At 51.9% G+C, this 68,725-nt stretch overlaps 3 protein-coding genes across 4 annotated transcripts; 2 read left to right on the plus strand and 1 right to left on the minus strand.

Moving 5' to 3' along the window:
* Positions 1–1,331: 1,331 nt before the first annotated feature.
* Scnn1a (sodium channel epithelial 1 subunit alpha) lies at positions 1,332–24,180 on the plus strand. 2 transcript variants are annotated; one of them, XM_051173260.1, is made up of 13 exons: positions 1,332–1,822; positions 2,002–2,423; positions 10,217–10,490; positions 11,329–11,519; positions 16,691–16,794; positions 17,149–17,312; positions 17,747–17,845; positions 18,044–18,161; positions 21,947–22,025; positions 22,134–22,191; positions 22,374–22,429; positions 22,547–22,622; positions 22,870–24,179. In XM_051173260.1, the coding sequence occupies exons 2-13, from the start codon at positions 2,008–2,010 to the stop codon at positions 23,254–23,256; spliced, it is 2,022 nt and encodes a 673-aa protein (XP_051029217.1). In that variant the 5' UTR covers positions 1,332–1,822; positions 2,002–2,007; the 3' UTR covers positions 23,257–24,179. The 2 variants fall into 2 exon arrangements, with proteins under 2 accessions (XP_051029217.1, XP_051029216.1); XM_051173259.1 differs by having other exon boundaries at positions 1,332–2,423; positions 22,870–24,180.
* A 4,477-nt stretch (positions 24,181–28,657) lies between these two features.
* On the plus strand, positions 28,658–42,455 carry Tnfrsf1a (TNF receptor superfamily member 1A). Its single transcript, XM_051173263.1, has 10 exons — positions 28,658–29,002; positions 36,307–36,460; positions 36,621–36,749; positions 37,012–37,161; positions 37,402–37,480; positions 40,534–40,607; positions 40,729–40,842; positions 41,108–41,136; positions 41,301–41,619; positions 41,731–42,455. Exons 1-10 carry the CDS (start codon positions 28,964–28,966, stop codon positions 42,039–42,041), a joined length of 1,398 nt encoding a protein of 465 aa, XP_051029220.1. The 5' UTR covers positions 28,658–28,963; the 3' UTR covers positions 42,042–42,455.
* Positions 42,456–42,583: 128 nt separating this feature from the next.
* Plekhg6 (pleckstrin homology and RhoGEF domain containing G6) lies at positions 42,584–56,746 on the minus strand. Its single transcript, XM_051173264.1, has 14 exons — positions 56,654–56,746; positions 55,309–55,473; positions 55,000–55,095; positions 54,721–54,771; positions 54,261–54,410; positions 52,872–52,982; positions 52,563–52,712; positions 52,222–52,359; positions 51,783–51,902; positions 50,389–50,521; positions 50,187–50,302; positions 44,566–44,711; positions 43,099–43,770; positions 42,584–42,985 (listed from the first exon to the last, which is right to left on the minus strand). The coding sequence occupies exons 1-14, from the start codon at positions 56,729–56,731 to the stop codon at positions 42,976–42,978; spliced, it is 2,136 nt and encodes a 711-aa protein (XP_051029221.1). The 5' UTR covers positions 56,732–56,746; the 3' UTR covers positions 42,584–42,975.
* Between the last annotated feature and the right edge of the window lie 11,979 nt (positions 56,747–68,725).

Raw genomic sequence — 68,725 nt, forward strand, 5'->3', positions numbered from 1 at the left:
CTGCCTCCAGAATCCTTATCTCACCCTATTCCAACTACTTGTTATGCAGACCAAATTCTTCCCATGAGCCTCTCTGGGTACTCAGGTTTGTGTCTAGAGGTCTGGGGCACAGGGAGCACTTACATATGTTGCTGCTGGAGAGAGGGTATGCGGTAGGACCATGCGCCAGTGAGCACTGTGGCTGCCCTCCATAGGGCTCAAGTGTAGATAACACCAGCACGCTGTAAGGCTGTAAGGCCCTGGGCTGTGTGATTGACTCCCTCCCGTGGCTCCTCACACCTCCTTTTTGGGTCTGAGCTTCTTAGGCTTCCAACCCTGCGTGGCTCACTACTGGATGCTTGCGCCTCTCTTCCCTTGCTGGGCTAGGTTGAGAGGGTGATTTTTGGAGGCCAACACATCCCTGATGAGGTAGCCTCTCCCTTCTAGGACAGTGAGCCCACCCTCCTTGCCCCAGAGACCAACACGGACACAGCTCAGCTCTTGTTCTCACCCAGTGTCTGCCACCCTGTCTTTCCCACAGAGCTCTGCCTGGCCCCCACACCCACATCACCCTTGGTGCCCACATTCCTGCAACCGTGTGACCACAACAGGGGCATTACACATTCCTGGCCTAGCAGCCAATGGTGTCAAAAAGAACAGAATGTCCTAGGACCTGGCCCAGCCTCCCCCACCCTTCGCCTGGGCCCCTCCCAGGCCCTGGACAGGGCCAGGTAGGTGGGGTGAAGAGTTCAGGGGAAGAGGATGGGGAAGAAGAGGGTGGGGCCAGTTTTAGGGTGACCCCTTCTCTTTTTCTCCAGGATCCTGGCTGTGAGGCTGACCTGGGATGATCTTGTGGGGCCCCGATCAGAAGAGACCCTAGTTTTTGCAAGTCCACTTAAGTTTCTTTCCCCTGGCTATCTTGCCTGACAGGAGAGTCCCTTTGGGGCGGCTCCCTCCTTTCCCTCCCCCTCCATCCTCCCTCGGGTCTTTGCCCAGTTCTCCTGTCTTTCTCTTCTTTCTGCCTTCCCCGTTCCCAGGATTCTCCGTCACCCTCCTTCCGCTTCTGCCTTCCCGACTCGTGTGTGCAGAACCCTTCCTCCCCTCTCAGGTTCTCTAACCCTCACCAGTCTTCTGCCCCTGGTCTCCCTGCCAGCCAGTCCCCCATCATCAATCCCTGGCCCAAAGTCTTGGGCAGGTCCCTGGTTCACCTATCCCCAACAGCCCTCCTCCCTGGAGAGCTCCCAGACCAGACTCCTCCTCCGACCTTCCCCCGGCCACACTCACCTTTAATTGAGATGCTAATGAGGCTTCCCATCCCTGACTGACCGGCGGGCGGGCGGGCGGGCTCCAGGGACAGGCACTGCACCTGTCAGGTGAGAGGGTGGAGAGGCTCGGCTGCCAGATTCAACTGGAAAGGAACCAGTCACTGCCCAGCCACACCTGGGAGCTGGGATCAGGCGGCAGCTCAGGCCTCCTTTTGCAGCCCTGCGGTTCCTGAGGAGGTAGCAGGGAGCTGGAGGCCGGGGCTAGAGCCCAGGGAAGACGGCCCTGGAGGAGATAGGGAAGGCAGGGGAGGAAGTGAGGCAGGACCAGAGAGCCTGGCACAGTGGAGATTCAAAGAGAAGCAGGTGGCAGCTGGGCCAAGAAGGCGTGAGAGCCAGAGCTAGTCACACAGCCAGGGAGGAAAAGGGCAAGAGGGAGGGGCTGCTAAGCCGGACAGAGTGCCTGCTGTGGAGACCCAGGAGGCGCTAGCGGGCAAGCGAAGGTGACGAAGGTGACCGCGAAGCGCTGTGGTCACTTCGAGAGAGGCTCAGTGCTGCCTGGTTGGCCCCAACCCCAGAAGGTCAGCTGGCTCCTGGAAAGGTGGAGGAGGGTGGGAGGACTCGGGGAGAGTGGACTCAGCCCGGGATGCGGGCACGGTCAGGGGCACCTCCCTTCAACCTCCATGCCGATGATGCTGGACCGCACCTGAGCTCTGAGCTCAACCTTGACCTAGACCCTAACCTCCTCAACTCACCCAAGGGCTCCATGAAGGGCGGCAAGTTCAAGGAGCAAGACCCTTGTCCTCCTCAGTCCATGCAAGGGCTGGGGAAGGGAGGCAAGCGGGACGAGCAGGGACTGGGCCCCGAACCCTCAGGGCCCCCGCAGCCCACCGAGGAGGAGGAGGCGCTGATCGAGTTCCACCGCTCCTACCGAGAGCTCTTCCAGTTCTTCTGCAACAATACCACCATCCACGGCGCCATCCGCCTGGTATGTTCCAAACACAACCGCATGAAGACCGCCTTCTGGGCAGTGCTGTGGCTCTGCACCTTCGGCGTGATGTACTGGCAGTTCGCCTTGCTCTTCGAAGAGTACTTCAGCTATCCTGTCAGCCTCAACATCAACCTCAATTCAGACAAGCTGGTCTTCCCTGCCGTCACTGTCTGCACCCTTAATCCCTACAGGTCAGTCAGTCCTGTGCTGTGTTCCGGGTGCCATGGGTGTGTGTGTTTGGGAGAGGGGTGGCTCACTGGTACAGCATGTGCTTAGCATGCACGAGGCCCAGAGTTCCACCCTCAGAAGCACAAAAGCAAGCAAGCCCCAAAGCAAACAAGAGTGTGGCGATGGAGCTACAGGGCCAGCGAACTGAGGTCAAGGTCATGCGGGTGCCGTGGCCGTGGATCAGAGCTTCGTACAGAAGGGAAGTTTGCCATGCTGTGGAGTACCTAACAAGGGGGTGTGATGAAGGGTAGGAGAGTGGGATGGGAAAGACTCCTTGTCGGATGTGCCCAAGTCCCAGGCTGGAGAGCTGTACCACCTGCCTAGGTCTCTGACCTTTAAGGGCTTTGGTGGGTTCTGAAATTTTGGGTTTCAGCAAGTGTTCTTTGCCAGTTTGGGTTTGGGAACTAGACTGGTACCATAGAGAAGAGAGGAGGTCAGGGCTGGGGGCTTGTACATACCATCTGTCTTCACTCAGTTAAACCAGGCACAGGGCTAGGCACCAGCAGAACAGGCTTGTTGATAATCCAGCGACCTCTGTTGAGGGCCAGGTGCTTTACTAGGTACTGGGGATGGAAAGCTAAAACAGGGCAAGAGAGGTAGGAGTGTAAACAAATACTGCAGCACACCGTGGTTAGTACAATAAAAACCGAGCTGGTCTGCCTTCAAGGAGCATGAGGTCTCTTAGAGTATTTGAATGAGGGTGAATGTGTGAGCACACACATCAGGAATGCAGGCAATTATGGAAGGCCCGGATTGGTCATAGGCTTTGTGCGGGTGGAGGCTCCCTCAGGAAGCCTGTCAGGTTGGGAAGTCCTGTCCTGGAAAGGCAAAACTGCCCCCATATAATGAACACAGTAGGAGTCACTCCCTAAGCCAAACACAAAAGTCCTCTACAGGCACATTGTGTCATTCTCAAAGACGTGGGAAGGGGACCAGTGTTATCCTCATTTTACATATAGGAAACCGAGGCCAAGAGAGACACCCATACTGACAGAGTCCTGATTCACCCTGTTAGTTTGGTCCCCAAACTCAGCCTCGTCTTTACTCAAGAGGTGGGACTTGGAATAAGTGAAGTTTCCAGTCACTTGTTTACCTTCATTTCAAGACTTGGGTTGCTCTGTCCCTCAACCTCATTTTCCCCAGCAGGGTTCCTTAGTTCTTTTTCACCTTAGGCCAGGCAGAAAGTGCTGGCAGGGGAAGGGCCAGGGCCAGGAAGGAGGTTGTAGACACTCAATAAATATTTGTGGTCACAAAGATGAGGAGATATGGGGAAGGCAGGGGTGAGTCTGTTATGGTCTGCATATTTTCTAAGGTTTTGCTGGGTGCATGGCCCTGGATGGGCCCCAGGGAGTGGACACACATTGTCCCCAGACTGGAGAACAGCTGTCCATACAGAAAATTTCCCTCTTACAGGAAGGTGGCTGCAGGGTGAGGAAGGAGAGAACCACGGAAGGGAGGGAGACAGGGGGAGGGCTCCCAAATACAGAAGGGAACTGAAGACCTACTCTGTACTTGACTCCCGGTTGGGTGGTTTTTAAACACTAGCTCCTTAATCTTGCAAAGTCTAGAGAGGTGGCATTTTTATTTATTTCCTTTGTTGCTTGCTTTCTTTTTCTTTTTCCAAAAAACAAAAACAAAAACAACAAAAAAAAAAAAAAAAAACTGAAAACTTGATCTCAATAAAACCAGGTTGACCTTGAACTCCTGGGATATTAGGGCACTTGCTACCACACTTAAGTTATTTCCAGTTTTCAGATGAAGATAATTGATGTTCAACAAGATGAAATAGTGAGACCCAAAGCTGTATAGCTAATAATAAAGAAAAATAAGTCACAATGCTGTTACCACATATTTATGTCCCAGATGGTTTTCCGAATGAATCTAAATCAGAATGAAATATTATTAAATGGGCCAGGTGTGGTAGCTTATGCCTTTAACCCCAACACTCTGGAGACAGAAGCAGGCAGATCTCTGTGAGCTACAGGCCAACCTAGTTGTTCCAGGCCAGCCAGAGCTACATAGTGTTGTTAGCTGTCCCCAAAGACCCAGGATGAATGTATGTAGATGATTCTCACTCAGCTGCCCTCTCCACCTGCCCAGGTGTCTGACCTTTAAGAAAAGAAATATTAAATGGTTTAATCCCCACAACACACTGCCATTTTATAGATGAGGACAGAGTTATATTCTGGCAAGTTGGTGAAACTGGGATGAAAAAGTCGCTCCCATCTAAGAGCTAGTGTCTCTCCGGTTAGCATTCCTGTCCCAGACCAAGTGTGACTTCAAAGCTTCCTCTCACATGACAGCAAGGCTTCCCAAGGTGGGGCAGCCTAGTGGTGGCTGACCTGAGTGTGAGTCATGGCTGTTGGTAGAGGGAGGGGCTGGATCTGGGATGAGAGGACTCTAGGATGGAGGACCCAGTTGCCAAAGAGAGCCTGGAGTAGAGCATAGTCACACTGGGGTGTCCCCCTGCTGAGGGAGCCAGCAGGGGATTTAAGGAGGTGACCCTGACTGCAGGGCTGTGCTGGTTTACACTTTCTAGTCACTGGAAGGAGAGACATGCCAGTCAGGCCATCTCCACATCCGTGGGAAACAGAGCCCGCAAACATACGCAACTTAGGGCTGGACCTAAGGAAGAATTTATGCAGACCTGATGGCACATGCCGGTAATTCTAGCCTTTGGGAAATAAAGACAGAAGAATCGGGAGTTCAAGGTTAGCCCTGGGTACAAGTTGAGTTTGAGGCTGGAAAGGTTATGTGTGATCCTAAGCCAACAACAAAATTAAGCCAAGGAAGAACTTAGAACTTTTGAACAGTGGAGACTATGGACTTTCTCTTCTGGAGATGGCAGGAGCCAGGGCTCAGCATCAAGAGTGGGCCAAGCGAGGGGGCCATTTCCTCTGAGAGCCACAGAAGGAGGTAGGGCTTTAAACTGGAAAGCCACCATTGACCTGCAATTCTCTTCTCAGTCGGGATGCTAGCTAGGCTTTACTCAGTGTCTGGCAGGGCGAGCCCAGACTGAGGGCCGAGCTCCTGGGCTGGCCAGTGGTCAGGCCCTTCTCTGTCAGGCCCGGTGGCACTGGGGCCAGAATGGGTCAGTGCAAGAGTTCTTGCGTAGGCAAAGCTGAGTGTGTGTGTGTGTGTGTGTGTGCGTGCGTGTGTGTGTGTGTGTGTGCGTGCTGGGCGCTCTTGTGTCACAGTGCCTGTTCTCCTGGTTTTTTTTTTTTTTTTTTTTTAACCTGGGTTTACCTGGGCTCTGCTATGGGGAACGGACTCATGTTGTTCAGCTTGTCAGCAAGCCATATCGCTGTCCCCTGTCAATCTTCCTGAATAAGAAGGGCAGAACAGAAAACTGAGGCTCCAAGAACCTACAAGTAGAAAGAAACCTACAAGTAAAAAGCCAGCCGCTGTTGAGAGGAATAATTATCAGGATCTGGGTGGTTAGTACTCTTCTGTACTTTCCTTACAACCAAGAGGTCACAAGGTAGGTGAGTGACAGATGTACTCCCCTGTCACGAAAGTCACTTATCTCTAACGATAAGTACCCATGGTGACAAACACCAACTGCAGCTACATAGTACCCACTCTACCAAAAGTGATGCTTAATCATTTTCATAGAGTACTAGCCCACTGGGAAGCAGGAACTCTTTGCCATCTAAGTTCATACAAGGCAAACACCTCATTGTATTGCTGAGGAAAAAGTTTTATAGCATGAGTTGTTATTTTGGGGACTGGCTATCCATAAAAGATGTCTTAGGTCACTAGGGGTCAGATTCTACATTGCTCAGGCCAGCTCATTAAAATGTGGGATTCTACACAGCATCATTGAGACAGCCTAGGGGAGATTGAGCGAGGTTTCTTATGGCCAACTCTTCCTAAAGAAATAATGGACCCTGCTTAGAGGCAACAGTCCTTGACCTGAGCCCAGCTTGCCCAGAGGCAACAACAGTCCTGTTGTGAGGCCTCAAGAGTTCAGCATAACCGGCTGTCTCAGCATAGAATCCATACTCATCATCCTGGCTGTCCTTACTCTCAACAGCTCGGGAGTACCTTTGGCTCTTAAATTGCCATCGGTGGAACTGAATTCCATGTGGGATATCAGAACCCATTCAAGAGGGAGAGGGGCTACTTGTTGGGCATGTACATGTGACTATATTGTGATACAAGCTGAGGCTGTAGGGTCTGTGTGTGTGCCTCCTTAGCATTGTTCAGAAGTGCCTGGGAGACAAGGGACTGGAAAAGTGATGAGAAAAAGTCAGAACTTTCCGGGATGAAGCTGAGAGTAGGGATAAGCAGACAGGTACACACCGGCAAAGAAGGAAACTGGTTTGTCTCCCATTCCCACCTCTGCCAAGAATGCTGACTGAAAATGCTTTGGAGGTCCCTGGGTGGGTGTTTTGGAGCTCATCAAATATATGGGGTAGGCATAGATGGGAAAATAGGTGTGCCATTCCCCCAAACCTCTTAGGATTCCTGTATCCTGCATGGCTGTGGTTTACAGAGAAGGAGAGTAAGAGGGAGGCGAGCTTCAGAGAAAGGAGATGCTGATGGCCAATTTCAAATACTCCTTAGTCAGGAGTAGTGGAAAAATCAGGGACTGTGGAGTCTAGAAAGCCTGGGTTTGAAGCTTAGCATCAGTATTTCCTGGATGAGTGAGCCTAAAGTAGATGGATGTTGGTTTCCTGAGTTGTGGAATGAAGATAATAAGGTCTGACAGAATTGGATTGGGACTAGGGAGTTCACCCACTTCCCTCCTCCCGCAGGTGGGTTGCTTGACAGACAGGAGTGAGGGCAATGAGCACGGCCCAGGAAGGAAGTCAAGGCTGCATGGGGTGAACCATCTCGTGAGCATCCACTAAAGTGCCTTGACTCCATCTATCCTCTGGCCTCGGGGCAAGACCTGAGAGCTTACAGTCTTAGCTCAGGGGCCAGTTCAGCACCAGTGCCAGCCACAGGCTCTGAACCCTGTCAGACAAGTGCTTAGGAAGGTGACACGCGAACGCTGCACAGAGAAGTGTCCTCGAGGAGGGAGAAAGCCCTGCATGGAACCCGACTCGGGTCAGGATCGAGGCTTGGGAGAGCAGACTGTTAGGGTGGGTGCTCATGGGCACCCAGCCCAGAAGAGGCCGGAGGAAGCTGGATGCCTGGATTGTCACTGAGGAGAATTGGCTCAGGGATGATGGGGGCTCAGCGAGGAGGAGTTTGGTGAAGACAGAGAAGTGGTCCTATAGAGACAAGGGAAAGGGGGATGAAGGCAGTGACCTGTGCCGTGGAAATAATTCCAGCAGGACTGGGGACCTGGGTCCTTCCTGTATGACTTTGAGAAAGTGAAGACACTTCCCTAGGCATCAGACTCCTGCTTGTCATCCTGAGGCCTGGCCACCTTCACATTGTGTCCCTGAGTAGTCCCTCGTTTCAGCTTTCCAGAACTTTATGTGGCAGGCTGACCTAGTGATCTGCCCCATTCTACAGATGGGCAGCCAAGGCTTGGCACAAAAGTTGGATTCCTTACTCAACATACATAGCGGGGGGTGGGGGTGGGGGGGCACCAGGGTGCCCTTCCAGCAGGGGGCAGTGTGTGTGTGTGTGTGTGTGTGTGTGTGTTCTAGTGGTCTTTCTGAGGCAAAAAAGAGGCTACCCAAGGTTGAAGCACATTCTGATTCATGTTCTGGCCATTTTATCTTGGAAAAGGGCATCGCAATGGTATTAGCCCAGATTGGTGTATGTAATGGATGTGTGTCTGGCTAAGTGCTCATACTAGGTGGCATGGCCATTTTTGAAATCATCAGTGCCAGATCAGTCTCTCAGAAGGCCTTGGACACACACCTTGGACCTGAGCTCTGTTTTCTCCTGAGATGGGATGAGGGGCTGGGTACAAAAAGGGAGTGTGTGTGCCTAGGGTCCATAAAACAGAGCTCAAAGGACTGGGAGGCTTTGAACAGGGTGATGGTACATTAGGACCATGGATGAGATTTTAGATAACTTTGGGCTGCAGGTGTGGCTCAGTGGTAGAGAAAGTGACCAGTACTTATGAGGTCCTGGGTTTGATTCTGGGGACCACAAAAGCAAATAAATAAAACAATATTTGTGTCAAACCCCAGATGCACTAATTCTACATCTCTGGGGAGGTTTCTTTTTCTTTTCTTTCTTTTCTTTTCTTTTTTTTTTTTTTTTTTTTTTTTTTTTTTTTTTTTTAGACAGGGTTTCTCTGTGTAGCCCTGGCTGTCCTGGAACTCCCTCTGTAGAACAGGCTGGCCTCAAACTCAGAGATCTGCCTGCTTCTCCCAAGTGCTTGGATTAAAGGAATATACTACCACACTCAACTCTTGAATTTTTCTTTAAGTGACATTTAATAGTCAAGATATTGGACATTTCCAGTCAATTCCTCTTTTACATATATTATATGTGTTGGTTTTTGAGACAAGTTCTCACTATGTAGCCTTGGCTGACCTGGAAATCACTATGTATATCAGGTTGATCTAGAATTGAGAGATACGCTTGCAGCTGTCTCCCTAATGCTGGCATTAAAGGTGTATGCCACCATGCCCTGCACAGTAAATATTTTTAAAGTATTATTATTACTATATTTTATTAGTAATGATGTGTAGGTGTTTTGCTTGAATGTATGTCTTTGCACTGTGTTTATGCAGTGCCCACGGAGGCTATAAGAGGATGAATCCCTTAGAACTAGAGTTATAGATGGTTGTGAGCTGCCATGTAGATGCTGAGAATTGAGCCCGGGTCCTCTGAAAGAGCAGCCAGTGTTCTTATCCTCTTGAGACAGTTTTCCAGCCCACTTTACAGTAAATGTTAAACTCAGGTAAACCCTACAGGTCTTTTCTTTCCCACAATTGTTTTGGTCACAGCAGTTTCTTTGCAATCAGGCTTTGTGTTGTCCCTATAAGCTCAGCTGCTCATGAGGCTAAGGCAGGAAGATTCCAATTTTGAGGTCAGCCTGAGCTTTGTAGAAACTCTTTGCATTTCCATAGAAATCTTAGAACCACCTGCCACTTCCTTTTAAAATGTTTGTTGAATTTGGGGTCTGGATTGTATGGAACATAAAAATCAAGTTGGGTTAACATGGTAACACCTAATGCATGAACAGCTATGACTCCTTAGGTTTTTGACTCTTGGTCTTTAGCAGGGTTCCAGGATTCCAGTGTGCTCTTCAGTGTAAGAAATCTAGCTTATCTTTTTTTTTTTTTAAATCAGATTTACTCTTAAATGTATCAGTTATTTAAGATGTTACTTTTTAAATATTTATTTTAATTTATATGTACATGTGTGTCTGTGAGTGTGTGCCACACGTGTGAGTATGGTTGGAGGCCAGAAGAGGGAGTCAGATTTCCCTGGAACTGGAGTTACGGGGGTTGTGAGTGGGTGCTACATCTGGTGTTTTTACAGCAGTTCAGGGAAATTCTGAAAGTGCATTTGCTGAGAGGGCTCGATTTGCAAGTACGGGTGACAAGCACTTACAAAGGCCTCCTGCAAGAGGATGGGGCAGGACGACCTGAGCAGCCAGGCCAAGGGATTGAAGACCATCTGCCCCCCCCCCCCCCATTCCAGGCAAACAGCAAACAGGCAGCAATAAATAAAATCCTGGCCTAGGCTTTCCCGGCAGACACATCTGTTTACACTCCTACTCCCAGACAGTTCTGGAGCCATCAGAGCGGTCACTGATCCCTTCCGTTTATGGAGAAAACCATGGCCCAGCGGCGGGCCACCCCTAGACTGACCTCCTCCCCACTGGCTCTTTCAGATACACTGAAATTAAAGAGGAGCTGGAAGAGCTAGACCACATCACGGAACAGACACTCTTTGAGTTATATAAATACAACTCCTCCTACACTCTCAAGGCGGGGGCCCGCCGCCGCAGCACCCGCAACCTCAGGAGTGCTCTTCCGCACCCCCTGCAGCGCCTGTACGCACCGCCTCCACCCTACCCAGCCCGTGCAGCACGCAGTTCGTCTTCCAGTGTACGGGACAATAACCCCCAAGTGGACAGGAAGGACTGGACGATCGGCTTCCAACTGGTAAGCCCCTCCCCTCAGTCCAGGACCCGCCCACGCGCTCTGTCAGCCTGAGAGGACTTTCAAGCAAGTAACACAAATAAGTGAATAGATAAACAAATAAATGCGAAAATGAACCCTATAGCCCCCTGTGCCACTTTGCTGGCAGCTTACGTGGCAGGAGATAAGTAGCAGGAAATAAATTCTGTAGCAGAATATATACATTTCTGAATTCTAGTCCTTATTGATGGGACTCAGTTGCCACCCTCCAGTGACAGAACGGAGAACTACTGAGGCTCTTCAAGCCTGTGACAGAGGGCAAGTAATTAGACACTCAGATAGTAAAATGAGGGGTATGTGTGTGTGTGTGTGTGTGTGTGTGTGTGTGTGTGTGTGTGTGTGTGCGCGCGCACACGCGTGTATGTGTAACCCTGGTCCTTGCCTTGCATGCCAAGGACTCTTCCCCTGAGCTACATCCCAGACCCTACACAGGTAGACTAAAAGAGGAAATGGGAGAGGGTCAGCTAGGGAAGGAGAAGGGGAAGCCCTGGAGAGATGGGCCATACCACAAGCATACTGGAGTTCTAGACCCATCTCTGTTGTGGGAACAAACCCTTTCATCCCTGAGTTCCTGCTTCTCTTCCTGCCTGGTTGTGTAAGGGAACTACAGTGAGGAGACACTGCCTACCACTGTGTCAGTCCTGCGCTCCTCTGGCTGACTCTCCTAGGGGCTTTTGTGTTTCTCCCCATTCTGTCCCCTGTGCCTGCTCATCAGCCCTCAGAACACCTCACCTCCCAGTCTTTGACCTTGGTGGCTTCCTGATGGGCACTGACATGACTTTCCGATGATCTCTGTGTGCAGTGCAACCAGAACAAATCAGACTGCTTCTACCAGACGTACTCATCCGGGGTGGATGCAGTGAGGGAGTGGTACCGCTTCCATTACATCAACATTCTGTCCCGACTGCCCGATACCTCACCATCTCTAGAGGAAGAAGCCTTGGGCAACTTCATCTTCACCTGCCGCTTCAACCAGGCGCCCTGCAACCAGGCGTGAGTAGGCCCTGCTGGCTCTGTTGTTGCTCAAGAGTCTCCTTCCTGGGTCCTCCTGAGGGCTCAGGAAATGCCTGTTGGTTAGGTGAGGGAATCCTGAGAGAGGGTAATGCACTATAGCCTGAGGTTCAAGTCTGCCAGCGGGTACTTGTAGGTAGGTAGTGTGCTGAGACTCCTGGACTGCTGGTTTCCACCCGGGTCCCCGCTGTGCTTCTGTCTCCTCTTGGCCTGGTGACTTTTTCATTTTTCAGATCCTTTTCTTTGTAAAATGGAAACAAATCAAAACACGAGAAAGGTTTTAGCCTGGTGGTGGTGGCACTCGACTTTAAACCCTGCATTTGGTAGACAGAGGCGGGCTGATCTCTCTATGATCATCAGCCCTGGTCCACAAAGTGAGTTCTAGGACAGACAGGGCTGTTACACAGAAAAACCCTGTCTGGGAAAACTAAAAACCAAAACAAACAAACAAAAAGAAAAAAAAAAAAAAGAAAGAAAGAAAGGAAGGAAGGAAGGAAGGAAGGAAGGAGGTTTGTTCAGTAAATATTTCCATGTGGCCACATGCCAGACTCTGTTGTGGCATGTGGGATATGTTACAGGGATACACACACACAGACACACACTCCTTGCTCTCTTGGCATTTTTACTCACGTGATGAAGACAGTGACACTAATACCCATTTTAAGAGTAACGGTGCGCGAGATGGCAGGTGTGTGGACCTCGTACACTCCAGGGCGCGATGGACAGGTGCAGTGACATACCCCAGAGGTGGCCTAAGGATTCTCCACATCCCACTGACCCTCAGGGTAACCCTGTTAGGACCCCTGTCACGGTGTTCTTCCGAAGAGGTCACAGCCACTTACTCAAGCTCCCCGAGAGCTGGGAGAAGGTGGAAGTGAGGGGCTCCCTTCTGTCCCTCTGGCTCCTGCTCTTGTCCTCTACCTCTGCTCTTTGGCGTTCAGGGGCTTTCTCCTGCCCAGCTGAGGAAGGGTGCTGAAGCAACCGCTCTCAGCTCTTTGTGTGTGTGGGGGGGGAGAGGGGGTAGGGGGCTTCCCTCCCGTGTCACTGGAGTGGCAGCAGGGCCAGATGTCACCTGCTTCTGCTGCCACCTCTGGCCCCGTGTGCTGAATGCTTCCCATCACACAGCTTTCTACCTGCCTGTACTTTTGTTTGTTTAAAGGTGACAGCTAGCAGCTGGGGAGCGAGGCAGCTAAGCCTGGGTCAGCCGCACCTGTCACCTGGCCTCTCCCTTTGTCCACTCCAAGCTGGTGCCTCCCTTCCCAGCAGGGAGTCTTGGTGTGCAGGTTCCCTCCTCAGCTCAGACTCTTATCCTTTCTCACCAGGACTGTTGGAGCAACCCTGTAAGCTGTCTGACTTTCCCTCTCCAAGCCCTCACTTCATTTCTCACAGGAAGTCTTTGCCCATTTCTGTTGCTGTAACAGAATATTTCAGACTGGGTGCTTTATAAAGAACAAAGTTCTTTTCTTACAGTACTGGAGGTTGGGAAGTCCAAGAGCCTGGTGCCTGGACCTGAGGGCTCCCATAGCATAACATGGCTAAAGAGGAAGGGAAAACGAGCATGAAAAGAGAAAGCAGGAAGGGCAGGCGTGACTAAACGATAGCTAACCCTCTCTGGAACTCCGTGGTAATGCTATGGATCCATTCACGAGGATTTGCCCCATGACCCTATCCCTTCCTTTGGATCCTGTCTCCAGCACACTGGGAAGTAATTTTCCAACCCAAGAGGCACCATGTGAACACAGCAGGGAGCTTTCATCTGTTACATTAACTATTCTAGTCAGTCCTATTTAGAATCCTCTGGAGTAGGGGCTGGAGGATGATTCAGCAGTTAAGAGCACTGTCTGCAGAGGACTTGGATTCTGGTTCTAGCATCCACATGCAGCTCACAACTGTGTATAATTCCAGTTCTATGGGATGTGACACCCTCTTCTGGTTCCCATGGGCGCCAGGCATGCATGTGGTACACAGATACATGAGCAGGCAAAGCACTACACACACACACACACACACACACACACACACACACACACAATCAATACAATAAAACCCTTTGTAGTCTCCCATGGCCTTCAGAGTCTAACTGAACTTCCTTAGCTCGGCCTTCTGGACCTTCTCTTCTTCCTCTCTTTTGTTCATTGTTTCTTTTTTCTTTCTGCTTTTTGTTTGGAAGATCAAACCCAGGGCCATCACAACATACAGGCACTCACTCAATATCACTGACCTACATCCTCAGACATAATCTGTTCCTTACTAACATGTAGTAAAAGTCTTCCTTTTCACGTGCACAGTGTAATAGTTTTAAAATATTTAGACTTGTCCAACTATTGCCACTATCTAACTTTAGAACATTTTCCTCACCCACTCCCAAGAAACCCGTTTATCCATTAGCAGTTCCCCATTCCATCTCTTTCAAGCTCTGGGAAGCACTAATCTGCTTTCTGTCTCCATGAACTGCTCTCTTCGGAGATTTCATACAAGGGATAGGGATATAGTTCAGTGGGGGATTGGTTGCCTAGCATTGATGTTAGGTTTGGTATATGTGGCATTTTTTGTGACTTGTGGCTTCTTTCACTTGGCCTGTGTTTTCCAGGTTTATCTGTGCATGTGTCAGAACTTACATATGAGCAAATGACACTGTGTTGTATAGACACATCACAACCTTGTGATATGGGACATGCCTGCTCTTTGGCCTTTATGAATGACACTGGTGTAAATGTGCCTGAGTAAGCTTTCATACTGACCTTTTAGTTTCTCTTGGATGCATGTAGGAGTGGCGTTCTGAGTCACGACACTGTCTCACATTGGGAGGCACAGGGACACACTTCTTTATCAGCAATCCTGAGGGACCTATATTCTCCACACCCTTCACCTGTTAGTGTCTGTCTTAAAAAAACAACAGCAAACTGCCTTTAGTTACTCGTATAAGTGCATGTGTGTGGGCAGAGGACAGTTTTTGGGATTTGGTTTTCTCACCCTTAGGGTGGCCAGCACCCTTGCCAGCTGAGCCATCTTGCCAGCCCATTTGTCTTTTTTACTTTAGGCAATTTAATGAATCACTGCCACTTTCATGGGACGCTAATGCAGCTCTTAGTATTAATACTTTAACTTAGTCTTCAGTGCTCTACCCTAGCTCTTTTCCTGTGATCTTCATTTGACAGAGGAGGAGATTAGGAAATGTTCTTTAAGCCAGGCATGATGACATACACTCCAGGCAGAGGCAGGCAGATCTCTGAGTTTGAGGACAGCCTGGTGTGCAGAGCGAGTACTACAATACCAGGGCTACACAGAGAAACTTGTTTGGCTCCTTTCTAGTATTTCTTAGAGTTGGTTCAGATATAAGGAGTTGAACTTTTGAACTTTTGATTTTTTTTTTTTTTGATGAGGTCTCACTCTTATCCCAGACTGATCTGGAACTCACTCAGCACGCAGCCCCCAGCTGGCCCATGCTGGGCAGCAATTCTCTGTATGAGCCTCCCAAGTGCTGGGATTACAGCCACACCTGGATGGGGCTTTGTTCTTTAAAAATTGTTAGTGTGTGTGTGTGTGTGAGAGAGAGAGAGAGAGAGAGAGAGAGAGGGAGAGAGAGAGTGTGTGTGTGAGAGAGAGAGAGAGGGGAAGAGAGAGTGAGAGAGAGAGAGTGTGTGTGTGTGCGTGTGTGTGTGAGAGAGAGAGAGCGAGAGAGAGGGAGAGAGAGAGGGAGAGAGAGTGTATGTGTGTGTGTGTGAGAGAGAGAGAGAGGGAGAGAGAGAGGGAGAGAGAGAGAGGGAGAGGGGGAGAGAGAGAGAGACAGAGAGAGAGAGGGAGAGAGAGGGAGAGAGAGAGAATGCCCCAGGGGAATATGGGTAGCTCGCTCGGGGCCATGTGGTCAGTTTCCCCTCTCACTTCTCTACTGGTCACAGGCCAGAGCCTCATTTTCCTTGTCCTGTTCCCACTGCCATCTTCCAGGTAGCAGGACATAGAGCACAGGTCCCCTCTCCCCACACAGCTCTTAGAACCTGTGGTTTGCGTTCAGTCTGTAGCAGCATGGCCTGTGGGATTTTGTTCTTGATTTCTAAGCCAGTTACAGACCAGCTTTGGACCTATTAATCTGAGATACACAGGTACACGGAGGCCTCTGGAAAACACGGCGTCGTGCCCTCCTCCCTGTGTTCTGAACATCTTTCCCTCTGCTCCATGCTCACTGTGGGTTCCTCTCCTTCCTCCAATGCTTTTTCCTCCGTCTCTCCACTCCCCTCAGTAATCCACTCAGTAGCTACGTATCAGTGAACTCCTGTGTGCCCGGAACCATGTATCTGACCCCAGAATAAGACAGAGATGAATGAGGTGGGGTTCCTGCCCTCAAGGATGTTGCAATCCAAATGGAGAAGTGAGATTTAGATGCTGAAAGGTTAATGTCTTAATATAATCTGAGAGAACATTTGGAACCCAGCAGTGAGGTCAGAGAAGAGGGAAGAGGCTGGGCTCTCAAGGAGCTACCCGGGTTTGGATCCCAGGCCTGTCATCACTGTCTGTGTGGCCTTGGGATCCCCACTCACTGGGAGGGGAGAAGAGCACAGTGTGGTGGCTTCACACCATGGATGGCTTCACACCATGGGTGGCTTCACACCATAGATGGCTTCACACCATGGATGGCTTCACACCACAGATGGCTTCACACCACGGATGGCTTCACACCATGGGTGGCTTCACACCATGGATGGCTTCACACCATGGGTGGCTTCACACCATAGATGGCTTCACACCATGGGTGGCTTCACACAATGGGTGGCTTCACACCATGTTGCAGGTAGAACCAGCAGATCTGCCTGGGCATCATGGGTGGATCTTAAACACAGAGCTTAGGAGACTTTTGTTTTTCAGAAAAAAAAAAAAAAAACCCAAAAGATAAAATAAGATCTATAACACACAAGATCACTCATGTAAATCCCAAGCCAGCCACTACTGTCTGTGTGGCCTTGTCTTGTGTGATGTAGAGTGAGGCTGTTGGCTGGAGGGACAGAGGGAGCAGGGACAGACCTCTCGGTGCTGTGCGGACACAGGAGGTGACAGGAGACAGACTGGAGGGGAGTGATTGCTTCTGCCTCTCCTCATGCTTCGCCCGCCTCCTCACTCCCCTCTCTGACCCTTTTGTCCTCGCTGTGTCATCCACTAAGGAATTACTCTCAGTTCCACCACCCCATGTACGGGAACTGCTACACCTTCAACAACAAGAACAGCTCCAATCTCTGGATGTCTTCCATGCCTGGAGTCAACAATGGTGAGCAGCTCCTGTCCCCATTATCCCCTCCCTGCCCACCCGCCTCGCTCACCATGGGCTTATGTCCTAGAGATGCTGGGTACCTTCAGGGTCCCACCTGGACATGCCCCTCATTATTCTGGAAGGGTCTGTTCTGTCCTTTCTCCCCCAAAGATCCCCCCCCCCACTCCCATAGCCCATCCTAGGCATGGGTGGAACTCTGTGCTTTAAGCCTGGCTGAGACTCCAGCTCTGGGTTACCAAGTCCACCTGAGGGGCTTACAGGCCTTGCTTCACCAGAAGGTGAAGGACTCTGCAGGGGTGAGGGTGAGAAGGTGGATCTCCATCCCCAACTCTTCTCCTGCTGCATCCTCAGGTCTGTCTCTGACGCTGCGCACAGAGCAGAATGACTTCATCCCCCTGCTGTCCACAGTGACAGGGGCCAGGGTGATGGTGCATGGGCAGGATGAACCTGCCTTTATGGATGATGGTGGCTTCAACTTGCGGCCTGGCGTGGAGACCTCCATCAGCATGAGGAAGGCAAGGATGCTGTGATGGGGAACCTGGAAAGAGGGACCCACTGGAGGGAGGATGATGGGGAATGGGAGACTGAAGGGAGATCATGTGAATAGGTTCCACAAGGTGGAGGTCTTCAGGAGCAGAACTGGATAGAGGAAGTAGCCGGGGGGGGGGGGGGGGAAGCAAGGCTTTGAGAAGACCTCCATTGCTAAGAAGGGTCCGGGACTTCCTTAGGCTTTCAGAGGATGCTCTGGATCCTTGCACGGGCTCAAAAGTAGTACAAGAAGGGGTGTTTAGGAGTGCTGGAGCATGTTTTGAGATGGAGAGGCTGATGGGTTGCTGGCAGGGTGTGAGTTGGTACTTGGGATTGAGGGAAGACTAAAAAGCCAGGGGGAAGCCTGGGTCACTCGCCGTGGCCCCTTACCTGTGATCTCTTCATGTGCATGGGTTCACAGGAAGCCCTGGACAGCCTTGGAGGCAACTATGGTGACTGCACTGAGAATGGCAGTGATGTCCCTGTCAAGAACCTTTACCCTTCCAAGTATACGCAGCAGGTACACAGAGCCTGCCGCAGCCATTAGGGGACCACTGCACATTGGTCCTCCGGGAGGGGGGTGGAGGAGGAAATGGGTTGAGAGTAGAAGAAAGGGTGGTGGCGGTCAGCAGCGCTCAGCAGCGCTCAGCCTTCCTGCTCTTGGGGCTCACAGACAGCGGGCAGAGCCTGAAGCCTCTTGCCTCTCCCTCCACTCCAGGTATGCATTCACTCCTGCTTCCAGGAGAACATGGTCAAGAAGTGTGGCTGTGCCTACATCTTCTACCCTAAGCCGGAGGGCGTAGAGTTCTGTGATTACCGAAAGCAGAGTTCCTGGGGTGAGCCGGGGAGCCCTGCGCTGTCCACAGCTTGCCCCTACGCTTTTCTGCTCTTAGTCTCTGTCTCTGTTTTCTCCCCTCCTTCCCGCCTGTCTTTGGCTTTTGTGCGTTTGTGAAGGAATTGCTCTTTTTAAAAATAGCCCGTGTGCACCTGATACCCTCTCCTGCAGTGTTTCAGTGTGCCCGATCATCCTTGGGGTGTTCAGCGCAGCTGGCTGGGTGGGGGTGGGGGTTAGGTAGAAGACCCAACATCTCACTGGGGCCTAGGAAGAAATTACTATGAGTCCTGTGTTTCTGTCTCATCTCTTTGAGTTTTAGAAACTATGTGGCTGAAGCTGGATGATGGTGGTGCACACCTTTAATCCCTGCACTTCGGGAGGCAGAGGCAGGCGGATCTCTGTGAGTTCGAGGCCAGCCTGGTCTACAGAGTGAATTCCAGGTCAACTAGGGCTGTTACACAGAGATCCTGTCTCAAACGGCAAAAAACAAAACAAAAGAAAGAAAGAAAAATAAACTATGTGCTGTACCCTTTCAGCATTCCAGGGATGCAATTTGTGAGTTAAAACAAACAAGCAAGCAAGCAAATAAACCTTCCTCTTCCCCTCCTTCCTTCCCTGTCTCTCTCTCTCTCTCTCTCTCTCTCTCTCTCTCTCTCTCTCTCTCTCTCTCTCTCTGTGTGTGTGTGTGTGTGTGTGTGTGTGTCCGATTGTGCCATGGAGATCACAGATTCAACTCTGATCAGGTTCAGGGACCTTAGCCGCTGAGCCCTCTCTTCCCCAGGAATGTAATTTGTAAATCAAATGCACATTCGTCTGTTAGAGAATGTTTTTACCTGGAGCAGGGCACAACCAAACAAGTTGGAGAGCCTTGGTATGCCCTGCTTATCCGGCCATTGTCTTGGCCACACCCTTTCCCTTTCCACTATGGCAGAGCTGTCCTAGAACTCTGGGAGGAAGATGTCCTAACAGGAAACCATGGGTGGCAGGAATCCCTCATGTTCCTGACACTTGTCCTTTAGACCTCTTCTCCTGGGGTCCCTCTACCCCTCATCCCACGGCTTTACATACCCAGCTCTCTAGCAGGGTGAGAAAGGGAGGAAGTGGGCCAGGGCCATTGCTGAAGGGACAAGGCACCAGACACCATGACACGGAGGGCTCTGTGGGGCTGTTTCACCTCTGTCCCAGTCACACCTGTCTGTGGCTCCTGCCCCCTGTCCCTGCCCCCGTCCCTGCCCCTGCCCCCTGCCCCCTGTCCCTGCCCCCTGCCCCTGCCCCTGTCCCTACCCCCTGCCCCCTGCCCCTGTCCCTGCCCCCTGCCCCTGTCCCTGCCCCCTGCCCCCTGTCCCTGCCCCCTGCCCCTGCCCCCTGCCCCTGTCCCTGCCCCTGTCCCTGCCCCTGTCCCTACCCCCTGCCCCTGTCCCTACCCCCTGCCCCTGTCCCTACCCCCTGCCCCTGTCCCTACCCCCTGCCCCTGTCCCTACCCCCTGCCCCCTGCCCCTGCCCCTGTCCCTACCCCCTGCCCCTGTCCCTACCCCCTGTCCCTACCCCCTGCCCCTGTCCCTACCCCCTGCCCCTGCCCCTGTCCCTACCCCCTGCCCCCTGCCCCTGCCCCTGTCCCTACCCCCTGCCCCTGCCCCTGTCCCTACCTCCTGCCCCCATCCCTGTCCCCTGCCCCTGTCCCTGCCCCTGTCCCTGCCCCTGCCCCTGTCCCCTGCCTCCTGCCCCCCGTCCCTGCCTCCTGCCCCTGCCCCTGCCCCCTGCCCCTGCCCCCTGCCCCTGTCCCTGCCCCCTGCCCCTGCCTCCTGCCCCCTGCCCCTGTCCCTGTCCCTGTCCCCTGCCCCTGTCCCTGTCCCTGTCCCTGTCCCCTGCCCCTGCCTCCTGTCCCCTGTCCCTGTCCCCTGCCCCTGCCTCCTGTCCCCTGCCCCTGTCCCTGCCCCCTGCCCCTGTCCCTGCCCCCTGCCCCTGCCCCCTGCCCCCTGCCCCCTGCCCCCTGCCCCTGCCCCCTGCCCCTGCCTCCTGCCCCTCATCTTGGAGGATCACAGATAGTCAGAACTGGAGGGAACTTAGAGGCCACTGGTGTCGCCTTCTTTCTTAGATGGATGGTCAGAAGCGTGGAGGGCAGGGAGGACATAAGTCCCAGCATGAACAGGGCAGTGGGCAGCTGGCTTGATGGCACCTCCTCTATTCCCCTCCCTGCTTTCCAACAATTCTTCCTAAATCTTTGTTTGGTTTTTGTTGAGACAGGATTTCTGTGTAGCCTGACTATCTTGGAACTCACTGTGTAAACCAGACTGGCCTTGAACTCACAGAGATCTACTTGCCTCTGCCTGGGATTGAGTGCCAGGATTAAAGGCGTGCTCCACCACCAGCAGCTCAACTTCTTTTTTTATATCTATCTATGTATTTATTTACTGAGATAGGGTCTTGATACATATGTCTGCTGTCTTAGAGCTCATTATGGAGACCAGGCTGGCCTCAAACTCAGAGATTTACCTGCCTCTCCCTTCCAATTCTGGGATTAATAGTGTAGTCTTCCACCATCTGGCTCAAAATTCCTTTTAAGATTTGAAACCCTTGGAGCTCCTCAATGCCACTGGAGGGACGCTATGCCCCAATTCTTCTCTTTTCCATCTTGTTTTACTGAGATGGTTTGGATCTTACAGAGTTCACTTTTATTTATTTACTTATTATTGGAGCGTTTCTCTATATTGCTTTAGAGCCTATCCTGGAACCAGCTCTGTAGACCAGGCTGGCCTTGAGCTCACAGACATCCACCTGCCTCTGCTTCCCGAGTGCTGGGATAAAAGGCATGCACCACCAATGCCCGACTTTTATTTTTTTGAGAGTTCACTCACTTTAACTATATGGTTCAGTTAAATATAGTTGTAGTGTTTGATGTTGGGCTTTTATTCTGGTCTCATGAGCACTATCAAGAGTTTAGAATATTTAAAATCTTTAAAATCACTCCAAAAGAAATGTGTGCCTATGCGTAGTCCCCCAAGTTTCCCACCCCCCACTGCCCACTATTGGGAAACCGTTAGCCCCTGTGTCGAACATTTCATGTAGATGGAGTCATGAACATATGTTCTTTGTCACCGGCTTCTGTCACTCGACAGTGTTCCCATCCATGTTATAACATGCGTCAAACCTTTTTTCCTTGCTACATATCCTGTTGCACAGATATAAAACTCTTGTTAATTGAGGCAGAATCTCATCCTGTAGCCCAGGCTGGCTTCAGATTTACAGCAATCCTCCTGCCTGAGGTTCATGAGTGCTGGAGTTGCCAGTGTGCACTACCGTTCCCGTTTTGTTTATTCACTTAACCAGCTGATGGATATTTCGGTTGTTTCTGATTTGGGGTCTTGTGACTGGTGCTGCTGTGGACATTTCTATACATGTCCTCAGTGTGGACTTAGGGACTGGCATACTTTTGGAGGTGGCTGCCCCATCTCGTATTTCCAGCAGGAGTAAATGATGGACCCAGACGTGCTCATTGGCCATTTTTTAAAAAACACTTTTCCCAGTTAGTGTGGTTTAACTCCTTTATTATGCAATCATTGTTCCCATTTTTCTGACTTTTAATTTTTGTGCCTTTTGAACACATGTTTGTATGGATGTTTCTGGTCCCCAGCTTAGCTTAATTTCTCAAACAGTTTTGCTGTGGTTGCCACTCCTGAGACGCCATTGAAATGCTCTTTTAAAGTGGGTACCCAGGCAGTGTGAAAGGCTATGTGTGTGGAGAAGGGGGGATGCCCTCAGAAACCAGGCCCTTCTCTGTACCCACAGGCTACTGCTACTATAAGCTGCAGGGTGCCTTCTCCTTGGACAGCCTGGGCTGTTTCTCCAAGTGTCGGAAGCCATGCAGGTAAGGGTCCTTCCCTGGTGTGGGCTGGGCAGCATCTGCGTGGCTGGGTAGGATGAAGGCAGCTAATAGAGCTCCACTTCATCACCAAGCTCTTCTATCTGTCTGCAGTGTGACCAACTACAAGCTGTCTGCTGGCTACTCTCGGTGGCCGTCTGTGAAGTCCCAGGTAAAGGGGCGGGGGAGGGGAGTGAATGTGTATGTGGACACAGTTGCACACATGTGCAAGCATGCATAACACTGTGGCCCTTAAAGTGTTATACATGCTGGTACATGTGACTTATACCATCCATCCCTGTAAACCTGAGGGATACAGGGATGACCTCCTTGCCCCTCCCCCTTTGTCCCCAGGATTGGATCTTTGAGATGCTGTCTTTGCAGAATAATTACACAATCAATAACAAAAGGTCAGGCCAGCTCCTGAGCTCCTGGACAGGGTCCTTTGGTTCTGATGGGGGAGTTGGGAAGACGCCTCTGGAGTTAACCCTCCAACACTTCTTCCCACTCTCTCCCCCTCCCCAAAGGAACGGAGTTGCTAAACTCAACATCTTCTTCAAGGAGCTGAACTATAAAACTAATTCGGAGTCTCCTTCTGTCACGGTAGGGCCTGCCTTAGGGAGCCTGTGGTCTCCTGGGGGCTTGGAAGGGTAGCTATGAGGGAGGATGAGGAGCTGCCTTTGTGGGGCCAGAAGGGTTTGTGTCCCAGGGGAACAGGAAGTGGAGTCCAGGATAAAGTGGACGGAGCTGGGTGTGAGGTCTGGGGGTAGGAGGAATGCATGTGTACAAAGGGCCCCGTGTACAAAGGGAGGTGGCTTGGTAAGAGGTGGGTGCTTCTTTCTCCTGGCAGATGGTCACCCTCCTGTCCAACCTGGGCAGCCAGTGGAGCCTGTGGTTCGGCTCGTCTGTGCTGTCTGTGGTGGAAATGGCGGAGCTCATCTTCGACCTCCTGGTCATTACAGCCCTCATGCTGTTGCACAGGTTCCGAAGCCGGTACTGGTCTCCAGGACGAGGGGCCAGGGGTGCGAGGGAAGTGGCCTCCACTCCGGCTTCCTCCTTCCCCTCCCGCTTCTGTCCCCACCCTACATCTCCACTGCCTTCTTTGCCCCAGCAGGACACAACCTCTTCCCTGGCCCTGGCGGCCCCTCCGCCTGCCTATGCCACCCTAGGTCCCTGTGCCCATCCACTGGACTCGGTAGTGCCGGGCCCTTCTGCCTGTGCTCTGGGGGAGCCCTGAGAGAGGAGGCGTGTCCTCTCACCCAGACCAGTGCTCCTGGGTAAATGGAAAGATGTCTCATCTTCAGTGGCACCTTCAACAGCTGCCCAGCTGCCGTTGGTGTGCCTGAGGGAGTAGGCTAAGGAAGGGGCCAGGAAGTTATCCCTAGAACAGCTTCTAATGAGCTGTTCCCAGCTGCCCGGCTCCTGCTTCTGAACACGGCTTTCCACACAAGCTCAGACAAGTCTCCTGTTCCCTTGGATCAGCCAAGCCAGACTTGGAACTTTGACAAGGAACTTTCCTGGGAAACGACCGTGGAACAAATATAAACAAGGCGCAGAAAAGTGGCCACAGGTTTCCTACCCCATGACCAGAGATTGGCCTTCAGAGACACAGATGTCTTGAACTTGGGTGGGGAACCCCACCCAAAAGCCCCCTTCGTTAGTTCTTTGGCAATTCCCCTTCCCTGACTCCCCAGGGTGGGGGCTAGAGTAAGATGAGTATAGTAAAGGTTTGGCCACTCTCCTTCATTGACACACTATACCCCAGTGACTCTGCGCTGCGTTCTTCATGCTGGGTTGTCTTGGCTATTTTCTCAGCCTAGAAGCTTCCTCTACCATCTCCTAGAGAACTTCTACGCACCCTTAGAACTGCTCAAAGGGACCATTACTTTTGTGAACTCTTTTTTACCTTATCCTGTCTCTTCCAGAATTATCCCCCCTCCCCTTGTTCCATAGTGCACTGTATTACATGTTCACATTCTTTTGTAGCTGCCTCCCTGAGTAGGCTGTGAACTCCTCGTGGTCAGGGCCGAGGTTTGCTCATTTTTGTGTCCTTCAGGTCTAGCCCAGTATCCTGCTTGGAGCAGGTCAGCAGGTAGCCAATAAATGCTTGTTACCTAAAACCGTCTGCAGAGCTGATGGTGTCCCATGAAATGGGTAGGGATGCAAGTCCCAGAGGCACTGCCTAAGTTTGTGGGAGGCCCTGGAGTGGCGGGAGGGCACAGGCAGCCATGCCGAACTTTTCATTGTTATACCACTGTTATACGTCATCAAGAACACTCTTCTCAGACTCCGCCCAGCTGTGATGTAACTCTGCCACCCTCCTCCCCATCACACCCTAGTGGTTCCAGACTCCGCCCAGCTGTGATGTAACTCTGCCACCCTCCTCCCCATCACACCCTAGTGGTACCAGACTCCGCCCAGCTGTGATGTAACTCTGCCACCCTCCTCCCCATGGCTGCCCCGGTGGAGGAGGAGGGTGAGACCAGTTCTTCCAGAATTTCAGAGCCTTGGGTAGGCTCATTCACGGTGAAAGGGGCAGAGGGAACCCTCCTGACTTCAATAAGGAGAAACTGGGGAGTGTCTGAGTGGAACCCCCTTGTCTCATCTCACTTCCTCCGCCCACTCCAACCATCAGGCCTGGGAAGCAGAAGCAAGCGGCCCTGTCTTGTTGTGCTGTGGGAATAAGACTCGGGATTGTTTCTATTTCCCATTCTCGTCACCATTTCTGTCCTTAGGAGCCAGAGGAGAAGGGGGCCTTCTTCAGGCTGGCCTTGAACTCACACAGATCTGCCTGCTGGGATCAGAGGTGTGAGGGCGAAGGGGATCTTGTAGAAAGAGGGAAGGAACAGGGGCTTCAGCCAAGGTCATGCAGGCAACATGAAGACTTTGACTTCCCTTTCCTAGACTCATGGCAATGGCAGGAAATGGTGCCATTTCGACATTGTCCCAGTCTGAGCTGCAGGTGTGACTGCTTTGGCCCTGTCTCCCTCCCTGCCTGGCCCTAGCCTTGGCCTGCCCATTCCTGCCTGGATCTATTAGGGAGGCTGCAGTCATGTGTCTGTCCCTGCCACGTGTGTCCCCACTCCCCAGCTCCAGCTCCAGGTTCCCTATCTGCGTTGCCATCCTGAGGTCTGTCCTTACCTTGTCTCTTGTCTGAAGACCACTTCTAGGAGGTGGGATCAGAGTGTTAGAGGGGGAAAAGGGTTCACTTCATTTCCTTATCAGCCTGAGCAGGTGAAGTGACTTGCCCTGGATTGTTAATTCTCACGCAGCTGCCTGGAACCCGGCCCTCCTCACTGATTCACCTGGCCTCTCTGTAAGGTGGGGAACTGAATGGCAGGACTGCGGCCAGGGCCCACGTCCCCGGGACTTAGAGCCCAGTGCCCTTTGGAATCAGTGTATAACATGCATGTGTGAGGCGTGCCGCATGTCATGGGGGATGGGGTGGTGGTGTCTGAGGCCCTTTCTCCCATCCTTTGGTCTGCAGTCCCACCCACCAGCTCTAGCCCCCTCATCTGCCCACTGTCATGCCTGCCTGCCTTCCCTCCTTCCTTTTCTCTTAAAAATGTAGGGCGGTTTTCTTTTTTAAATTCATGTGTACGATTTTTTTGCGTAAATGTATGAATGTGCACAGCAAGCATGCCTGGTGCCCACAGAGGTCAGAAGAGGATTCCAGACCCCCTGGAACTGGAGTTATGGATGGTTGTGAGCCACTTTGTGGGTTCTGGGAACCAAATCTGGATCCTCTGCAAGAGCAACAATTTCTCTTAACCACCGAGCCATCTCTTCAGTTCCTTCTCTGTTATTTATTTAATTTTAAGATTTACTGGTTTTGGCCAGGCGGTGGTGGCACATGCCTTTAGATCCCAGCACTTGGAGGCAGAGGCAGGTGGATGTCTGTGAGTTTGAGGCCAACCTGATCTACAGAGCTAGTTCCAGGACAGCCAGGGCTACACAGAGAAAACACACATATACTCAAAAAGATTTGCTGTTTTTATTTTATGTTTATAGCTTTTTGCCTGCATGTATTCTGTGTACCTCATGCGTAACTGAGGCCAGGAGAGGGTGCCCGATCCCTTCGAATAGTTATAAGCTGCTGTATGGGTGCTGGGAACCCAACCCTGAACCTTTGCAAGAGCAGCAAGTGCTTTTAACTGCTGTCTCTCCAGCTCCAACCATCATCTTTTCTATTCCTGTGGCCATATTCTCTGTCTGTCTGTCTGTCTGAGACAAGATTTCTCTGTGGAACAGCTTTAGCTGTCCTGGAACTTGCTCTGTAGACCAGGTTGGCATCGAACTCACACAGAGAGCCACCTGTCTCTGCCTTCCAAGTTCTGGGATTATAGGCATGTGACACTACGCCTGGCTTTGGGGTCATATTCTTGGCTTGTCACACCCTCAGGGTCACCGTCCTTACTCTTGTCTCCGGAACTGAGCTGTATGGAGCGCTTTAGTGCTGCATTGTCTCAAAGCTTCAAACACCCGAGAAAAATCAGCATGTATCCTGAGCCATGAAGGAAATTCCCCCTTTGTGCTGGGCTCTGAGTAATAATGGCTTTGGCAGTGCTGCACAGACAATTAAAAATCCCTTGTAATGTTAAGCATGGGACCTTGAAGTTGTTATTCATTATAAATACAAATTATTGATATTGTATTATACTTATCATGAGACAAACACTTGCTAATACTCCAAATGAATCTAACCACCAAACCAGCCCTGGGAGATATGGCAGTGTGCTTCCTGTCTGTTTTAGTCTGTGTGTGGTGTGGTGTGTGCCCATGTTCACTGAGGATGGATTTAGGGCCTTGCTTATGCTGGGCAAGCACTCTACCTCTGAATTATACCTTGAAGCACCCTACCCCCTCCCCGCCCCCATTTATTTGTTTCTTCTGGCTTGTTCACATTGAAAACTGGCTGGTCAGAAGAGGAAGTGGGTCTCCAGCAGGGGGGACGCCTCCCACAGTTCTTCTGGGCTTTGCCATGGGGATTACAGAGGAGAGGAAACATCACGGGGGGGGGGGGGGGGGGGACTGCTGGAGGTTGGAGGTCACCGGTGGCTCACAGACAGGGAGAAGGGCCAGGAGCTCTGGTTTCAAGTCCCCAAGCCCTGGGCCTCATTCCTGTCTCATCATCTCAGCTGCCGAAGGACCTCAGGCTGGAGTGGCATACACAAAGAAGGTCACTAAGTCTCCAGGGCACTTGAGTGCAGTGTCCCAGTGCTGTGGGAGAAGGCCTGCACAAATGGGGATGGTAATGGGAAGGTGCGGTCTCACTTGAAGTGGGAGAGGACAGTGTGGCCTTGTAATGGGAACCAGGCATCTGGTCCTCTGTGTTCTGCCTCCCAGAATGCAGTGTCTTGAGGCTTTTTCCTGATCCCAGTGCTGCACGATGTGGTACACTACCTCTGAGTCGGTCCTAATGGATGCATCAGAATGTCTAGAGCTGGGTTGGTGGTGCACATCTGTGATCTCATCGTGTAGGAGGCAAGAGCATCAGGAGTACAAGGCCAGCCTCAGCTACATAGTGAGTTTGAGGCCAGCCTGAGCTAAATGAAACCTTATTTCAACCAAGACAAAGTAGCAGGTTTGGAAAAAGGGCCCTGGGAACTCTTTACAACTGAAAGCATCTTCATAGAGATGGTCTACTGAATCTTCACAACACCTCTTTCCCTACATGAGGGCAGGTACTTTCAATCATTTATAACTGGGGAGTCAACCAAAGCTTAGGAGGGGGGGCTGTCACTCACACACACTCACACACAGACACACACACACTCTCCACACACACCAGACACACTCACTCTCACACACAATCATACACACACACATACAGACACACACATACACACTCATACACACACACTCATACACATATACACTCACACTCACACACACACCAGACTCACACACACACTCACACAATACGCACACACCACACACACTCACACACACTCACACACACACCAGACTCACACAATACGCACACACCACACACACATACTCACACTCCAGACACACACACACACACACACACACACACACACACACACACACACAGTGTTGGGGGCAGAGCCATGCTGGGCAGCTGGGGAACCTGTCTGCAAGAGTCAGTGGGAGGGGCTTAGGGTCAGGCACCAGGCAGGGTAGAAAACTAGATTTGGTTTTCTTCCCGGTTTGGGCTGGATGTGTAACGTCCAAAAAAAGTGAGATTAGAGGGGACCTGGAGTGAAGGGAGGGCCGCTGAGGGACGCAGAGTGCTCGCCTTGTACCAGATACTGGCACCCCCTCCGCCAGTTAACTCCTGCCTGCCATCCCATGAGACAGCTGTCTTCATTCTGAGACCTTGAGAACAGCCTGCGTGCGCGCGCGCGCGTGTGTGTGTGTGTGTGTGTGTGTGTGTGTGTGTGTGTGTGTGTTAGTCTACAGGTCTAAGCTCCCCCACCTAAAAAGCAGAGGAGACAACAGGAATTCTGAGAATCTGACTCCACACTCTAGCTCCCCCCCCCCCCCCCCGCGCTTGGTGTTAAGTGCGTTTGGGGCGCTGGGCTGTGGGACTCAAAACTACAAAGCGTTAAAAGAACCTTGGCCCTCGCCTCTCCTCCTGGTTCCCTCCTCCCTCGCCTCTCCCCAGGCTCTTCCGGTCCCGCTCTTGCAACACCACCCCGCCACTCTCCCCACCCCTCCTACCTCCTCTCTTCTCGCAGCTTTAATTTTCTCCGAGTTTTCCGAACTCTGGCTCCTGGTCGGGTCTACTGGGTTCGAGGTCCTGGAGGGCCGTACCCTGATCTCTATCTACCCTCGACTTTCAGCTACTCCAAACCGAGGCCCGGGCTGCCATCGCCCGGGCCACCTGCTCCGATCGGCTTACTTCATTCACCAGCGTTGCCAACTGCTGCACTGTCCCCAGCCCCAATGGGGGAGTGAGAGGCCACTGCCGGCCGGACATGGGTCTCCCCACCGTGCCTGGCCTGCTGCTGTCACTGGTGAGACGGGAGGCAGAAGGGGAGGGTGGGCTGCTGGCGAGGCAGCGGCCTGGCAGGGTGGCACGTTCTAGGTAGGGGTAGGAATGGGGGTAGGGGTGCGTCTCTACTTCAACTTGTCTTAGGCTTTCTGTGTCTCGCCTGGGGCTGCTCTGAGAGGCGGAAGGGAGAAATCTGAGAGGGAGAAAGTTACCACAAGCCAAGCCCCGAAACCCAGGGCCGGACAGCCAAGGTGGCTGGCTGGTTTGGTCCTGGAGTGTTGGGCTTTGGGGAGGCCAGCTGCCAGGCCGATGGAGTTAGGCGGAGCAGCCCCGTTTCTCTGGCAGAAGTTGAACAGTGTTGGTCAGGATGTTGGAAGATTGAGTCGAAGAAAGGAATCAGTTGGTGGGACAGGTTTGGGATACCGTGCTTGGGAGTGAACCAGGAAACTGGATAAAGCTGGGTAGCCGGGCCCAGCCTTCTTCCCCGAGTCAGCCTTTGCCCTTCTGCATCCAGGTCTGCTTCCAGGCAAGACGTCTCCCTCCATTGGCCTAACCCTCACTAGGAAGCTAAGATCTCCTTTACCTAGGCAGTGTAGCCTCCGGCCCCCTCCCCACAGACCTAAAAGAAAAATCTCACGGTTTCTAATTCCATGTTCAGATTTGGGGAAGTTGGTAGCAGCTTGTTTTCGTCACTGGAAAAATGTCCTTCTCTCCGGCTTTGGCCTGTTTTCGTTTTCATGTTGCCTTGGTCTCCCTCTATGTGCTCATACCATTCTCTGCAGATGTCAGAGCCCCGGCTCCCTGGCTGGCTGGCCTCTGCCTTCTTCACCACGCCTCTCCTCTCCCCGTCCTTGCTCCCCATCAGTCTCCAGAGCCTCCTCTTGGAGCTCCCCTCTGTCCATCCCCTTCCCTCTTCCTCTTGTTCCCGTCTACACCACTGTTTCCAGAACTCTGGGCCCCCTTCTTTTCATCTCCCCCCTCCTGCCTCCCCGTCTCAGCTCATGACCCTTGTCACGACTGTCCCTTCTGGGTCTGCGCCCATCATCCAGCTGCCCATCCACTTAAGGCTCCGGACAGCACCCTGACCTGCATGAACTTGGCCATGTCATGTGGCTCTCTAGTTCCAGAATGGCTATAACCCGTCACTGCCTCACAGCTGTTATTTTAAGCTGGATGCATGTTAAATATTTGCTCAATTTGTTAGTCTCTTACTCTGTGCTAGGCCCTATTTCAGGAGCTAGGATTGGAGGTGAATGAGTCGCTGAGGTCAAGTTGGTAATTCTGTAGAAGAGTACTCGACAAATAGAAGGGACTCGGTGAAGGCTTAGTGTCTATTTTCTCATTGCTAGCAATACTAGTAGTCTTTACTCAATGGCTGCCAGCGTTTGGTAAAGTAAAAATAGCCTAGATAGGTAGAGGAGAGGTCCTGACCCAGTTGTGGAGGCCCAGGTGGCGATGGGGCACTGTGACAAGGGACAACATGTGGCCAGTAAGGTCTATATAGGGCTGTCCACTGCCTGGTTCGAACACAGTACCTATGAGACGCATGACTGATGAGGAGGCGCTGGAGTCAGGAGGGAACAATGTGTATGGCAGGGGTGTGGCAAGGCCAACAAGATTTGGTTAAGTCTCAAGACGTTTAAATATAGGAGTCAAAGTGATTTTAAACAGTCTGGAGGAAGAGACATGCTAAGGCCGTGTGATGTAGTGTCCTGGGGGCAGAGCTGGGGGAGGGGGTTCGGCCACAGGCCAACTGTGTGTTCTTGCTTAATGGCCTTTGCCTGTCTGCTGGGCTGAGCTTGCCTGCCCAGATCTTTGGCTCACTGAGAGCTCCTGAGAGTGTGAGCTATGTCCCACCCATCTTGGCATCTCCAGTACCCATGAGGATCTTGGAATGGAGACCTTGACACTTGACTAATGGTGGAATGAATTAAGAAACAAGAGATTGGTCAGATGGGGGGTGGGGAGGAGGTATGGTGCATAGAGGAGAGGACTTGGAACCGGCGGCATCTGAAGCCAGAAAGGCGGGAGAGCGGAGGAGTTGGGAGACTGGGTGAGGGAATGGAGCTGAACACCTCATCTGGGGATAGGATGGCCAAGGCAAGGAATGTGACAGAGTGAGAATGGGCACTCTAAGTGCTCTCAAGTGCGTGAGCCAGTCATAAAGGCTAGTGCCTGTCATTCTAGAATGGGAGATGGAGGCAGGAGATCAGTTCAGGGCCGGTTTTGGCTATATAGAGAGCTTGAGGCCTCAGAGAGAAGTGCCAATAGGGACATGTGCATGAACGCAACCTGGACTATATGAGACCATGTCATAGAAAACGAAACAAAAACAAATAAAAACAAAACAAAACAAAAAAGAAAAAGAAAAAAGAAGTGTGTGTAAGGACCCAGTGGGGTCTGCTTCTTTTCCTCCTTCTCCTTACTTCTCCCTCCCTCCTTCCCTCCCTCCTTCCCTCCTTCCCTCCCTTCTTCCCTCCTTCTCTCCCTCCTTTCCTCCTTTCTTCTTTCCATCCTTCCCTCCCTCCTTCCTCTCTCCCTCCTTCCTTCCCTCCTTCCCTCCCTCTCTCCTTCCTTCCCTCCTTCCCTCTCCCTCCTTCCTTCCCTCCTTCCCTCCCTCTCTCCTTCTCTCCCTCCTTTCCTCCTTTCTTCTTTCCCTCCTTCCCTCCCTCCTTCCTCTCTCCCTCCTTCCTTCCCTCCTTCCCTCCCTCTCTCCTTCCTTCCCTCCTTCCCTCTCCCTCCTTCCTTCCCTCCTTCCCTCCCTCTCTCCTTCCTTCCCTCCTCTCTTCCTCCCCCTGCTATTCTCCATGCATCCATTCTGTCCAGACCGTGTTCCAAATACAAGTGAGTTATCTCTGACATGTGTGCCCAGGGAAGGATTTATTCATGGAAATCATGTTTGAAGCCAGGCCCTGCAGGTGCAGAAGAAGCTTCACACCCCGGTGGTAACAAGTTGGAGCCTGAATGCAGATAAGAAAATATGTAGGTAGCTTCAGCCCCAGCCGAGGTTTGAGGCAGCTGAATCCCTGAGCCAGAAGGTCGATGCCAGCCTGGACAGCATAGTGAGACCCTGAGATCCCGCTGTGGAGAAGAAAAAGGAAGGCAGTTGTGATCACGAATGGCCTGTGTGTGGGGCAACCAGAGGGCACAGGAGGGGTGGAGAGGTTACAGGAGAAGGGCCTGACGGATGACTGTGAGGGCTTTGGCAGTTTTCAGCCATGGTACCGAGAAGTTGGTAGCGTGCCACGTGTCTAGGCAAAGAGACTGGTGAGTTCTGTTGGGGGCAGTTAAGTAGGTCAGCGACTGGCCAGGTGGAAGTGTGGCTGGCTGAACTGAGTGGGACAGCGTGCTCAGCCTTGCTTCTGGCTGAGTCCCTCTGCGCGGGCTTGTTAGCTGGGCTCAGGAAGGAGCACAAGGCGCAAGCGTCAGTAGGGACATGTGCGCGCGTATATGGGTGTGGAAGCGAGGGCACTGTTTAGGAAACATCTCTCAGAGACAAGTGTGTCTCTGTGGCAGGAAGACCCTGCTTCCCTACATCCTTGAAGGCATCACTGGCTCCATCTGGGATGGACGGCACCTCAATCTGTCCCTCTAGTTCTGCAGGCCTGGACCTGGGCGATGTGACCGGGACATTCTCTGATCTCTTAGCTCATAGGGTTTGTGGTCTGTTTGGGGAGATCATATCTACTTGTTTGAAATAACTAGTTCCTGATAAGATCCAGAGTAGATATGGGCAGTTCATGTTGTTCAGTATGAACAGGTGACTGGATAGCCAAAGAAAGAGCTTGGGTGAGGAAAGATGAGTCATTAGTAGGGGGCTTCGTGGGTGGGTGGAAGGTAGGACTGTGACAGAGCTCTCAGAGGAGGCCGCACCAATGAATTCTTCACCCCTAAGGTCTTGACATTAAATGGAACAAACACATTTTAACGTAATGAACACATTTAATGCGGGGGACGGGCCTAGCAAGCGGGTCCCTGAAAGGTGGCTGGGTCAAGTTTGACCACAGGGTCCATCTCAGCTTTTCTGCCCTATTCGGCAGCCCCAGCACAGGAAGTCACACCTTAAGGCCTCCCAGGCGGAAGCTGAGGGGTATTTAGAGAGATTGTACCACTCTTAAGCATCTCTCTACAGGCAACCCAGCTTCCTGCTCCTCCTCTGCTCCAGGCAAAGGCATTTGGGTTTGGGTCAGGACTTTGGACTTGGCTCCCCTATTCTGTGGTTTGCCTCACAATGCAACTGCTAATAGGACTAGTGGGTGCTAACACATGGTGCCTATTGAGAGAATCCCTGGACCACGTGGGATACGGTAATGGTCCAGGGCCCCTTCCGTCTCCATCTCTCTTGTTTGTTTTTGTTCTTCGAGACGGTTTCTGCAGCCCCAGCGGTCATGGAACTCTGTAGCTGTATAGACCACACTGGCTTCCGAGCGCTGGGATTAAGGCCCGACTCTCTCCATCTCTCCTAGCCTTAAGAGGGCTGTGTTTTTTCCTCTGTAGCTGCTGGGTTATGAAGCCTTAGAGCTAACCCTGTCTCTTAAGGATTGTCTTGGGAGCCCTCACACCCAATGCAACTGGGCTGAAGCAGGCAGCCTGTGGGAACGTGGTGGATGAGGTTGGGAAGGCAGCCTGGTTTTGTTTCTTGCTGGCACTGGAGATTGTCAGCAGTCTAGCGGGAAAGCTCGGAGAGCCAGGGAGCAGGGATCCTGGGACAGGGTTTATCTACTTTAGACTTGTTTAACTTTGAGGAGGAATCAGGGCAGGTCCCAATCTAAAGGAAGGATGCTGGGGGGGGTGTCCTCTGGGAGGAGCCTACTGACCTGATGGGGGAAGCCAGGGGTCAGGAAGACTTCCCTTTGGGATGAAATGGAAGAGGGAGGCATTTCCCCGAAATCTGTGGGCCCAGTGGGACAGGGGTCCATTGCCTGGCTCTTTTTAAGGGGAAAGATTCAAAGGCCCTGAGTTGGGGGTGGGAAAGATAGACTCCTCACCATGAAGGGAGGAGATAGGGTTCTACTTGCTGGCTGGCCTTTTCTTTCTGCTGACTCACAGCCCTTGAAGAGCTGAGGAAGCTTCAGTTCCCTGTCCACTCTCCTAGCTTCCCTCCCTCCCTGGCTTGAGTCATGGGGGGGCGGAGTTGATGGGAAAAGGTTTCCCTTTCCCGGATTTCACTTAACCCCCAGAGTTCTGGAAAAGGGGGAGACACGTGACCAGAGAAACCGGGCTCCTCTGGATCCAGGCTCATCCGTCACTGGCAGAGACACTCCCACCAAGGCTGTTCTTGGCCTGGAGCCCACCCCTCTACCTCTTCCTGCCACTGCCTTTGCCTGTTGGCTTTGCTTCAAGTTCTCTGATGGGCTTGGAAGTGCCATTGACCTTAGGTGCTCCAAACATTTCTTCTTCGGGGAAAGGAACCACACTTTCATGATTGGGAAGTTCTTATCCTAACTAACCCTTCCTGTCACTCTGGAAGCCTCTGCACTGTGTGTGTGTGTGTGTGTGTGTGTGTGTGCGTGCGTGCGCGCGCGCCCGTGCGTGGGGGGGGTGCACCCCTCCCTGAGAGATTGCCAGTGTGTGGTGTGCTTCTATGTGTGGCTTCTCAGGTCAATCTCAGGCTTGAGGCCCAGGCTTCCTAACCTGTGCAGCAGCTGCTGCTGCAAGATTCTTCGAGTAATAGCAGCTGGCAGCTTGCACCTCCTTCCAAAAGAGCAGTGGAGGCTGCTGTGAGTCTGGACAGCGGCTGTGGCTAGCTCTTCTCTCCTGAATATGATCTGATTGGTCCATTGCTCCTGCATCTGTGACTTGCCTTGATGACATCCTCTGCCTTTGCATGAAGTGGCTCGTAGCAGGGGTGGGGTGGGAGGGAAGAATGAAGGTTGAGGGAAACCCGAAACTGGGGGAGATCAAAGAGCAAGGTCTAAATTGACTCTAAGATGACTTCTGGCTTTGCTTTCTCCACACTGAAGTTATTTACATACAGGAAAGCCACTTAGCTGCTGTGAGCTTTGCTAAGATTATTAAGCCAGCCTTCTAGAATGCCCTGCTTGGCCACAGGCTTTGGGGCTCCTGGCATATCCCGAGCTCCTGATTTGCTGGTCTCCTTGAGCCAGATCATCAGCCTCTGGCCAACTCTAATACATGATCCACTTGCCTTCGCTCGTGCCTAACCTTCTCGCCTGCCTTCCCTCCCCGTTTGTCCTTGCCAACCTGAGCTGTAGTGTGAATTTAGCTGTAGAAGGCTTGGACTGTGAGGGCAGGTTGCTGAGCAAGACTTGTACAGCAAGAGATATATAAATTCTTGGCTGTGTGGCTCAGGGCATGTGTGAGGTTCTTGGTTTCATTCCTAACACCCCCCCCCACCATGAATGCACCAGTCATGTACACACGTGGTCATGCACAGAGCTCTTCCCTTTGTTTCTTTCCACTCCCGTGAATGGTGCTTATGAGAATGTGTCCCCATCTGATTTTGTGTATGTGTGCACACAAGTGTGGGTTCATATTCCAGTGTGCACGGAGGTTAGAGGTCAACCTCAGGTGTTTTCTCAGATATCATTCACCTTGTGTTTTGAGACAGGATCTCTCACTGGGAATTGTGGGGGGGGGGAGCTCACTGATTTACTAGGCTGGGCTGGCCAGAGAGCTTCAGGGGTCTGCTTGTGTCCTCTCAGCCCATGCTACTGCGCCTGGCTTTACGTAGGTGATGGGGATGATCTCAGCTCCTCGTGTTTGCACAACAGACACTTTCCGGAACCATCTCCATGGCAGCCCTCCCTACAACTTGATCCCCCCTTCCCCTAGTACTTTTTATTAGTATAATGAAATCCAGAAAGGTTTGCAGATCTTAATGGCTCACCTCTGAAGTGTCCATAACCCGGCACACCGAAAACCAGGATATAGAAATGGCAAATGAGCTCCAGGGCTGTCTGTTGGGAGACAGATGGGCTATCATTGAAACAGCCTGCTAATTCTGGGTAGACTTCCCTGGTAGGGCAGGGGTTGCCTTGGAGGTTCTGTGTGAGATCCCCGAGTCCCACCTCTATCTAGCCCCGAAAACAATACAAACATTCTTCCAGCAGCTTTCCTGTGATCAGCATTGTGAGCTGTTTCAGGGAACTGATCAGTGTTGTGGGGACAGGGGCTGACACCTGATTGCCCAGGGTTATGGAAACAAATGCTAGCATATGGAGCAACCAGAGAGCAAGAAAATACTAGACTGCGGCGTACGGGAGAATGTTCCTCAGGAAGGACAGGAACCATGGGGGAGAGGTCAATTTGCTGCCTCTGTGGTCCCACTCTGATGGCGTTTTCTCCTTCTGATTCTTCCCCCAGGTGCTCCTGGCTCTTCTGGTGGGGATACACCCCTCAGGGGTCACTGGGCTGGTCCCTTCCCTTGGGGAAAGGGAGAAGAGGGATAATTTGTGTCCCCAGGGAAAGTACGCCCACCCTCTGAATAACTCCATCTGTTGTATCAAGTGCCACAAAGGTAGGGGAGTGAGAGCAGCCTTCTCCAGTCTTCCTTTGCTGGCTTCTGGTGTTCCCGAACTCTGGTCGCTGGGAGTCAGTCCCCTTACTTGGCCGCCTTCCCGGGCTTGGGTTTTATCCTTTTACTCCCCATTGCAGCCTAACCCTGGCCCCACTCACAGGAACCTACTTGGCGAATGACTGTCCAGACCAAGGGAAGGAAACAGACTGCAGGGTGTGTGATAAAGGCACCTTTACTGCTTCCCAGAACCACGTCAGACAATGCCTCAGTTGCAAGACATGTCGGAAAGGCAAGCCTTAGGAGTGGGGGAGGGCACAAGGGGGGGGGTGTGCCTGGTCTGAGAAGGCTTGTGAACATGTATGTGTATACGTGGGCGTTTGCCTGGGGGGGTGGGGAGGTGGGGTGCTCAGGATTCAAATCTGCCTGTGGGTATGGTGGGAGCATGTGTGTTTATGTCACAAAGACAGACAAGCATGTGCTGAAGAGGGGAAGTCAGGGTTTGTATGGGGAAAGGGATGTGAGACTCATGGATTATTTCCTTCCCTCTTCAGAAATGTCCCAGGTGGAGATTTCTCCTTGCAGAGTGGACAGGGACACTGTGTGTGGCTGTAGGGAGAACCAATTCCAGCAATACTTCGGTGACAATCACTTCCGATGCGTGGACTGCAGCCCTTGCATCAATGGCACCGTGAAGATCCCCTGTGAGCACCACTCACCCAAGTCCAGGCCCTTTCCCTTCCTCAGGAGTACCCTGCCTCTCAGGCAGAAGGTTGCCACTTTTGCCCTGCCCCCCCCACTCCCCGTGACGGAGCATCTTCTCTGCTCCCCCTTGTCTGGTCTGTGGGTCTGAGCTCCTGTGTAGTGCCTGCGTCTTGCCCTTCTTCCTCCCGCTGGTCTTCAGGCTACAGGTGCACTTTCTTAGTCTTTTTGTCTTCTCTCAGGTCAACAGAGTCAGGACACCGTGTGTAACTGCCATGCAGGATTCTTCCAAAGTGGAAGTGAGTGTGTCTCTTGCAGTAGGTGAGTATCTGCCAACTGGTTGGGGAGCTGGGGTGGATGAGCGGCTGTGGCTGGATTAAGGGAAACATCCTGTAACTGGAAAGAGAAAAATAGCTCTTTCTCTTTCTCTGGTACATTAGTGGGTAGACAATATGGCTTAGCAGTAAAGTGCTTGCAGCAAAAGGCAGACAACCTGAGTTCAATCTCTGGAACCCATGTGAAGGCGAAAGGAGAGAATATCAATTCCACAGAGCTGTCCTCTGACCTCCACACAAGTGCCATAGCATACATGCCTCTCCAGGGCTAGGCAGTTAGACGCGAGCACCCCTGTGTTCTTTACTGCATGGTTTGGTGCTTCTTACTATTGATGACACCTTGGGTTTGATGCTCATGTCACTCCCCTACGGTGATTCCGTTCCAGCCTGCTGGGCAGACTTCCTCATTCCTGTGACCTCACTTGGGCTGCTCTTACACATTTGCTTCCAGAGAAGTCACCCTGAGAGTCTCATAGTTTAACAGACCTAGGGTTAAATCCCAACCTACCCATTTCCTGGCTGTGCAACCGTGGGCAAGTTATTACATCTCCACACCTTGTGTTTCTTAACCTTTAGAGTAAGGAGGGCTGGGGGTGGAAGTGTGGTTCAGTGGTAGAGCATTAACTAGCTTAGCATATTCCAGACTCTGAGTTGGATCCCAGGATCATAAAACCCCCAAACAGAGAACTAGACCACCGACCTATCAAACTGTCCGAACCAAAGCTATTCACTTTTCCACTCAGTTCATCTCAGAGTTTGTGTACCCAATCCCATGTTTTCTGCCCTGACCTGGTGAGGTAGACAAACAAGCCTTTGTCTGTTTCAGACTTCCCGTTCTCACATTCCTCTGCCCAGCTCTCCTGTGTAGTTTTCCCACTGCCCTCTGCCCTGTGACAGCTCTCAATGGCGCGCTCTCCGGCTGCCCCAACACAGATAGACATTCTAAAACCGCTCACACCTGCGTGACCTGTCATTTCCCAAGTTAAGTGCTGTAAGCAGCTGGTGTCATCAGAGACAAACCCTTCAGCTTCACGTATGAGTCATCTTTCTGGGCCTAATCAGTTTGGAGCAAAGAAAGGTTTCATTTATCATGGCTTCCTTCGGCTCCCAGTGTTCAGCCTTGATGCTTTGGAGCCTTGGCTGAGGTCCAGCATAGTGATCAGGGCACACTGTGGGGCAAGGCTGCTCGCTTTGTAGCAGCTGACAGGCAGAAAGGGTGTGGAGTGGGTCAAAGGCAAGCAGCCAGTCTTCATGTCTCAATATACTGGGGATCAAACCTTCGGCACATACTCCAGGTCCAAACCATAGGTCTCTGTGCTACTGTCCCACCAGCAAACACACGACAAACTCAGGTCACTGACAGCTGCCACCTACTAAGTACTCACCATTCAGGGATGTTGTACCCACCGAGAGACCCCCAAAGCTTCAAGGAGCCAGCCATGCCCAAATGCAAACACAAGAAGGTGTTTATTTCCAAAATCCAGCTAACTGGGCTTTACACTGTCGGGAGAGTTAAAGCCCCGAACCACAAATGCAAGGCTTTTTTTTTTTTTTTTTTTTTTTTTTAAGTGCAAAGAACAGGAAGGGGGTCGTGAGACCCCTGATCTCATGTCACAAGGTTTCCATGGTTACAGAGATTTCTTAGCCACAATGTAACAAAGTTTCCATTCAAGGTAATTTCAAGATAAAGGGTATTTAGCAAAGGCGCCTTAACTGTTGTCTGCTTAGGAGGGTTGATTAACACATCCTGGGGTCTGGGAGAGGTTATCTAGTTCCCTATTTCTTTAAGGACATCCTGGGGTCTGGGGGATTTACAGCCATCAGGTCAAAGAGGCTACCTGGTTCCCAGTTTTCTTAAGAGACAATGGGGTGGGGAGTGATGTTTACACAATTGGTGATGAGCTCAGGCTCCCCTTTTCCTGTGGAACTGTCCATATGACTTCCAGTCACATAGCCTAGAGTCAGGGGTCCCTTGCTTAGTTGGGGTCTTTTTATTTTTCTCATTATAAGCGATAAGTACTTGACCCTTAACCCCAAGGAGAGATGGTATGATCTCCATGTCTCAAATGGCTTGTTTGTATCTTGTCATTAGTCAATGACTGGAATGGAATTTATACTCTGACCAGAATTGTCTTTTCAATTTTTTTTTTTTAATATTGACTGTGGAATCCAGGCTCTTGAATGATGATGTTCAAATGTTCTACCATGGAACACTCACAGAGACCTGTCTGCTTTAGTATCCTGAGTGCTGAGATGTGCTATCATGGCTGGCTCTTAAAGAATACTTTTAAAATATTTAAAAAAAATTTTTTTAAGATTTATTTATTATGTATACAGTACTCTGGCATGTAGGCAGACAGGCCAGAAGAGGGCACCAAATCTCATTATAGATGGTTGTGAGCCACCATGTGGTTGCTGAGAATTGAACTCAGGACTTCTGGAAGAGCAGCCACTGCTCCTAACCTCTGAACCATCCCTCCAGCCCTACTTTTAAAAATGTTATTTATTTTTATTTTATGTGCATGAGTGTTTTGCCAGCATGCATATATATGTACCATGTACATGCCTGGTACCCTCAGAGGCCAGAAGAGAGCATCAGATCCTCTGGAATCGGAGTTACAGATGGTTGTGAACTGCTGTGTGGGACTATGACTACTTTAAGCTTACCTACGCAGCCTACTTGCCCTTTCTCTCCCTCTCCCCTTCCTTTCCTCTCTCGATTCTTTCTCAGCAGGGCCACCTGTTGCCCTGGTTGACCCTGGCCTGGCTGTGTAGCTAAGGATGACCATGAATTGACCCTCTTGCCCTGCCTCCCAAGCGTTGAGGTGGCATGCATACACTACCTCTCCTTGCTGTCCATACAGTCTTACCAAGATCCTTTCAACTTGTAAAATGAAATGGTTGTCTGAGGATCTGTTTCACTCTTCTGCATCAGTTCTCAAGGCAGGTTAAGCTCCACTGTTCTGAGGTAGCAAAAACAATGGCAGAACAAAGAGCCCCCGTTGTCTTTCTGTTCACCGGTATTGCCTCTCCTTCCAGCTGCAGAAAAGATCAGGATTGTTTGAACTCGTGCCCACCCTCAACTGGAAATGTCACAAACCCCCAGGACCCAGGTGAGGAGGAGTGGCCTGGAGACCATGCTCACCAGCAGGCTGGCTGCCCGACTCCCTAGCCTGCCCTCTGCCCTCCCCAATCTCTGCTGCTGCCTCACACTGAGCACCCTCTACTCTGCAGGTACCGCAGTGCTATTGCCCCTGGTTATCTTCCTGGGCCTTTGCCTTTTATCCTTCATATTCATCAGTTTAATGTGCCGATATCCCCGGTGGAAGCCCAAGGTCTACTCCATCAGTGAGTGTGGGCTGTGGTGGTGGGGGGGAGGTGTTGGTGGAGCTGTGGGAGGGGTCGTGTGGGAAGATGGAGGGAGATGAGCAGTGGTCCCTTTGTTCATGGCTAATGGTCCTGGATGATGGGAGGGAAGCCATCCTGTATCGGTAATTTCTCTTGTCCCTGGGGCCACATAGACCCTGAGGCGTGACACCACAAGTCCCCAGGGCCAGGGTGCTGGTGTTAAAAGGGAAGTGACATTCATGGTGCTTTGTTTCTTTTTCCTCAGTTTGTGGGAATTCAGTACCTGACAAAGAGGTGAGAGGAAAAAACGACTCCAGCTTCCAAACTCCTGATACCCAAATTACTTGGACTGGGATGATGGGCTCCCTTAGTTCTTCTACCTCCACCCCCATAAGGAATCAAGAGCCCGGAGGGGGTCTTTTTCTTCCCCCACTAATATGATGCCTTCTCTCTTTCAGGCGGAGGTGGAAGGAATTGTTACTAAGCCCCTAACTCCAGCCCCTGCCCCAGTCCCAGCCTTCAGCCCCACCCCTGGCTTCAACCCCACGCTGGACTTCTGTTCCACCCCCGGCTTCTGTCCTGTCTCCAATACACCCATCACCCCGGGCCTCCCCTTCGACCCTAGTAACTGGTCCAACTTCAGAGTCCTGCCACCTCTAAGGGAGGCAGAACCAATCCAGGGAGCTGACCCTCTTCTCTACGCATCCCTCGCCTCCGGGCCGGTCCCCACCTCTGTTAAGAAATGGGAAGACTGCGCCCACCCGCAGCGACCTGACAGTGAGTTTGGGTTTCCACCAGCGATGGGGAAATTACTCCTGGAAGGAATCCGGCAGGGTGGAGGCCAAGAGGGCGGGGCTGCCGCTGGAGGTGCACGGTCCTTGTCCCCAGCTGCAGACCCTGCGACGCTGTATGCGGTGGTGGATGGCGTGCCTCCCTCGCGCTGGAAGGAGTTCATGCGGCTCCTGGGGCTGAGCGAGCACGAGATGGAGCGGCTGGAGCTGCAGAACGGGCGCTACGTGCGCGAGGCTCAGTACAGCATGCTGGAAGCCTGGCGGCGGCGTACGCCTCGCCACGAAGCCACGCTGGAGGTCCTGGGCCAGGTGCTTTGCAACATGAACCTAAAGGGCTGCCTGGAGAACATCTACGAGACTCTGGGAAGCACCGCCTCCTTCTCATCTGCGCCCTGCCTCCCTCGATGAGGCCACACCCCCGCCTCAAGGGAGGGACTTAAAGCTAGCCAGAAGCTCTGCTGCCCTGTGCGCCTCCTCTTTGGATGAAAAGGAGCGAAGGGCATTGAAAAGGCAGACTCGAGCTAGCAGCCTCTTCCTTGGTGCTACCCACTTGGTGTACATAGCTTTTCTCAGCTAACGAGGACTGCCCCAGAGCCAGCCACTTGTGCCGGGCAGCAATATGTGTCATTTGTCTGCTCCCAGCAGGCTAAGGGTGCCAAAAGCCGTAACAGGTGATTGTAGAGGAAAGGGACACTATATCTCATGCCCACTTGGGATGCACAGGACCCAAGCAAGGCTTCTCGGGACCTCCCCAGTTAGTTCCTGAGCCTTTTTTACAGCAGGTAAGCAATATTTGAATCAATTATATCACACTAATGGAAACTCAGTCTCTCTTTGCTCCCTACCGGGACAAGCACAGCTGGACTGTCTAAAGTAGGGGCAAAAGCACAGAACAATGGGGCCTCCAGCTGAAGCCACGGACACTTGTAAATACACTAAAAGTCTAAAAATGACCTCTGACCCTGGAAAGAGTGGTTTGTGTATTGGGGAGGCTGGGCAGAGCCCAGGACCTGAGGAGTGTCTTGGAAAATCCGGCCATTCTGACAGTTTACAGAGTAGACTATCCCTCACGACCCCGTGGGTGCCCATGCTTCCCTCCCACCCTCATCCAGTGTTGATCAATAGCCATGTTTCCAGGCAGCTTTCTGTGGAGTTCAGAGATGTGTCTGTGAGACACAAATGTCCAGTTCTTGACTCCAGGGTCCCCAGAGCAGGAGGCGGGCGCCTGGGTCAGGCTTGGTTTGAAGTAGGTCCTTGAGGTAGAGTCCAGGGGGAGGGTGGTGACCAGCACTCTTGGGGAGACAATTCCTCTAGGAGATGTGTCAAAGGGCCTCAGCGTTCCTCATACTTCTCTGTAAAGGAAGGAGACAAACACACTAGGTCAATTCAAGGTCAAACAACTGCCTTCCTTAGAACAGCCCCTCACTCCGCACTGCCCTTTTATCCCATGGTCTTCTGCACTTACGAAGTGGACAGGGGGGTGTCCAGCTGTATGATGTGGGTTCCCCTCATTCTCTGCAGCTGGGCTCGAGTCAACTTCCGGGGTTTGCCATCCCCAGGTTCTGAAGCTCCCTCGATCCTTTGGCTGGCCAGCTCCTCCCTTATTGCCCTGAGCATGTCCTCAGCCTTCAGGGGGCGGGGGTAGGGTCCAGGAGATAAAGGCCCCTCTTCATCTGAGGATTCCCAGGGGCTTTCTCCAGCAGAGTCTGTATGGGTAGGAGACGGGGGGAGCGGACTCCGCCGTTGTGCCCTGTTCAGGGTTTCTGCCACCACATTCCCTGTGGTCAAAGTCTCATCTTCCTCCTCGGACCAGGTTGGGGGCACTCTCCTGGGTAGACTGCCTCCTCTTAGGATCCCTTCTGGTAATTCTGGGGCGCTTCGTCGCTGGCGAGCTTGGGGGTCAGGAGGCCGAGGGCGCAAAGGAACATCTCGGAGTTCCAGGGTGGAGAAGGTGAGGCGAGGGTCCCTACGAAGAGCCTTGGCCCGAAGCCTGTTGAGCGGGGAGCGAGGGGTCTTGGGGGAACTTGGAATCAAGGTGCCATAGCCAGAGTCCGAGGTGTCATCAGGCATGGAGGGAGCATCTTCATCCGTATCTTCAGTCACCACTAGGTGGGGGATGATGCTGAACTCCAAAGTCCTACGGTTAACAGCAGAAAGTGGGACTGAGATCATGAGGGTCGGATTTAAGCCAGGAAGGCTCCCCCATCACCCCACTCAGGAATGTCTTCCCCTCCCAACTTACTGTCTCATCACCTCACTGGCTAGAACTGTGCTCTATAAAAGACTCGGACACTCACCTCTTTTATACAGCACACACACTAACACTGGGACGACAGAGAAGATTATGGCCCCTGTGAAAGCTCATGCAATTTATGAAGGGTTCCATTTTTCAAAGAGAAAAAGACAAGACCTTGAGCTAAGCTGGGTATGGTTGCTCAGGAGGAATGTCATGAGTTTGAGGTCAGTCTGAGCTGCATGCTTGTAAAACAAACAAACAAAGAGCTTGGGCTCCCCTTGAGCTATTCTATCCACAGCACCTGGTTCAGGCCACACATCGAGCAGCTTGTCCCATATTTGCTGAGTGGGTCCAGTGGTGGGTTCGTTTTCTCTGAAAGTTGCTAGGCAGCTGTATTATCCTGGATGGACCTCTTACACTATGGGGATTTGAACTTGCTGCATCCTGGAAGCACTGATATTCTGAGAATCCATATCTACCTTCATTCTGGGGCCTGTCCCTCACAGCGAGCTCACATGACATGTTTCTGCCTCCTTTGACCTGTGCCCACCCTGATCTACACATCCCTTTAGACGGTGGCTACCAACCTGTTCCACCCCCACATGCTGCTCGCGCCCCTGTACCCACACGGGGTTCCCCAAGGCTGTACTCCTCCCCACTGTGGCCTCCTCCTTTGAGGGTGCACTCGGGTCTTACCTCCCCTCTGCACTGCTCTGAGAGTCCTCTGGGGAAGGAGTAGAGGGCCTGGTGCTGGGGGACTCCCTGCCCTGGTTGCGATAGAGGGCCAGGAGCTCCCTCTTCTGTTGAACATACTCCTCGGCCTTCAGCTTCTGCAGAGTGGCCTGGGGAGGGACTTTCGTTATTATGAGCTCTCGCAGACGGAGCACTTGTACCGCTGGCTTTACCTATGGTATCTTTACATCTCCTAACAACCTTCTGAGGGTGTTTACACTTCTGTTCCTACTGAGAAAGGGGAACTAGAAGGCTAGCGACCACCTCAGGAGTCACCTTTACAGAAAGGGAGCACCACAGTGGCGCCAAGATGTGGTGGCCCAAGCTGTGGAGCTGGTGCTGGAGATGACAGATGGACAGGAAGTCTCCATCTTCTTCTATCACGTGCCTGCTTTTCACGCCTCCAGGGATGCTCGGATGCTCCTCCTTCAGGAGCTCTCCTTGGGGATGAAGTGCTCCAAGAACCCTGAACCATATCAGTGCTCAGGTTGCTCTGTTGGGCACATTCCTCTCCTAGCACCTTGGCATCCCGAAGGTGGGAGGACCAGCGGTATGCATGTCTTAGGCTGCGGACCCTTTTGTCCCTTAGACGGGTGTGAAAGCAAAGCTCTCCCAACACGGAAGAAGGCACATGTCTGTGCTCCTTCTTCGGAGGTTTCATACAGAATAAAGCAGTGGCAGCTGAGAGATGGCTTGCAAAGTACCTTCACATGCATAGGATGCTTTGTCGCATGCCATCACCCCACAGTGTGGAATGCATGGCCGTGAGCGCATTTTACAGCTGCAAAGACTAGACTCAGATGCATCTACTGGCCAAGGAGGCAAGTGGAGAGGAGAGCTGGGTGAGTAGGCTCTTTAAGTCCTAGCTCAGTGACTGCAAGCTTTGTAAAGGCAGCCTTGAGGGGCCCTGAGTTACCACAGGAGGATAGTGTTGGGGGAGATAAAGCCAGAGGACACACAGGGTGGGTGTTAGGAAAAGGCTTGGCGTGAGGGTAGAGGTGGCTGCTATGGGCAGAATGGGCATCAGTATTCATAGGTGTGGCTAAGAAAATACTCAAGGCTTCCTAGATGGTAAAGAAAGGCCATAGGCTGGACATGATCCTGGCATTTGGATCATGGTGGACCCACCTGAGGCAGGTGGATCTGTGAGTTCGAGGCCAGCCTAGGCTACATAAAGAGTTCTGGGCCAGTCAGAACTATACAGTGAGACCCCATCTCAGAAAGCAAGCAGGAAGGAAGGAAAAAAGGAGAGGATACAAGGAAGGAAGGCAGGAGGAAGGAAAGACTGTAGCTGGAGTTGTCCATCTTCTCCCTTCCCAGGCATCCCCACCACAGCAGCTGCTAAGGGGCTGCACCTGGCATAGAGTAGGAGCCCCATACAATGCTCTGTTCTGACTGATGCTAGGCTAACCTGATGGTTCTATTTTTGTGCTTTCTCACTAGCTAGGGGAATGTGACCCAGCAGCCCTGGGGTTCCTAGGCTTCTCCAAAGCTTCTGTAGGAACAGGGGTGGCCAGGTCAGGATGAGACATGTTGGAAGAGGGCTGGGCAGGCATAGGAAAATGATAGCAAGTGGACCATTCTAATTCTCCTTCCCTGGCTTCCCAGTTACTGAACCAGAACAGAGGATGAGACCTGGGGGCAGGAAGCTAGCGCACAGGGTCAGTTCCTGTGTCACTCTTCCCCAGGCTTCATCTTTCAGCTCAGTGGCAAGTGGGGAAAGGTACAGGAAAGTCAAAGGGGCCTGCACAGCTTGCTTGCTATGGGGAGATGCCCTTTGCCCCACAGGCTCCAAGTTCAAGTTTGTGATGGGATGCCAAGGGCAGGGCTGCAGAGTGTAAGGAAAGGATGAGAAGAAAAGAGGGGGAAGGGCAGGGATGGGGGTCCTAGGCAGCAGAACGCAGGGCTTCCGGCTGCCTCAAAGCCTCAGCAGCAGAGGCTTTGGCTACAGGTGAGGAGAGAAAGAGCTAGCGTATGATGCCCTCCAAAGCAGAAGAAAGGGAGCTCTCAAGCAAGGTTCTGGTGGAGCATCCCCAAGACAGAATGCCTCCTCTCCGCAGTTCCTCGGGCACACCACATTCCCCCACTCTCCCAGAACTGGATGGAAGGGATCTTTAAATGGTGCCCCTTGCCTCTCTCAGCCAGCACCAGTGCCTGCTTCCGGCTCCACACCTCCTGCCATCCCTTCCTCCCCTCTCTCTGCCTCACTCCCTTCTCCTTCTTTCTCTTCTTTGTTTTGTGACACTGGGTCTTTCTGGGCAGCTCAGATCCAGAACTTGCTGTTATAGCCCAGGCTAGTCCTGAACTCACGATCCTCCCGTCTCGGCTTTCTGGGTGCTGGGACCACGGGAGTGCTCAGCTGTCTCACCCTTTCTCATAAGCAGAGCAATGGCACTCATGTGTGGAGCAGCAAAGTGCAGGGCCTCGCTCTGGCTTGCTGGCCATCACTGTCCCCTCCCAGACGAAGGTCAGGCTGAAGAAGAGGAGTAAGTTGCCAAGAACCCAGGGTGGGCTCCGGACTTTGCTTCTTAGTCTTCGGTCGGCCCCCCTTTCCTTTCTTGGTCTCTAGCTCTGAGGGTTCTTCTTGTTCCCCTACTCAGTTCCTTTTCCTCTCCCCAGCCACTAAGTCTCCCCACCCCCACCCACAAGCTCGTTTTCTGTTCCGGCAGCCACCTCTGTAAAACCTCAAGGAAGACACCTCACTAACATTTCTGCAAGGAAAGAGGTAAAAAATCTGTGCCCTGGGCAGTGGAGGGTGTGAGTGTCCAGGCGTGTGTACTGGCCTGCCCTTGGGGTTCTGACAGGATAGCCCTCCCTCAGCTGCCGCCACTAAGAGCATCACCTGCACATACTCACTCCGTTCCCACTTTCTTTCTCCCTCTCTCTGTCTGTTCCCCTCTCCCTCCCTCTGTCTCTCCCCTTTCCTTTCTCATCTCTCCTGCTGCTCTTGTCTCCCCCTTTCTCCTTTTTATGACCCTTGCCCTAATTTTTAAAAACCCCTCTGCTTGAACAGACATCTTTCTCTTGCACACTGCTTTTCTTAAATGACAACAGAGGGACCAAGAGATAATCTACCACCCCTGTATGTGTGTGTTTGTGATATGTGTGTGCTTGTGGTGTGTGTGTATTTGTGGTGTATGTGTATATGTGTGTGCTTATGGTGTGTGTGTCTGTGGTGTATGTTTATGGTATGTGCGTGTCTGTAGTGTATGTGTTTGTGTGTGCGATTATGGTGTGTGTGGTGTGTGTATGTGGTGTGTGTGTGTATGTGGTGTGTGTGTGTGTGTGTGTGTGTGTGTGTGTGTGAAGACTGAGAGTAATTCAGAGGAGGGTGTTCTGGATGTTTAGGCTTTGAGTTGTCATAGAGCAGAAATGATGCTCCATTTGTTACCCTGCAGGGCTGTTATTCTGCATACGAACACAGTAAGTTTTACTCACTTTCACAGGTTCCAAAGGGAGAATGTGGGAGAAGGGTTGTGCTAAGATTGGTAACCAAAGGAAGGGAAAATTTTTAGAGGGCCAGGTGGAAAAAAAATGATTACAGATGTGGTAATGCAAGTACAAATATATATATATATATATATATATATATATATATATATATATATACACATATATATATATATACACATATATATATATATATATATATATATATATATATATATCCACCCACACAGACAAATCAATGTATATATTACTCCCTGGGGATGGAGTTCAGAAGTCAAGTACTTTCCCAGTATAAGAAAGACCCTGGGTTTGAGCCCAAGCTCTGCCAACAAACAAGGCAAACATAGTCTAACCCAAATCTCCATCTCTCTTTGCCATTCTGCTCCTGCAGTGGGTTGACTGGCAGTCTGGACAAAGCGTGGTCTGAATCCTAACCCCTAGAAGTCACAGGTGTGCCCCTTAGTTGAGGAAAGAGTCTTTGAAGATGTGTTCTGCACTCCTGCTGGATTCTAAAGTGGATGTCTGCTGTCTTCATAAGAAAAGGAGGGAAATTTGGACACCAGTATGCAGAGCCAGTATACAAGCCAGAGATGGGGGTGGGGTTGCTGCTCCAAGTCAAGGGCTACTAAAGCCATCAGTAGCTGGGGAGAGTCACAGATTCTCCTCTAGAATCTGGGCAGGAAGCTCAGTTCTGTCACCACTTTTGACTTTGAACTTATGGCCTCCAGGGTTGTGAGGGCCTCTGTTTCTGGATTATTTTGTTTTGTTTGATGTGGAACTGTGGCTCAACCAACTCCAGGGCTGTGTTCATGCCAGGCACACACTGTCCCACTAAGCTTCACCCTAGGCTGCTTTCAGCTGTTTTAACCCACTGAATTTGTAGTATCACAGCTTTACTGATCTCTCTTTTTTGAACTCCCGCTTTTATTGCATAAATCTGCTTCTATCACCACCCGGCTGAAAACTTCCACTGGCTCCATACTGTCTATGGGACAAAGTTCAAGTTCTTAGCATTGCCTTGGAGATGGGCATGATCCTGGCATGACCTCCTGGACTCACATTCATATGTCATGCCCTGGCCCCGGCATTGTCAAGCAAACATCCTGCTCTGCCCTGTACATGCACACGCTGGTGCATCTACCCACACAGTCAGTCATGTGCATACACCACACACGATGCACAACAGACAGACAGACCACACATACCACACACACACAGTCATCAGTCATATGCATATACCACACACGATACACAACAGACAGACAGACAGACAGACCACACACACACACACAGTCAGTCATATGCATATACCACATACATGATACACAACAGACAGACAGACACACACACACACACACACACACACACACACCACAGTGGCAATGGGAGAAAGTAAGAGGTCATGACACGGTCTCACATGGTTCCAGCTGAACTCTAGAGTCTCTGTGACCTTGAGCGAGCCCCTGTTCCCTGCCTATAAAGTGAGAGATGGGACCAACCTGATGCCCTCCCAGCTCAGGGGTTCTCTTAACACACCTGTCTCCTATTTCTGGACTTTTGCATTTGGCATCCCCCTCTTCCTTTGTCCCCTAACATACCCCTGTGTCAGTCCCCCAGTGCCTCATTGTCAGCTCTGATGCCTTGGTTTGTCCCCCTAATCTCCCTCAGCCCCATTGCTTTTCCAGCAGACAGGTGGGACAGAAGGCAGGCATGGTCCTTTCTCTCTTGCTGTCTTCTGCATATTTGCTTCTGCTATTTGTGGTACTCCGATTACTCTAATGAGCGGTGCCATAGATTCCTGGAGGGCAGGAATGCTGTTTTCATTCTGTTCTGCTTCCCTGGCACCTAGCCCTAGTGCCTGTCCCCAGAAAGTGCCCCTGGGCATCTGAACGGAAGATAAAGTTTAGAAATGCATTGTTTTAGTGCTGTCAAATCATTAGGGTGGACGCTGTCTTGGGCTGTCTCAATAGCTGGCTCAGTAGCTGGCGGTGGCTTTCTTAGACTGTCCTCCTCTGGAAGGCACCCGAGTCTGGCCAAGTCTGCACCTGCACTTAGCCCAGCCTCTTTGCCCTCCTTCGCCCCTCTGAGCTCCTGGGGTGCATGCTCACCCCTCTCTAAGCCTGTCCGCCACCTACCTGAGCCTGCAGGGTCTTTTCCAGCCACCGTGCACGATCTGCTGAGCTGGGACAGTGCACGGTGAGGGCACTGGAGGCACACTGGAAGTCAGTGAGGTGGATCAGCAGGAAGCTGTCTGCACGGAGAAGAAGCTCTGCTTTAAGGACTGGGCCTTATCTGACCCCAAGCCCGACCCTTCCTCCTCTGGTAGAAGAGACATACGGGGGTCTCGTAGTGGTCGGCACACAAGTTTCTCCAGCATGAGAGGGGGGCGGATGACCTTGGCTCTGTCTGCCTTGCGTTGAGGCTTGGTTATGAGGAGCACATCAGAGAAGAGGAACAGATACACATCCAGCTGCAGGAGAAAGAGGCAGGGTCAGCCAGAGCCAGGGGAGGGGCTGGTCTGGGATCCTGGCTCACTGGCTGATGCTGTGAGCAGAAGGACGAGGGCAAAGCTATGGAGTACCACAGCTGGGAGGGCACTGGCTTGGTCCCATCTCTTGATTTACAGGCAGGGAACAGGACTGGCTCAAAGTCATGCAAACAACTGGTGTTTAGGCAGGACCCGAACCATGACCTTTAGCCCAGCCCACTATACTTTCTTTCATTGTTACCCTGTGTGTGTCATGTATTAAATGTGTGGTATATGTACGTGACTGTGCGCCCATGTGCAGGAGAGTGCAGAATGCTGGGTGTCCTGCTCTGCTATTTTCTGTCATTGCAATGAGATGAGGTCGACCAGCCAGGGAACTCTCGGGACCTGCTTGTCCTATCCTGGGGCTACAGATACAAGCAGCCATGCCCAGCTTGCTTTCTTGCTTTTGTAAACATTTATTTTATTTTAGTGATATGTGTCTCTGTGTGGGTAAGGGTGTGTGAGTAAAAATGCCCAAGGAGGCCAGAAGAAGGTTTTGGCGCATCCCCTACCCCCCCCCAACCCAGAGCTGGAGTTATGGGTGGTGGTAAGCCACTTGGCAGTGGGTGCTGAGAACTGAACTTGAGTCCTTTGCAAGATCAGCAAGTGCAGCTGGGTGGTGGTGCACACAGCTTTAATCCCAGCCCTCGGGAGGCAGAGGCAGGTAGAGCACTGTGAGTTCAATGCCAGCCTGGTCCAGGGCAGCCAGGGCTACGTAGAGGGAAAAAAAAAAAAAAGAGACCGAGTGCTCTTAACAGCTCAGTTGCCTCTGCAGCCATAGGCTGTTTCTTATGTGGATGCTGAGGGTTCAAATTTAGGTTCTCATGTTTTTTAAGTTTGGGGTCAGTTTGGTGACCTTGATTTTTCTTGGAAAGATCTGTATTTTTTTTTTTAATTTAATGTGTATGGATATTTTGCTTTCGTGTCTATACATGTTTGCAGTGCCTGGGGAGGCCAAAAGAGGTGCCAGATCCTTATAGCCCGTGGTGAGCTGCCACGTGGGTGCTAGGAACTGAACCCAGGTCTTCTGCAAGAACAGCCAAGCCAGTGCCCTTGGCTGCTCAACCATCTCTCCCACCTTTCCAGCCCTATTTTCGGCATGTTGGCCCCTCGCCCGCCTTCCGACCCCCACCTCCCCTCTTCCGGTGCCGGTGACCTCACCCTCCCCCCACCTCCCCTCTTCCGGTGCCGGTGACCTCACCTTCCCTTCTCGCCCTTCCTTCACTCGCACAGGGCCTTCCAGCAGTAGCTGCCTGGTGTGCTCAGAGGCAACCCCTAGTATAGGCGCCAGGAGATCCAGGGTGGAAAATGGACGCAGGTTCTAAGGGAACAGAGAGGAAGCAGCAAGGGGATCAGGGCGCCATGCACGCGTGCCTCTCCATCCCAACCCAGGGTGGCTCCTTGTGCCGCCAGCAGCCCATCCTCTCTGTACCTGGAGCCACAGCAAACACCCCAGTATCCCCTCTTACCTCTTCTCCTTTACCCTCCGGGCTCCTCCCACAGGAAGAAATGGTGGGCACAGCCAGTGGTAGCACTCAGGTACAGAACCTGTTGGCCTCTGTCCCCTCCCCGCCAGGATGCTCCTTCATCTGCTTTCCTGGAACTTGGCTTTTTTTTTTTTTTTTTTTTTTTGAGCTCACCTTCTCCACCTCCTCGTTGGCGGGCTCTATCACCTCATAGGCTCCTATGCGCTGGGCCGCAGCCGCCAAGCTCTCCTGCTCTTCACCCTGGCGGACCTGTCCGTTGATGTGTCGCAGGAAGGACTCCACAGCTTCAATCTTGGGATGGGGGAAGCAGAAGGAGGCACAGCTGAGCTCCGCTCACCCACCCAACGGCAGCCTCAACATTCTAAAATAGGCCTAGTCAGTTAGCACAGCCTAGCAGTGTAAGAAATGAGACTCAGTGATGTCTAGAAAGAGTTCTTACACCCCCAGCCCCAAGCACGCAGGGGCATGGACCGCAGCCGCAGCTCAGTGCCTACCATGGCACTCAGGGCCTCTTGGGCGCCGGGCTCCGGGCTTCTCTTGAGCACAGCCTGCAGCAATAGTGGGTACTTGGTGATGCGCTGGTAGGGCTTGATGAGCAAGTCACCCAGCGTCTGTCTTCCTGAGAGCTTGTGCTTCTCACACCACTGCAGGGAAGGCGGGGAGGAGCTCAGGGGTGTGCAGAGACCCTCCGGCCCGCACATCCAGGGACTGCCTCAGCCTTGTTCCAACCGAAGCCTGGCGTGACCTGGCTGTGCGATTGAAATCCCCCCCCCCCTCCGCCTCCATGTTCCGTGGCATCCCACCTGCACGAAAGTGTGGAACAAAGGGTTCGTGTCTTGCAGCTCCCGGGCGTAAGCCATAGTCTGCTTCACTCGCAGGCAATACTGGACATAGGGCTGGAAGCGCTGGCCAAACTGGACGAACAGACACAGGGCAGAAGGAAGACGGTCATGAATACACTGTGACTGTAGAACACGGCTGCAGGCTGAGGAGAGAGAGCTTCACACAGCCCCTAAATGAACCTCCATGATGTCTCCCACAGCCAGGCCCCTCATTCTGTGGTCCAGAGAGGAACAGACCCCCTGAGAGGCAGGCCCTGCCTACCCTGGAGTTCATTCTGTCCATGGCCCTGGCTGTGCCTACCCCTCTGAACTCACTCCCCCGCCATCAATAATTCAACCTGACTGTTTTCAGGACACCGGGGCTCCTATTTCTCTGACCTAAAAGTTGTCCGGAAGCCCTGCTCTGAAGGGAGGGGGAGCCAAAGGCGCCCAGGAAACTGGCCCCCACCCTGGTTTTGTACCCCATCCCAAGATTTCCTGCTGGCCCAGAAACACTATGGGAGAAAGTCTAGACCCTGGGCAGCTTTCTCTTACCACTCCACACTCAGAGCCTGGTGGCCTTTTACCAAGGCTTCCTGCCCTACTAAGCCCTCCCAGGTGTCTCCTTATGTAGGCACCATTCTTTAAGAGACAGTCTTAAAACTTTTATTTATTTTACATGTATGAGTGTTTAGTTTGCATATGTGTGTGTGTGTGCCCCGTGTGTGTGTGTGTGTGTGTGTGTGTGCCATATGTGTGTGTGTGTGTGTGTGCGCCATATGTGTGTATGTGTGTGTGCCATTTGAATGTCTAGTTCTCTTAGAAGTTAGGTCAGGACCCCTTGAACCAGAGTTACAGTTGGTTGTGAGCTGCCAATAGGTCCTGGGAAACAAACCCAGGTCCTCTGTAAAAGCAACCAGTGCTCTTAACTGCTGGGCCACCTCTTTAGCCCTCTAGGCCTCATCCTTGCACTTAGAGCTATTTCATGATGGGTCTCAAAGAAATAATTAATATTTTGTAGCTGCCAAGTAGTGCACCCTTGTTATTACAGCACCTGGGAAACTAAGGCAGGAAGGACTTGAATTTGAGGCTAGCCTGGGCAACATCGCCAGACCCTGTCTTAAAAAGAGAGAGAAAGAAAGAAAGGAAAGGAAAGAAGGAAAAGGAAAACAAATACAAGATTGTCTAGCTGGTGATTGCACCTCCCACTCCCGCATCCCCAAGGTAGGGATATTTGCATTTCATAGGGGCTCCAGAAGACCAAAGATCCTTGGAGACAGGGCACACTTGTGGAATGGAATGAAGGAGATGACCCCGTGGGTCCTTTCGGGCTGACCTCATCTTGCTCTCTCTGGGTCTCCCCACACTCACGGTCAGGAAGCCATTTTGTAAGCTGACAGGGTCCAGAGGCTGGCCAGAGGCTCGAGTGTCTTCCAGGACAGGCTGCAGCACCTCCTCCCAAAAGCTCCGGTGGGCTCTAATTAGGCTGGGGACATTTCCAAACAGGGTCTCAGCTGACACCTGGAGGAGTGAGCAGGGCTTAGTGACAGACCTTTGTCAGGTCACAGTCAGCATGGGACAAGTAAGGACTTTCAGCTTCAGGAACAGGCCTGGGGACAAAGGGAAGAGCCTAACAGCGGCCTGGAAGACCCTTGGTCGGTCCCTCTACCCCTGTGGCACCAGGGCAGCTAGGGGCCTGGGGCCCTGGTGAGGGACGAACGCAAGCGGGAAGTGCAGGGCAGTCAGGGGTGTCCCAGGAAACGGGGCTGTGGGAATTGAGCCCGTGGCAGCCTGGAGGGCTTGCCCCGCCCCCGACCGTGTTTCCACTCACTTCAGTCAGCAGTCCTACTCGCTGTAAATTCAGCAGACCAGCTGCCAGGAGCTAGAGGCAGGGAGGAAGACTGGGCTCAGCCCGGATCTCTGGATCTCCCTTCTCCGGGGTGACCCAACCCCGCCATCCTCAGTCTTCCCTTCCTGACCCTGGGTCTGAAATCATGGCTTGGAACCTTGCCCCCCAGCCCCTTTCCCAGCCCTTCTGCTCTGGGAGAGCGGAGATAATATCAAGGACCCAGGTGGGGAGGAGATGAGGTTGAGGCTGAGGGTGACTCACATCAGTCATGATCTTGAGCTTCCTCGAGTAGATGAGTTCTGTACTCAGGAGCTCCCACAGTGCTTCCTGCTGGTGGCAAAGCTCACGGTTCATCTCCTGAGGAAGACAGTGCAAGTGGCTCTAGGAGAGGTCCTAGGCTTTTCGAGTTGGTGGCAGAGCTGGGATCTGAACAGGATCTCTAGAGGCTTTCCGCTCTGGATGCCATATCCCAAGGCCTTTGCCTTTCCCAAGACAGATGTGAGACACATGCACGCTTGTGTGAAAGGAGGGTCTGATGCATTATGGGGACACAGACCAGTTCAAGCTCACCTCGTGTCCGAGCACCAGCTCCTTCCAGGACTTTCCCATGGTCAGGCCACTGTCACCTCCCTCTCCTATCTCCCAGTATCTCCGGTCATCCGGTGGCAGGCGGGGCATCCCGAACATGCTAAATGTGTGCAGTCTCACTTCCAGCTCATGGGCCCTGGTGACTTCCTGGGAGAGCAGGGGGAGGTGATCAGTCTGACACATCCCCAACATCTGGTGCCCAGGCACACCAGAAAGGCTGTGTGTGTGCAATGCATACACACATGTGCCTGGCGTGACATGACTTGGTCATTATTACCCAGGAAATGAAGTTACACTTTTGTCTGTAGAAAGATCCCTGGGTAGTGGGTTTGAGGGGACCTCCCTGACCAGAACCTTCAAGAGGTTTCCTCACTCAGAACAGGGTGAGGGGCAGAGTCAGGCCTTTCAGAGTGGTCTTTAAGAATTGATTTTCTTTACTTAGAAAGCAATAACAACAACAACCCTGTTTTTGGTTGTGCTATAAATTGAACCCAGGGCCTTCTGCATGCTAGCCAAGCCCTTTTCCACTGAGATACACATCCCCAGACTTCCAGGTAAGGACCCCCTTCCAGGTAAGGACCAGACTTAAGAAAGCATGGTCTCAGGTAACAATGACACAAAATAGACACGTTTTTTTAGATGAAAACTTACTATGCAACTCAGGCTAACCTTGAACTCGCAACCCTCCTGACTCAGCCTCCTGTGTGCTGAGACTTTAAGTGTGCATCACCATGCTTGGCTCAAAGTGAAGCATCACACCTTAAAGTTTATAACTGACTTTGGTGCCAAATAATGTGGGGAACAGATAATTAATTCTAAGCCTCACTCTACCCTTAATGCGACATGGAAGGAAGTGGTAGGACTCAGAGCTGGGGTGAAAACTGACAGGGAAAGTAGGATGAATAGATTATCCCTGGCTCACACATTATTTGCTGATTTCCAAAAGCTGGGAGTTTAATATTAATAGTTTAGCCTAGCTGGGCAGTGGTGGCCTATGCCTTTAATCCCAGCACTTGGGAAGCAGAAGTAGATGAATCTTTGTGAGTTCAAGGCCAACCTGGTCTATAGAGCTAGTTCCAGGACAACCAAGGCTATTACACAGTGAAACCCTGTCTTGAAAAACAAAACAAAATAAACAAAGTTTAGGCTCATGGGGTCCAGCACATCAGCCATATACAGAGCTGTGCCTGACAGGGCCTCTGCACAGAGCTGTGCCTGTCTGAGGCTCCCTGCCAGGGCTCTGTTCATGGAATTTCTGGCCTGGCTGTCTCTGGAGACCATCATGGATCAGGTTATAAAAACTGAGATAGAAGTAAAGGGAACTTGCCTTGAATTTGGGAGAGTGAGGTGGGCCAACCCCAAAATGGCCTCCATGCCTTTTCTCTGGTTCCAGCTCCCGACGCATCAGAGGAGACAGATCTCGGGCCAGGCCAGAGCCCTTGGCAAAAGGGACATACTGCTGGAGGCGTCGGCGACTAGGGTCCTGGGGAAAGAGAAGACGGGGAAGCTCTGGGAATGCTGGGGATACTAGAGAGGCAGAAGGGGCCGAGCTTGGCTCTGGACATTGTCCCTCACCCCTGCAAGTTGGGCAGGCTCACAGTTCTCATCGAACCAGTTTGGTGTGAGCTGCCGCTGCTTTGAGTCACAGTGGCTGCTGCCAGGGAGGGCAAGTTCAGCTGGGCAGGGGCATGCCTGCCTGGTTCCCGAGGGAACCTGAAGGTAGAAGCTGAGGCCTCCTGCAGAGCAGGGGCACAGGCATACACATGTCTGCAGTGGGACACACACATACATGCCTGGGCTCTGCAGTGGGACACACACATACATGCCTGTGCTCTGCAGTGGACACACTCTGCAGTGGGTATCCAGCTCCAGCTCACCCAGCTGTACACAGACCCTCTGTGTCAAGGGTTAGCAGGAATGGTGAATTACACATGCTGTATTCTGAGTTCATTCCTTTGTGACAGCTAGTCTCCCTTACAGGAGGGAATGAGAGCTCGCAAAGGTGCAGCCTCCCCCCTAGGGGCTGCAGCCAGTGTCCTATGCCACTGGGAGTTGCTGTCCTTCTGTGTTTGAGGTTGGATGAGGCCTTAGCCACAAGTCTCCTCCCAAGGCAGGCCTGGTCACATTCCTTGTCTGCCTTGGCCTGAATTACCCCACATACTTCCTAGTGTCCCTTTCCACCCTCTGCCTGGGAGAGTCTCCATCTCCAGGGGTGGAATCCTCTAGGGAGGCAGGGAATGCCCCCAGCCAGAAGTGGACCTGTCTTAAGGAAGCACCTAGGGCACCAATACCCTAGACCCTGGCTTCTACACCCCTTTCCTCTACTAGACTGGAGCCAGGGGCGGGGCCAAGGCAGTTCCCTCCGCCCCCGCCTCCCCTGTGAGAACAGGGGTGCCCTGAACCTTTGCTCTTCAGTCCTGACTCAGGAAGCTTTGGACTCCTCCCAACTCCTCACAAGAAGAGACAGAGAGATGTCTTTCCGCTGCACTAGTAGCTCAGAAATGCCTTCCTATCCCCCCTCGCCCCTCCCCCGTTGGTGGGTGTGGCTCCACTGGACTCCCTGCCTCTGCTACTCTGTTGTCTGGGGCTGGGTGTGAAGTCCTGGGATCCTGGCCCAGGCATGACCTTCCTCTCCCAGCAACCCCGGAAAGCAGAGGAGGTTAAGGGACAAGAATAGAGCAGCCTGTGAAACTATAAGGGGACAGACTTCAAAGCCTTGGTGTCCTCCCTCCTGCCCCACCCAGGTCACCTTCCGGGCACAGGCAGACTCACCAACATAGGACCTCCTCTGGGATAGACATTCCCAGCAGTGCTCTGGGCAGAAGTCGAATGACGGCCCCCATAAGTCTTAATTCGGGAAGCAACCAGGCCTTGAAGGGGACCCTCATCTGGAGATCCAAAGGTTTGCATTGCTCTGTCCTGGCTTACTCCCAAAGGGTCATAGTGCCAATGCCCAGGAGAAAGGGGGTCCCTTTTCTGCAAGATAGAAAGCACAGGCTGGATCAATGAGGAATGTCTCTCCACAGGCAGAGGGCAAGGAGAGACAAGGGAACGGAGTGAGGAAGAAGAGGGTCATATGGTAATCACATGGAGGTGGGGGGGACATTATCTATAAGTGGTGGAGGGAGGGCAGGTCCAGGTGCATGCTGGGTAGGAACATCTGCTCTGCATCTGGGAAACATTCCCACTTTGGCCTCAAAGGATGCTGTAATCTCAAGAGCAGCTGGGAGCAAGGGTCACAGAAAATCTCTAGTGCTCTAAATAGCCCTAGGTAGAAGGCGTCCTCTAGTATCTACATAGTCTCCTTTTCCTGTGCTACCTTTAACAATGCCACGTGAACTCCATGGCGTGAGGCTGACTAGGGACAGCCAAGTGGGTCTCCCATGTTGGAACAGACTGTGGGCTAAGGATGGCTTTTATTTTCTTTCCCGATTTGAGACAGAGGGGTCTCATATGTAACCCAGGTTGGCCTAGAACACTCAGTGGAACCCAGGTTAGGCCTTTCAATTCTGGATCTCCCCTGCCTCAGCTTCTAGAGTGCTGTGACTACAGACCTAGTCCACCATGCATGGCGACTTTTATATTTTTAAATAGTAGAAAAAAATAAAAAGAAAAATGTTTGGGGAAGTGAACGACACACACCACACAATTCACATTCCGTGAGTTACAGCTAGTTTAACCACAGTACAGCCAGCCACCTTTACTGGATGGATGGCTGTCCACGGCTGCTTTTCGGGTAGTTGCAACTGAGACCCAATAGGCCAGAGAATCGACAGTACGTTTTTCCTGTCCCTTTACTGGCAAGTCTGCATACCCCTTACCTGGACCTCCACAGCCTCGCACAAGCTGTCAGACAGGATCCGTAGAGGCGAGCCTACCAGAAGCAGCGCTTTGGTCTCTCACTAACTTCAGCCTTTCCCAGCCTCTGAGGACACCACCATGGAGCTGGAAGTCAGATGCCGGACTCCACCCCTCTTTCCTAAACCTGGATGGAAGACCCATCCCTTCCAGTAGGCAGGGCCTGGAGGGAAGAGGCCCTTAATGGAAGATGGGCTCAAGAACACTACATAGGGGCAGGCTTCCCTTTGACCCCTCCATTTCTTTCCCTTAAGTTTCTCTGATTTAGGTACAGAGGAGATTGCTCATTCTGTCTCTTGCCCCAGCCAACACTCCCCCCACCCGCCTCCCCCTCCGCCGCTGCCCCTTATTATCCCTCCCCACTTCACCCTCTCCATCCTAACCAGCCCCAGCTTTTCTCCCTCCCTCTTCCCCTGCCTCCTCCCTCCTCCTTCTTAGACCCTGCGACCCAGTCCGGTCCCAAGTTCCCGGTTTCCTGCCGGCTGGCATGCGCCCTCCCAGCTCTCACCTATGAGCGCAGGTGTCCGAGTTTCTCTGTCCTCGATGCCTGCTGGGGCCGGTAGGATTCAGGGTCGTTGTCAGCCTCTTTGGTGATGGCAGCCCCTCGATCCCAGCCTGGGACTGGGACCGAGCGGCCCGTGGGGCGGGATCGGGCTGCACAGGGCTAGGAGGAGAGGCGAAGGTGGAGGAGGCAGAGGGGCGGGACACCGGCTGGCACCTCCCCCTGCCTGCGGGCCTTGCGGCGCCGCTGTCGTGGTCACCCAGGAGGGGAGGACTGGGAGCCAGACTCCCGGACACGGCCACTGACCACTCCCGGGTCAGGAGCTCTCTCTTCGGGGTGTGCGCCCTCTCCCTTTCTTTTGCCCCTGAACTAGCCAGTCACCTGCCACCTGCCACCTGGTCGGGGCTTGGGACTGGAACCTGTTCCACCCGCGGGTCACCAGCGCGTCCTTCCTTCCCGACCAGACCCTCGCCAGGCGCCAGGGTAATGAGGGGTAAATGAGAGGTTGGGTGCCGCTAGGCGGAGGTGGGGAGGGCAATGACCAAGTGACTTGCGGCAGGTAACCCTCCCTTCTTTGCACCCCTGTCCTTCTTCTTGCTTGTCCCAGACCGTTAACCCGAGAGGGGAGCCAACCTGACATCAGGGAGGGCATAGGCCTGGGTTTCCTCAGCCCCTTCCCTGTCCTCTGGCCATGGAGTCCAAAGTGTAGCCCTTATCTCCACTGGACCTGCTGGCCTGCCCTGGCAACCGGGTGTAAGGTTCTGTGGACTTCGCTTTTGATTCAGGGAGGGGTCAGAGGAATGAGCCCATACCTAACACTCCTCTCATTACCCAAGCCCGAAGGGAGGGGGAATGCCAGCTGGGGACATCCTCTCGCCTCGGTGTTCATGGACCAGTATGGCCTCCCTAAGGGCTACACAGACCAAACAGTTTCTCGAAAGTGCACTGGCTGAGCCGATGTGAAAGGCTTTTTCACATTCCTAAGTCGTGCTACCCAGTCTGAGGGAAGTACTGGGTATCTGAAATAAGAGGCACCCCGAGGCGCTCTGGGGGGGCATGGGCAGGCCTGAGGCCCACTTTGGTATCTCCCTCCTGCCAGTCGGATCTGACACACTCTCCTACCATGCAAGGCATCCTGAAGGCCACCAAACCCTTTAGGAAATCATCTCCCTGTGTTCAGTGCAAAAAGTGGTCACCGATTCTCACAGGCTCCCGTGGCACCTTTCGGTCTGCCGAGGCATCTTCACCATTGGTTGGTTGAATCTGTTCTTAGCCATAGATCTGCCCTCCGGTGTCCTTTTACAGATTATGATGAGGCCTCAGTGTTGCAGACTTGCCCTCTGGACCTCTGGCTGCCTCCATCCTGCCTCCTGCCTCCCAGCTGATCTGTAGGGCCAGCTGTGTGCACTGGGGCGAGGGGTTGGGTAAGAGTGAATTCATGTGTGTCTGTTCCTTTCACACTGTGTGGGGGGCAGGAAGAGGAGGAGGGAGAAGAGGAAGACATATCCAGGCTTGACAAGAGTGGTCATGAAGGAGAGAGTTAATGAACCAGATGGTGATGATTACCATGTTAAATGGCACCCAGAGACAATCGGTGCTGAGGGCCCCTGGCTTCTCCTCCCACCGCTTCCCAGATGGAGATGGAAGGAGGAGGAAGAGGGAAATTGGAATTGAGAAGGTACCCGAGACAGTCCTGGACTTGCATCTCCCGGGGGTGAGCTGCCTTCCACAGGCCCAGGCTTCGGTTCCCTCGAGGCTGAGGTCCTACCTCCACTACCAGTGCCCCAGGGCCTGTATCTAGCCTCCCTGGGAGAGAATTTCTCACAGACACAGCTAAAGACAGAGGTGTGGCCAGCCACAGGTGTGTGGGCAGGTGGACTGTCCGGCTCTCTTGTTCCATTCCTTCTAGTCTGGCTGTTCTTTCTGCAGCTGCCCCCTGTCTACAAGCTCGTCTGTGCTGTGAGGATAGACTCCTGAGGCCGGCTGAGAAGGGAACATGACCAGAGGAACTGACTAGGCCGCTCACTCAACTGAAGACTGGAATACCAGAGGCTGGGCCTTTAGTGGGGGTCAGGGCCACTGGTCTAACATAGGGGAACTCCTGGATTCTTTTCCTTTTCAGCTTCCTTAGCAGTCCCTGGTATCCATAACATGAATCACATTCCTTTACCATGCCCCGGGTTCCTCTCTGAGCTAGATGCTCTTCATCAGGCCCCCAGCTTCATCCCACAACAGAGGTGTCCCTCTAGCATCTGAGCTTGGAGAATCCAAGAGCTCCTTCCTAAAGGTAACTTTTGGGCCTGGTGGTGGGTCTTGTGGGGATTGGCATAAAGCCTCAAAAGGCTGGAAGGCACGGAAGATGAGCTTGAGTCCTGAGCCCTACCCAGGCCACATCTCTAGTGAGAGGCAGGCCATCTTAGTCAGTGAGTTACTGGCAACAGGAGGCAGTCAATGGGAGCTTATGTCTTCTCTGAAGAGTAGGGGGCAGCCTGGGGACTTGAGCAGGTGGCGGCAGATCATGGTGGCCAGGTCACTGTGTCCCCCTGCTGCAGGTTTACACCAGCACTGGGGCCTCCTGTTCGTCTCCTTTCCTGCTTTCCTCCTGACCACTGGGGCAAGGCGTAGTGAATCTAGAGATAAAAGAGAGAATGCCAGACTCAAAGGAATGCCAGACTTGTGGGGAGACAGATGGGCAGAACACTGATAACGGTAGGCACAGAAGTCACGAGACAGGAACCATGCGCACTCATTAGAGGGACCAGTTCCTAGGTAGGGGAGGCAAGGAAGGCTTCCTGGAGGAACTGGGCTCTGCAATGAGGCCACAGTGCTGAGGACAAGGTGTGCTGCTGGTGGGGCCAGGGGGAGGACACCTCTGAAGCAAAGACGAAGAAGACCCCGTGGTGCGGGAGAGATGCTCCAGCAGAAGCCCGGAGTGCACGGTGGAGTACACTTGTCCCAGCTTCCTAGGAGGCTGGAGCGGGAGCACTGTGTGAGCCCAAGCATTCACAGGCAGCTTGAGCGGCATAGTGAGACCCTGGCACCAAAAAAAAAAAAAAAAACCAGAAAGAAAGAAAAAGAAAAAGAAAGAAAGGAAGAAAGGAAGAAAAGCAAATGAGGCTAACGAGAGAGATGAGGGCAGTTGTGCAAGTCGGAAGGTCTGAGTTTGATCCTCAGGACCCGCCCGCTTAATGGAAGGAAAGACTCTGACCTACACACACACACACACACACACACACAAATATGGATGTAAAAAAAGAAGCAAGCAAACAGGGCCAGGGGTGTGGGTCAGTTGTAGAGTGCTTGCCTGGCATGCACCAGGCTCTGAGTTTGAGCCCTGATACCAGCATACACTTGGCATGGTGGCCTCCTGTTGGATCCTAGTTACCATTTCCATTTTTCTCCTGCTTTTCCCTGTGTGTTAGCTTCCCTGAATCTTCCTCGGCTTTCCTGATGCTTTTGCTCAGGCAGCCTCCCTCAGTGGTTTCCAAAAAGTCCCTCATCCACACTCACATCCTTCAAATCCCTCTGGGGCCTAGCACCCAGGGCTCTGCCTGCCTAGCACCCAGGGCCCTGCCTGCTGCCACAGGTCCTGCTCACAGTGTCCCGCTGCTCACAGTGTCCCGCTGGCCTGGTGAATGCAGTGTGCTGGAAGACCCAGAACGTTGTCACCTCTCTGTCCCTGCCTGCTTGTTAGACAGCTGGTGTTTGAATGATCTCCCCTGGTCTAGCCCCCTTCAGCAGGGGGCTAAGCAGGGTTCTGTGGATGGGGGTGGCTCAGCAGGAAAGGGGCTAAGGGTCTTTGTGCTTGTTAATTCCAGCGACTGAAGGGGGCCCGGGGCACTGTGGGGTTGTGAGGCTCTGCTGAGGGCACAAGGTGACAGAGGAAGTAAGAAGAGGAACAGGGCCTCAGAGGCAGAGTGGCTGTGGGGTTTCCCCAGGGCTGACCTTGGAGTCGGGGTCTGATGTTTAGGCCTGTTCTCTGATGGGGCCTTCCTCTGCTTTTGACCTGTAGTCCCCAGAAGTCTTCCAACACTGCATCCCGACTAGTAGGACCTTCCTGTCTCAGGGTCCCAGTAAGTCCTTAGCAGTGAGGCTCTCGCTTATGGAATGTTCCGTTCCTCTCTCTATGCTTCCAGTGAGGAAGCTTCAGATGGGAAAACAAACAACCAATAACAAAAACACAGAGAACATCAGCAGTGACTTCTCTATTAGTGGCTGCTCTTTCTCTCTGCCCTATTACACTAGGGGGACCACTAGGCTGCCCCTAGTGGCTTCTCCTGGAAATGACAGTTGATTTCTTTTGGTTCTGGAGGACAGGAGTGGACAAGCTTGTTCTTTTGGAGGAGACCCACAAGGCCTTGTATTCTGAGGGCTGGCTGACATCCTTGAAGAGGGTCCCTGACTTGGCCCAACAACCTGCAAGGTTTCTCCCAAGGAAGATCTGATTTACACATCATGAGGTCGCCCCCTTCAGGCCCCTTCCTCCAAGTGTTTCTCTCTGCACCAACTCTGGGCCTCCTGGGTTCCCACAGCCTCAGGGTGTCCCCAGAGCCCATGTGGTGGGCACTTTAAGAGTCTGGGTCAGTCTTTGCAGAAGTTTTCATAGCTGGGCTGGAGAGATGGCTCAGAGATTTAGAGCACTGACTGATCTTCCAGAGGTCCTGAGTTCAATTCTCAGGAACCACATGGTAGTTCACAACCATCTGTAATGAGGTCTGGTGCCCTCCTCTGACCTGCAGAACACTGTATACATAATAAATAAATCCTTTAAAAAAGTTTTCATAGCTAGGACAGGTTTGCTTTCAGCCCTATCGCTCGTCACTTAGTCAGAGGTCACAGATCTGGCTCCTGGTGTGTGTGTGTGTCAAGACCCACTTGCCAGAGCAGCTGACTGTCCCAACCCCTCTCATTATGCCACTCCTTGTTCAGCCCAGGAACATAACAACTCTAAATCATTATTTTCAATTTAATGGGACAACCCTGACTTTCAGGAAATCTTTTCTCGTCTCTGCCCTTCGTTTGTCTGACTCAAGCTTAATGGAAACATGGTTTGGGGATTCCCTTCTCATTAGAGGCTCTCCTAAGAGTAAGCCCAGACACAGATCATTTTTGTGAGCTGCAACTCTCTAGAAGGTTCTTGCCCCTTCCTTCAGAGACCTAGTCCTCAGTGGAATACATGTGGGCTGGCAATGGGGCCCCAGGCATCACCCCGTGTGTCAAGAACTGTTGTTGAGGACTCAGAAAAAAAAAAGGCCATTTCATTCTCTTCTCTCCCTCCCTAGTGAGGCCGGCGCTATTGGCCTTATTCCATTCAGCAGATGCCAGACTGAGCTTCAGATATGAACTGGCCTGGCTGAAGTCACAAGGCAGAATGGGAAACATGATGATTCTGTCCTTACACCTAACAAGGTGTTAGCATGGGTGTGGGATCTGCCCCCATTCCTAACAGGAGAACACACCAGATGTGACGCCTGGCTTCCTCTCAGAGGGCTAAGCTGACCTGGTCTCCACACCAAGGCTATGTTAATCCTCTTCAGCTGCTGAATGTCCCTCCCTCACAATCCTTGTAGTTCATGTATTTACTGGTTGTCATTTTAAAGTGCAAAAGGCCAGGTGTGGTGGCATGCCCGCCTAGGAGGTAGGGTGGATTCAGTCCAGGAATTCAAGACCAGCCTGTTGTCTGAGCAGCATTACGAGCTCTCTTCTGGAGGAAGATAAGGAAGAAGAGGAGGAGGAAGCCGCTGCCACAGATGTGGTGGTCAGTGCCCATAATTCCTGCATTGAGAGATGGGAGTAGAGAGATCAGCTGTTCCAGGTCACATTCAGCTCCATAGTGAATTCACTGTGCCTGGGCTAGCAAGCCTGCCTCAAAAGAAAACAGGACAACATAAAATAGCAGAGTGCACGCACACTGTGCACACCGCCCCGGAGGCTTAGGTGGCCTGCTGCCAGTGTCAGGTGTCAGGGGTGACTTAGTAGGTGACTTTCTTTTCCCTTCTCTCTCTCTCTCTCTCTCTCTCTCTCTCATGCTGAGAGTTTAACCCAGGAAGCCCTTCATAGATGCTTTATTTTTTGTTTTGGTTTTTTGATTGTCTATGTAGCCCTGGCTATCCTGGAACTCACTATGTAGACCAGGCTGACCTTGAACTCACAGATCTTCCTGCCTCCATCTTCTGAGTGCTGGGATGAAAGGCATGCACCACCACCACCCAACCTCACAGACACGTGGGCTGACTTGTCTATCTTTATATGTCAGATGAAGATTATAATAGTAAGAGTTCAGTAATAGTAACAGCTCATTTTAAAGTGACTATAGTGCACAAGGCATATGTGTTATTTCATCTACTCCTCACCAAAACCTTAGGAGGAACTGTGGATGAAGCTCAGCTGGTAGAACGTTTGGTTGATACGTGTGAAGCTTTGGGCCCCAGCACCAGCACCACAAAAAGCAGGCATGGTGGAACATGCCTGTCAGCCCAAGCACTAAAGGGGTAGAACCAAGAAGATCACAAGTTCAGGGTCATCCCAGGCTACATAGTGAGTTCAAGGCCAATGATACCCTTTCTAAACAACACACACACACACACACACACACACACACACACACACACACACGTATCATTATCCTATAACATGAGGAAATGGGCTCAGAAAGTTCACCAGACATTTTCATGATGACAAAGTTAGCAAGAGCAAAAGGCAGAATTTGAATTCAAATTCATCTCATTCCTTTTAACTGCTATCCTGTGAGAAATGAACAGATTGAATGCTCAGCTCTGACCAAGCTAGCTAATTGCCTAGCAGGGCGTGGTGGCCCCATGCCTGTATAATCCCAGAACTCTAGAGGTTGAAGCAATAGGATCTCAAGTTCAAAGCCAGATTGGGGTATTTTGTGAGATTCTGTTTTCAAAAACCAACACAAAAACTAGCCAACAAAGGCTTGGTGGCTTTGCTTCTGCTCTAAGGGTTGTCTCATCATTCAGAGAAACAGAAACGGAACCCACAAGGCCTTCAAAAGGAATATTGGTATTTAGTCCAATTTATAAGCCATGTGCCCTGCTGTGTCCTTATAACCCCAGCTACTTGGGAGACTAAACCAGAAGAGTGGAGAACTGTGGGTCACACTGGGCTATACAGTAAGATCCAAGCCAGCCCAGGCTGTATGGCATGACCACATTTCAATCAAGTCAGTCAAGAGCCAGAGAGAAGAGAGAGCAGTCAAAAGAGAAGAGCAAGCTTTTGTGAGTGTGCATTCTGGTCCCATCACTGTGGCAGATGGTTCCTGATCTTTCATGACTATCTGGGTTATTTGGTAGCTTCCTCCCATACTAGCTCTGGCTTGAAGTTGTGATTTGCTTGAACCAATGTTGTGGCACAGGAGTGGAAATGTGCTGCTTTCGGCTTGAAGGCTGGAAGGTTTTTGTGCAGCTAGATGCAATGGTGGTCCACACTTAGCAATTATTATCCCCATCACTTGGGAGACTGAGGCAGGAAGATAATGAGTTTGGGAAAAGTCTAAGCTACACAGTGAGATCCCTCCTTCTCAAATAAACCAAACCAAACCAAACCAAATCAAAACAGAAAAACCACTGGCTGTGTGCTTTTTCATTCTCTCTCAGAATTCTTCCCACCAGCATGAGGAACAAGTCAGGAGTACCTTGTGCAGGGTGAGAAACTTCATGCCATGAACTCTGTCCTCCTGAGTCCTTCCCGGATGTCTTAGTCATTATTCTATTGCTATGAAGTGACACCATAACCAAGGTGACTCTTTTGAAAGAATGTTGTGGGATAATCTTTTTGTACATGGTGAAGATGGGTCTGTTTTAACTCATCTGCCTAAGACACCTTCTGATTGGTCTAATGAAGAGTTGAAGGGTCAATAGCTAAGAGGTCCTGCTTGCAGATGAACAGTTGAATGGGGACTGTGAGAAGTTGGTGTGCCACTAGGTAGAAAAGCCTGCCTCAGTGCAGACCCAGCAACTTCCCAGAGCTGGGGTGGGTAGGCGCGGCTCCCTGATAGCGCCTACAGGCATGAGGCTTGGCTCCCATGAAAAAGCTAGCAGCAGCTGTGGCCCAAAACCAGTGGGGTAGCTTGCTGGACTGACCTGAGGGAGGTGGAGCCAGCTGTGGGCACCATGTGCTAAGCAGAGCCTCAAAAAACATGCACAGAGGTGGCTTGGCCTTTTAAGGCTTGGCTTAAGATGCAGGCACTCAGAAAGCCAGGTCCAGACTGGGGGCCAGGTGGGAAAGGCCCTCTGAAAAGGTAGAGTATGCTTGAAAATGTGCTTAGGTGCTGAATAAAGAAAATGGATATAGACAGTTCTAGAAAAAATTAAAGTTCAAAAATGATAAAGTGTTTAAAGAGAAGAGTAAAGTAATATAAAAAAAATAAGCCACATAAGGATGGGAAATATTACACAGGATGTTTGGATCCTATATAGTATGCAGAGCTATTGCATAGTAGAAAAAATGCTGAATTAAACCAGCCAAAATATTTTAAGGGTATCTTAACTTCAGAACGAAAGTCAGGAAATATGTTGCATTGGAGGATAGGTTATACCTTTGTTTCCATAGGAAACAAAAACCATGGGTTTCTTCAAAACTAATAAAGATCAGATTTGACCGGGGAGGCCTGAAAAATCTTGGCTGCAGACATAAAGAAAAAGCAAAACAAGAAAAACTGATCCCCTCTAGTATGAGAACAGCTCTGAGACTGGATGAGACATGACAAATCTTGTTGGCTACAGAGTCCTCATGACTTTTTATTACACACCATCCTTTCATATGGCACGGATGGAGATTTATATTACAGTTAGTTATGCAGTCCAAACAGAGTTATAAAGTTCACAGATGTCTTTTACCTGCTCAAACACAGAAAGAAAATCATCCTTAGCTGACTTGTGCACACTGCACATTACATTCTAGTGTTAATGCACATATGTGTGTTACCTTTAAAAGGACCACACTGATATAGAAATGAATACTTTGCATTGGTATGGATTTTGGTTTATTGATACAAATTTAAGGTCAATTTTGTTA

The sequence above is a fragment of the Phodopus roborovskii genome, unplaced genomic scaffold (assembly GCF_943737965.1).
Source record: "Phodopus roborovskii unplaced genomic scaffold, PHOROB, whole genome shotgun sequence".
NCBI lineage: Eukaryota > Metazoa > Chordata > Mammalia > Rodentia > Cricetidae > Phodopus > Phodopus roborovskii.

What these genes read in the sequence shown, in the direction of transcription:
- Scnn1a (XM_051173259.1), top strand. Translation starts at nt 1,888, where the DNA reads ATGCGGGCACGGTCAGGGGCACCTCCCTTCAACCTCCATGCCGATGAT. An exon ending in CAGGCGCCCTGCAACCAGGC is followed by an intron (nt 11,520 to 16,690) that starts GTGAGTAGGCCC and finishes TCATCCACTAAG; the next exon opens with GAATTACTCTCAGTTCCACC. An exon ending in GGCCGTCTGTGAAGTCCCAG is followed by an intron (nt 22,192 to 22,373) that starts GTAAAGGGGCGG and finishes CTTTGTCCCCAG; the next exon opens with GATTGGATCTTTGAGATGCT.
- Tnfrsf1a (XM_051173263.1), top strand. Translation starts at nt 28,964, where the DNA reads ATGGGTCTCCCCACCGTGCCTGGCCTGCTGCTGTCACTG. An exon ending in CTGGCCTGCTGCTGTCACTG is followed by an intron (nt 29,003 to 36,306) that starts GTGAGACGGGAG and finishes TTCTTCCCCCAG; the next exon opens with GTGCTCCTGGCTCTTCTGGT. An exon ending in CACAAACCCCCAGGACCCAG is followed by an intron (nt 40,608 to 40,728) that starts GTGAGGAGGAGT and finishes TCTACTCTGCAG; the next exon opens with GTACCGCAGTGCTATTGCCC.
- Plekhg6 (XM_051173264.1), bottom strand. Translation starts at nt 56,731, where the DNA reads ATGCGTCGGGAGCTGGAACCAGAGAAAAGGCATGGAGGCCATTTTGGG. An exon ending in AGCTGGTGCTCGGACACGAG is followed by an intron (nt 55,096 to 55,308) that starts GTGAGCTTGAAC and finishes TGTCTTCCTCAG; the next exon opens with GAGATGAACCGTGAGCTTTG. An exon ending in CCAACGAGGAGGTGGAGAAG is followed by an intron (nt 51,903 to 52,221) that starts GTGAGCTCAAAA and finishes CTGTTCCCTTAG; the next exon opens with AACCTGCGTCCATTTTCCAC.